Raw genomic sequence first — 72,089 nt, forward strand, 5'->3', positions numbered from 1 at the left:
ACACACAAGTTTCTAACACCCTCTGCAGCATGCCTTTTCAACATAAAACAGCCCACATACCATAATTGAGAACACAACACATACTCATATCTTTACTCTGCTGTTGGGTCCGCAGTTATCTTTCGTGGTCTTGAGTGGGGTGTGGGCAGAGACCCATATAACAGTGACCACTACCCCACCTCACTAACATACGTAGGCAAAGGCCCACGCAGTCCATCTTCCCAAAACAGGTTCAATGAAACACAAAAAGACTCGAATACATATACAGAGACATCTAAACTACACTACACCTTCATAAGACACCTACACGGGGAAGAAGGTACCCAGCTCCTCACAGCGCACATCCTCAACGCCGGCGAAAAGTCCATGCCCCAAGCCTCTGGTGCCGTGCGCAACCTCAGGAGGCCGTGGTGGAATGAGGACTGTAGGTGGGTGCGAGTGGTCCAGAGGAAGGTGTGGGGAATCCTTCGTCGGTAGCCCACGTCGGGTAACTTCTTTTTTACCGCGAGCTACGTTGGCCGAGGTTGAGCAGTTTCGCGTGGCTCCTGGAGAGCCATATTGCGCATGCGCGAACAGCACTGACGTCACACGGCGCGCAGAATGTTGCTCGCTGCCCGGTGTCTCTCACACACCCCACGCCACCAGTGTCTTCGCCGACGTCCGTTCAGTACATTGCGGCCCGGTCGACCTAATGATCATGCGAGGGGTAGCCGGGTGTGGAACCGATGACTCGTGCATGGCAACAAAACCAGCATGCGCCTGTGGAACGAGCTTAGGTCTGGGGTGATTGTTGACATGGCGCCGGAGCGGCTTGATAAATATGCATGTGTCAGATAATGCGTATACCGTGTGTGTGTCATTAAAGCAGCAGTAAGCATGATAATGAAGGTAATTCTAGACAACCAGGAAAGCTAAGAATAACCAGCTGAACCTTACATCAGACTACGTATATCCTGGCATAGCCGAGCTAAATCACTGCAAATGTTTTGTTCAAACGAGCAAAGGCTGTTTGGTAAACGTGTGCGTAGTGGGGCAAAACGAGAGGATTGGCACCGCACCTTTTGATATCCAGAAACTCATACCCCGACACACACAAGATATGGACAAGAATACGCAAACTTAAAGGACAACATACACACAGCGTTCCCCTGGTCAGCACAACCGGGGACACACTCGAAGATCAAGTTAACCCAATTACAAAGCACTTTCATAACGTTTCGAGCTCTGCACTCTACACAAACTCTTTCCTGAAACAAAAAATTGCGTGTCAAATGAAGTACCTCGTTGATAATACCGTCAAAATATGGTTACAATTCGGAATTTATGCGGTATACGTTAAAGCTTGCCGTGAGCACACGTAAAGCTGCAGCTCCAGGTGCAGATAAAATTACATACACCATAACACAACACTTACACAGGACCCTTCCTCTCCCTGCAGCTATCAACCCATAGCCGTCACAAGCTGCCTTTGGAAGCTTCTGGAGAAGATGATCAATAGGATACTCCTGTAGTTTTAGATTACAAGGGTCTCCTCGACAGCTGCCAAGCAGGCTTCAGAGTGGGACGATCTACGAATGACCAATTGATTGCCCTTGAGTCATGTATCAAGAATGCCCTTTTCCACAAACAGTTTCGGTCTATGGTGTTTTTGTCCTAGAAAGGGCCCATGACACGCTTTGGTGTTACGGCATCCTAAGTGATCTGAGGAGATTCGGTGTGCCTGGCACCATGTTTAATACCCTTTCTATCCACATGGCCGAACAAACCGTTCATGTAAGAGTTGTCACTGGCCATGCAACGTTTTTGTGCGGGAAAATGGCGTGCCTCAAGGCGGCATTTCGAGCTGCACATTGTCCATAGTGAAGATGAACTCACTTTAAAAGGCATCGCCACGAACCATTTCCCGTTCAATGTTTGAAGATGTGCAAATGCCTTTTAAGTCATCCAATCTGTCAATTTTCCAAAGCCAAGTCCAGATTTGTGTCAACAAGCTAGCTGGCTGGGCTGGTAAAAAAGTTTTAAGCTGAACCCTGTTAAGAGCACCTGTGTTGTGTTCTCCAAAAGACGTGGGATCAAGCCAGATATAGGCATCAAACTGAATTGTGTCTCGATTCCAGACGAAAAGGGGCACAAGATCCTGGTATAGTTCTCGAAAACTTTCTTTTATCCCACATATAACACAACTAAAACGAAAATGTCTTTAAACAACCAATATTCTCAGAGTCCTGTCGCATCACTCATATCACTCATATAGTGCTGACAAACTCCTGCGGTCGGTGTTTTCCAGCCTGGTAGGGTCGCGGTTTGACTATGGGAGTGTGGTATGTGGTTCAGGAAGGGAAACACATTTAAAAATGCTGAATGCAGTGCAGCATTTGGGCCTTTGGCTTGCGGCTGGGGCTTTCCCCACTAGTCCTGTCCCGTGCAAAGTCTGTACGTGGAGGGTGACAAATGGCGTTTAGGGTATAAGCGCAAGTATGACGATTTACAATATGCTTTTAAAGTTCCGTCAATGTCTCACCATCCCATTCAATGTATAACAAACGATACATACACATCTCAACTCTTTTTAAATCGCCCATCAATTTCAGCGCATTTACCACCCAGGGAGAGGAAAGAGGCTTCTCAACTTTCCTTGTCGGGTTTACACGCCCTCAAAACACCTGTCATTGATTCTGCAGCCACACGGAATCTTCGCCCTATAGATTTCTCTTTTACCCAATTTAAGGAAAACACGCTACCCACAACTGCCATTCTGCAGCATTTCATGTATTCCCCGGAGAAATACGGAGCGGCAGAATTTTTTACTGATGCGTCGAAAACTTCTACTGCGGTGCGTTGTGCTTCACGTGGTCCAAACTTCAATACTTTTAAAACCATGAATGTGAATTCTAGCATTTTGATGGCGGAAGCATATGGCATATTTGCTGTTTTAAATGATAATATCGAGCCTAATATCGCAAAGACCACCACTGTCCCAGATTGATTTAGCGTCGTTCGTCGTTTGTAAAATTTAATTCCAAAGGTCTTCCGAAAATGATGTCATCTATCTTGTTTTTAAATCTTGCAGGCCACCGTATATTCTGAATGTGACTGTCTGCCGGGTTCCACGCCAAGCTGGGATCGGGGGCAATGAGTTGGCTGATGTAAGGGGCGCTGATGCTGCACTCGGAGCACTGTACACATAACAACGGCACCCCATACAGACCTCAAGCCACACATAACACAAGACTTGCGTAAAACATGCCAAACACACTGAATCGCGCGGACACACAACCAAAGTAATAAAACCACACTTGGTACGATACAGAACTAACTTACACAACAGACACACTGAATTTACCTGAGCAATAATACGGACAGGCCACCAACATATAACACACTCCCACCTGCTCACTGGACCATCAAGACCTTTGTCCAGAGGGTGTGGAGAAGGCCTATCCGTAATTCGCATATTCACCCAGTGCAAGGAAGGCGACGCAAACCGTTCCCACAACTATGCACACAACATATCCCACTAAACTTATATTTTTTAAGAGACGAGCCCATGTTTTCCATCAAGCATGTTTTTAAGTTTATCACGGACGTCAAGTCTTTACATTTTATTTCTTATGATGCATCATAACAACCTGGCCCTTCAATCAGTCATCTTTATTTATTTTTGTATGATTTTACGTTTACGTTTACTGAAACTTGTTTATAGTAGTGTTATCACTCAAGTGCACTAAACATCTTTTGGCGCTCTTAGCCCTCAGATGGCCTAGCGCCATAAAAATGCAAACATCATAATGATATTATAGCATAGTAAAAAACGGAATTGCTTTTACTTTTTTAACTGCAGCAAATGCATTGTCGATTGAAACGGGTCTTAGATTACAATTTGTAGGTAGTATCTGTAATATATGTATGTTCACCAATGTATTTGAGCACATTTTTTATTTCAACAGAGGGCAAAACCTAAACCACTTTACATTTTATGGCACCACTTACTACACACCCTCGCTGCTTTTAAAGCTTCGGCCATGAATTTTGTGTGAACTCCTTTCCCTTACTCCCATCCTGGATTGAGCAAAGGTCGCGGTCATACACAGAAACTTGTTCGTCGCAGATATCCCCGAATTGATTGATGCAGTTCTTTGGGACGTAATCTGCTACTTCCCTTCTGACCCACATCATGCACTCTGCAATAAAAGTTCGAAGAAAAATACCACAATAGATTAAAAATGTACTCATGCCTAATTAGAAGAATTTTTTTGCATTCAGACTTTTTTATTTTAGTTGGAATCGCGTGCTGACTTTTTATACTGTGTGTCCTGTGATAGCTGCTGTCTATTCTTACGTTCCATACAATTTTCGTCAAAGTTCTTTTTTCTGTGCACCTTTCGTGGTCTCTTAAGACTGTTGGGAAATTTAATAAACAAAATTCAACGACAGTTCGTACTTTCAACGATATAAAGTAAAGCATACATCAATTAAAATAATAACTCGTTTATGAACGTACAGAGAAGGGTCAGATTGAGAAGGACCTATTCCTTAACTACCAGCAGGAACTGGCACACCTACAGAAACTTAGGCCGTACATTTCCGTCAGAGCGTAGGCGCTGACTAGAGATATATTTCTGAAATTACCTCCCAGAAAAACAACCGGTAGATAGTATCTTTTTACAAATTTGTGATTACCTCGGTTTACCGAGCAGATATCAATATGGTATTTGGTAATATTTGTAACACCCATAAACGAATAAAGAGCGCTTTTACAGTTTCACCCTAACCAATTTTACGCATCAAATCTGGATTTGGGAGTAAATTTGGTCTTTTTACGGATCCCTCAATGTAGGTTCTGCACTTCGGTACACGTGAGTGTGTTCGGCGGAAAATGTTATCAGAACAAATGCCGAAAAGCAATGCAAAGGTGTCGCCTTAAGGCGCAGGTAATAAGGCAAGTGAAGTGCTTTGAAGTTCATACCGCCGCGCACTGAAAAGTACTCTTAGGTTATGTCAACGACAAGCCAAAACTGCTTGCCTTAAAGCCTTAAAATTTCAGGGTTACCTTCATATTACCCTGTGGGAGCTCAATATAAATGGTTATTTTTTAAATCTACCCACACTTTGCTACACACAAACAAAGGGAATTCGTTGCAGCATTTGACGTGGTAAAAGTCGTCGACCAGTACAGGCAGCTCACAGTGCAATGATCATGATAGTTCTTTCCCGCCGTTGGGTCGGCGCTCATGCCCAATCGCGCTGAACATACACTTTACCACGTACCCCGTTAAGTTGATTGGACCGTGCTGAAGACGGCTTAGGTTAGAAGCATACCACACCAATTGAAATTTGGATGCTTGGTCAGCGTACCCGCCCAAAAATTTCACAAACTCTGTCACGGGGTTAACCAATGAAGATGGCGCTGTCGTAAGAAGCTCACGGTCGAGTAATCGATTCCCATTCCGCTGTGATGTTAACAGAACCAACAAATTTAAAGCATCTCCAATCGGCTGTATTATCCAGTCGACAGCGTCCATGAAAATCTCACGCGCTATTCGCCAGTTTTGACTGTCTGCAACTTCAACAAACACACTCCAGAGCATTCGGCGATATTCAGACGAGCATCAGTACCCTTGCATTCATAACATTTAGATTCTGCTTTGTACCTTCAGAGTTTGTTGTTAGAGGCGGTGCTCACGCACATGGTCACTTCCGAGCGGGATGGCTGTTCTGTTACTGTTTTAGGTACGGCGGTCTCATGCAAACGCTCAGTGTTCTTGGCATGATACAGTAATGTACAAATGAAACAGGTACACGAAAATATGAACCAGGACACAAAACTAGTGCGATTTCATTCAACGCAAGTGAAAATGACGCGTGCGTTATTGACAAAACTAATTTGGAAATGTCGCCTTCGGAATATAGCAATAGCGCGCTATTATTTGGCTTCGACGAGCAGTATTTTGTTTTCAGTTTTGCTTTTTTTGGTTCATGTTTTTGTGTTTATATTTCATTTGTTCATGAATACATTTTCTCTAAGTATTATCTTTTTAATATAAATCTCGGTAAATAGGAGTCAGGAAAGAAACGGTAGCCACTCCTACTGGAAGCAATATAATTCACTTGGAGATGGCAACTACTAGTACCAAATCGAACTAATCGGAATAACAAAAAAAGATATATTACGCTCGCCGTGGTAAGGAATATTGGCAATGAAGCAGTTCTTGTAGTCCGTGTAGTGAACGATCCCCGTTAAAATTTCATCTGGGTCTGAAAAAAACTTAAAATAAGTTAAAAGCTTCTTGGGTTTTCCAAACCAAATTGTGAGAAAAGACACAAATGCACATTGGTATTGAGAAAAAATGTATTCTAGAGTTCTTGCCCATACTCGTTGGGCTGCGAACGTCTCATAAACATAAGAATACTTTTGATAACAAACGGGTTATATTTTTTCATATTCTTCCATATCCCTCGTACAGGATTTGCAAAGTAAGGTGGGTGGCTGGGCTTCCCATGAACGAAGAGAAATTGTCCGCGTTTCCCAACACTTGAAACTCTTTCGCAGTTTTAGAAAAGTACTTAAAAATGTTTGTTGTATGATTCTAAACGTATTTCTTTCTATCGGTCTCAAACGTCGACCGTCTTAATTTCATCCTTAGGAACTGAATTATCAAAGCAAATATTCTGCTATGCTAAGCAAAGTGGGTTGTACGAGCTTGTACTGTTAAATTACAACAATTGAGCTAAAAGATTACAGGGCCCCCGTCACTCTAAAGGTCATTAGTCGCGCGTTCACAGAAAAACGAAAAAATCTAGCTTACAGGGTAATAAAACTTGTTTAACAACAAAACAAAGTGGGCTCCTGTAACTTCCTGAGCCCCAGTGCGCTTTCTTGCCCCACATTGACGCTGAGATGAGAGTGAAGCTGCTAGGGCAACCTCTGCGCCGATTGGATACGTTATGGCACTGACAACTTCACAACGCAAAGCTTAAAAGGGAATACCCGATTCGCCTTAGCGTGACCACGAACCCTTACTACGACACTTGTAGGTCCTCGAAAACGAACAACACCTGCTGTAAGAGTGCACCGCTTAAATCGAGACATCGAGTGCTAAACCCAGGCCTAATCACCTCACAAGTACTTGCCTGACGATAGATCTCCCAATCAGCTCGACGACTAGTCATAACGGCGCTCGTTTATTATGTGGAAGAGATTGGCGTCACTGAATGGATTTAGAGTGTTCCCTTGATTTCAAACTTTTTCACCAAAATATTTACACAATTCGGAACGATCTCATTTATTTCTCCCACTTTATTTGTCTTCTTTCCTTGTCTACCGTGTACAGTGCTGTTCATGGGGTCGTTTCTCTCTCCCCTTTCCCTTCTATATTAAGGCAGAACGTTGTTTTTTAGACTGTGGCAAGCATATATGCTTTCTCCACAAGTTGAGCGCTTTTTTCTCTTTCTCTTTAGTAGACCAGCAATTTGGCACTCCAACAATCCAAAATCTAGTGTGCAAAGAAAAACAATTAATGAAGTCACCTCCTTCTCCGCCTTCTCCGGTGGAGTATAGTTGCCATACTCTGCCGAGAGAGATTCTGTTTTGCCACACCTGCGGTGTGGGCGCCGTTTTGTCTTGTGCATACCTGACAGTCATTTATATGTAGCAATAGATTAGCTTTTACATCGTTAGACAGGCCCCGCATCGGTAAAAGGCAGAAGTTTTTGCGTGCTTTGCGCCCATTTTGAGTTCCGAGGGAACCAAAAAACTTACTGAGCAGGGGTCTTTCCGCCCACTCTCAGAAACCATTGAATGAAAACCTCTCGATTGCGATATACATTTATTCCTTTTCCAGTTACCTTACAGTAATGTTCACCTTACGTGAGAAAAGTCCGAAACTTCATTCTTACCACTATCTGTCTCGTGGCCAAGTTTGGCTGGCTGGTTCTTCTAAACAGCAAGAGCTGGTATTAAGCAGTTTGTTTGTTTTTACTGTGTTCTAGATGTGCCAGCATACTCATTGGTGTGCGCACTTAAGCAAGAAAGTACCAACATGGCTTCAATACTGCCTACGGCTAATGCACTTTAATGCGGAGAAAGCTGGATATCTTGCTCATCCGAACACCTGCAAAATGTGACGACTATTCAACCTAAAGCGAACGTGCGCACATAGGCCATGAAATCGGAGGCATTAAACTCAACGTATTTCATGCTTTAGTCGTCATGTACAGTAATTCAGGTAAAGGTACATTGCGGAGCTTTTTCCGCCTGCATGTTGCAATGCAAAAAATGCAAAACAAAGTGCAGTTACAGTCACTCTCAGCTAGTTCTTGTACTATAGCTAGCGTATATTTTGTTAGTAGTGGTACTTGCAATATACAGAGAGGTAACATGAGATTACTTACTGTCACTTGTTCGAAAGTCAGCGGTATTGGTTTGGGTTCCGGCCCATATATCCACAGCGACGATTCTCCTAAAACGTGAGGCAATTTGTTTCTTGAAATAAGATTTGAAGAAAAGAAGGAATGGTAAAGGGGCAGCACACAAAATTGGTGAACCCTTCGGAGTAAAAATTCACGGTAGCCTAGCCTAAGGCCCAATCATCTAATAATGTTTTAAAGCGTTGATGAAAAGTGCTCGATTGTGAACACAATATATATCTGCTTCCAAATGGAAAGCTGATATGCCAAGTGCATTTAGACTGACCATAAACCAAGTCACCCAAATGACTAAACCTCGGAGAAAAACAATCTGGCACCTGCCGTTACATTGCCACGTAATCCACTACGCCGGCAACCTTTCTATTTTGCGTAGCTTGATGTGCAGAAAGAAGCCACAATGTTCGCTAGGGTCCTGCTAATTATCCATGCACGTTGCCGCAATGGAATGGTATCTCCAAAGTTGCTGCCACACGCGAGATGCTACTGGTGCGTTGCGCAGGCCGTTCAAGAGGAACTGCCAGCATTGGCAAAACATTGGGACCACGTTACAGACCACTCACGCTACGCCCAAAGCACGTAACTCCAAACTCAACCGTAATGCTTGTGACGCCAAGATTTGGGCCATGTTTAACTTAAAAATGAGGAAGTTCCCGGATACTCCGCTCTTGTTGGCTATCGTAATGCCATGACAAAATGACGGTACGTATTTTTCCCAATGCGACAACCTTCTGACGATTTAGGGTACTACGAGAGTCGATAAACCTCTATAGCAGGCCTTGAAAAGCTTGACGGGGCGTGATCGGTTGTGGAAGCCGAATAGCAAAGGATTCATGGTAATTATAAGATTATTTCTTTAGGAGAGCAGTTTTTCCGACAGCGAGTTTGAATAGATATTGCAAAAGAAGCAAAATAGCCGGTGCATCATTGTGAGCTAAGAAAAAAGATCCACGATTGCTGGCCCTTATGTTCGGGTGTATTTAGTGCAATTCTTTTCTCGCTGAGACCTCGTTATACAACAGAGGGAATAAATACGCTGGTAGCCTAACGCAACCCCAGCACGCTAAAGGTCACAGCATAGCACTGTTACGTCATTTCAGGTGAGTCCAACCGTTTTAAAAGACATGGCGCCCTTCAGTGTTCCTCTTACTAGGCGGCGTAGTTCTTCTGGAGCTGATTTATCGCGGCAAGAATCACTCGTGTATGAGCACGTGATAGTGGCATGCATGCAATACTGGTTGGCCGCGCCTGCGCCGTACGAGGTCTCGATAGCAGGCGCCGCGCAACCATATGGTGCAGCGGTTAGTTTTGGTTGCCGCTCCCACCGTCCGTAAACATACGCTCGTGACAGCAGGTTGGCCGGGGTACTCTCAAAGTTTGTCGGCCTCTTCTCCCACCACGACCTCGTTATCGGCGGCCTAAGAAACAAACAATATCAACTCAGGACTTCTTCCAGCGTAGACAGTCATCGCCACACCAAATACTAAGCCTGAGTAGGGCCAGGATCAGCGGGGCATTATTGTCTGTGATGGCACAGTCATCGGCACCACACCAAAGCTTCACTTTTGTGATTCTGAAGATCTATTAAAGGGTGGTTCCGATATCAAAAACTGCCATGACGGGATCACGTCTCCTTGACGAAATCATCGATGGCAGTGCGCTGCTGTGATATAGTATCGATATAGGGAATGTGTAGAGTCATTGTGACGAAGACAGATCGGCGGCGCCAGGGGAACGGGGAGAGTAATTGAAGAAATGCCTCAAAGCCGACCAGTTAGAATACATTTGACCCTCTAACGGGAGGATCAATCGACCGATGATGAGGTTGAGGTGGCTTGCTGATGGAAAGCACTTTACGTGACGACGCTCTACACCCTATATTTACACCTTAGCAAAATATTCACAACTCAGTTGCCACAAACGTCGCATTACCACTGCTCAAGAAGAGCTCCAGACGAGCCGGCATCAAGGAGGCCTCTCTCTTCTCCCCTAAACAAAACACCTTGGTTTTATTGAGAGAAAAGCATCATGCCTCCAAGGAATGCGCACCCAAAGAGACAGCCGAGGACATAAAATGAACGCTTCTGGCCCATCAAAGGCCGCACGACCGCCCAAAAGGCGGAAGTCAAAATTAGGCACGTGGCACGTGCCTTCTCCCAATATTTCTCCCCGTTCACGCGTAAACCAGACGTCAATACAAAGAAAAGATTCCCAAAGGAGGCGCAAAAAGAAACAAAAAGTATACAAAGTCTTGCCGTGTTGTTACGCCAAATCCACAGTCTCTTGAAAGGGCCCGAAAAACAATGCATCCTCTAAAGTACACACGCTAATACACGTCTGTGACATGTCGCAGTTGTTTTACCAAACGCGCCCCCGCCGCGCCATCCCCATTTTTGCGGCAGATGACCCTGGAGAATCTACAGCCCTACGACACACTGTTGCTGGGGATTCCCAGAATTACTTACTTTAAAAATGGCAGCATCTCCACTCCGTGGATGATGGCAACGGGGCGGAATACCGGGACTCGAAATGAAATCCAAGTTGCGCGCCGACTGACATCCGATTAGCGCCCCGACCGTCCTTCGATTGAGCCATGAGTTTCACCTTGATTATTCCCTAACTAAAACGGCAACTCATGACTTAAATCTCGCTTGATTTTCCCTGAATGGTGGTTGATTGATTGATTTATTGACTGTGGGGTTTATCACACCGACGCAACGCAGGCGATGAGGCGCGCCGTAGTCACAGGCTTAAGATTAATTTTGACCACCTGGGGTTTTTTAACGTTTGCCGAAATCAAGTACACACGGGCGTTTTTGCTTTTCGCCTCTGTCAGACAAGTGGCCGTTGCGGCCGGGAATCGAAGCCGCGACCACGTGCTCAGCAGCGCAACGCCTTAGCCACTGAGCCACCGCGGCGGGTACAAGATGGTGGCGTGCGCAGGGATGGACACGGACGGACATTGAGAGGTCCTAAGGTACTCCACACCGTTAAGGGCGAGGGAGTAAGCCGGTTGAATCTCGGGTACTAACGCACGGTCGTAGCCCAATGGGCAAGACGACTAACACTGACTGGTCTACCAGACAAAGTCTCGAACCCTGCCGGCGCCTGTGTGATTTTTTGCGATTGTAAATGCTATGGGCACGGACGTGGACGGACATTATGCGCTCTTAACTTACTCCGCACCTGAAACAAGCCTGCAGAACATTGCTGTTTTTTACAAGAAAGTCGCCATCGCCGCCGCTTTGACATTGTGCTTCTTGGCGTCGAGTAAGCCCAGATTTATGATCCGACTGCTGCTCTGCAACTGGTACCACGCCGGAGTTCGAACACTCGAGGCTCCCGAGGCCAGACCGCGCGGCACTGCACCCTCACATGTTTCCTACGCATGCGTCCGAGAATTGGGGCCAACCGATTACTTGTTACTCCCGAAATGCTAAGCGGTATCTGCCACCCCCCAGGAAAGACAAAAAAAGCACTCGACGAAAGGGCTTCCATCTGCAGCGCGTGGCTCCCCTGTGCCCATTTAGACGACTAGTAGACACTCAGTACGAGCCTGTTCATGGAAGAAAGACAAAGAAACATTCCAGGCCAATCTTAGCACTAAGCGATGCAACCTGCAAATTTACACCGGCTATTTAAGAAAAAGAAACCAGGCCCGGTCAACCAAATGTTCTTGAGAAGGTCTTCTGGATTTCTTTAGGGGTCTACCCCTCGAAGGGCATGGGAGGGGTTGTCCTGTTCCGAGAGAACCAGACTTCCATAGAAACGAGTGAAAGAACAGCGCTAAAAAGACAGGAAAAGAAAGGAAACAGGAACGTAATCATGAACCAACCAGCCCAAAGGCGTACCGTATTGCAGTTCCATGGAAAGTTTTGATTTACCCGCATGAGAACAGTGCTCTAGTGAGCACAGCCGCTGTGCTCACTCTACAGGCGAAATTGACAGCGATATGGGGTTGCTGCGACCCTGATTGATGGACCCGCATATGGTCTGGATTACAAGCATCAGTTAGGAGTCTGCTGGGAATTCTTCATTCGAATAAAGGAGACATTGTACCGTTTCTGAGGTCCTATGCAACCTTGAAAGTGCAGTGGTTGTTCGCCTTGGCGATGAAGTCCTGGAAGCGACGGCCACTGCTGGTGGTGGGGCGGCTGCCAGCAGTAAACGTTGACGAATGAACGCTCCAAACAACACGTCCGTTCGTGATGCAAACGCCCTTTATTTCAGGTGAAGGTGCATTCACAGAAATTACTTCAAGCTTATTGGTTCATGTGGCGCAGAAAAAAATCAACAGATGGGCATGTGGAGTCGGAAATGGTAGCAATGCGTTTAATGGAAGCGAATAATCCTATGCTCGGTCTGTGAGCAGCTCCTAAAGCAGTGGACATCTCGTTCTTTGGTGGGGACTACGATACGCAGAACTTTTCTTTGACGTGCGAGATAGCTGAGCCATGCTGTACATTCTGGTAGCACAGTGGCTTCTACACAGCGGCTACTAGCCCAAGTGTAAGCGGAGTGGCATACTGGGCGGGATCCAAAGCAGAGGCTGCCACCGACCCTTTTGGTTGAAAACAGGCTCTGGAGGGACCGGAGCTGCTACAGCGTCATGAGAATTAGCTGGAGGCACTGAAGCAACTTAATCAGGCGACTTCAGACAAAACGAACAGAAGAGAAACGCAAATCAACTGTGCCTTGTTCATCTTCGTCAGCCTTTCTGCAGTAAAAGTGCTTTGAATTGATGTCATGTCTCCGGAATTGCAACTACAATGGACTTTATATTTATACATGCAAACACAACAACATATAACCCACACACCACAATTATAACTGAGCGCCTTTTTCACGAAAAGAGAGTTTTTCAAGTGGGATCAGATTTTGCGGATTAGCTGCTGCTGTCGGGTTACCAATTCGAAAAAATGCATTTTTTACACGAAGCCTCTCTAGATAATAATTATGTTTGAGTTGCACAGAAGAAACGAAAGACATCGATGATCTGCAAATACTAAATATCAGGACAAATACTTGCTTTTCGCTGTCGTGGTGACCTTTGACAAGCCATGTGTAAGTAGCATTCTTGGTTGTTTCATTGTAATAAGTTAGTCTGGCTTTTAAGCATTCAAAATCACCATCGTTAGTCGATGTAAATATCACCACAGGATTGGGAAAATGCTTGATCATCTGAAAGAGCAAAATGACTGGCATGAACGTTCAAAGCGAATGACAACGTAGGCAACGTATATTTCTGCAAATCGGAATGTTATGCAAATCGAATTGGCCCCACACTGCACCTACAGCGAAATATTAGCCTGAATCATCGCATGCTGGAAGGATTTTACAAGCGCCAAATTTTGTAAAATCAAAATTATATTGTCACGTAGTCAAAGACGACGCAGTTTTCTTCAAGGAAAACAAGTTTATTGACGCGATATTGTCCTTCCCTATCAAGTCAAACTATCCACAGGCGGCGAAACAGCAGTCAACAAAGTGACGTGCACTACACTGGTGTCGGCGAATCGAATGGCGCGGCGTGTGCTTTGCGGTCATTTATCTGTAGGCGCGAGCGCTTCTCGAACAGTCGAATTGCATACATAACACTGTCGGTCATAGAATATTATTCTAGGTTAGTTCGCGACACTCTATCAAAGAATATAACAAGTGCGACATAAAGAATAGAGCATGCGCTTCACTTGGCCAACGGATAACAGTGACAACAGAACCCGGCGCAGTCGGTCCGCAAAAACAAAACATAAGCAAACCCAAAACATGGTTGGCGGCATTACCCCCCTCAAAGAGGGCATCGACCCAATGCAAAAATTAAAGGCAGTCCGGACAAACAACAAGAAAAAGTTAGTCATCGTGCGTAGCAAGGTTCCGGGCGAACCACGTGGACGACGTCGGCCGCGGGCGTCTCCGTGGGGTTCCGGAATCACCATCGGGGATCACCTCGTAGGTAATTTGGCCAACACACTGTATAATTCTATCAGGTTCGAAATACCGTCGCAGAAGCTTCTCACTGAGTCCACATCGTCGTCCGGCATCCACCAGCTGCTGGTCCGTTGTGCGAACTCCAGCGAGCTGGTGGGCCTCAGAGACACGCTGAAGGTATCCATGGACGACGGCGTTGAGGTCGTCGTCTTATATGTGTGGAAGCAAGGCGACAAGCATCCTGGTCGGCCGTCTTCTGTACACAAGCTCGAACGGTGTCATTTGCGCAATTTCCTGGATAGCCGTGTTGTACGCAGACATGACATAGGGAAGGACTTGGCCCCAAGTCTTATGTTCAACGTCCACATATATAAACAGCATATCCACGATAGTCATGTTGACACGTTCGGTTAGTCCGTTCGTTTCGGGGTGGTACGCCGTCGCTCTTCGGTGATCCGTCTATGCTGTAGCGCAATATACCTTGCATGAGCTTCGCAGCGAAGGCCGTCCCGCGATCCGTGATTAGAAGGTCATGGATTTCATGTCGCAGCACAACATTGTTTATGAAGAAGTTGCCGACTTCTGCGGTCCCCCTCGGAAGAGCTGCGGTCTCTGCGTAGCGGGTCATGTAGTCTGTTGCTACGAAAACCCACCTGTTCTCGGATCGTGACGTACAGAACGGGCCCAGAAGGTACATTCCTATCTGTTGAAAGAGCCTCGATGGGACGGCGATGGGCTAAAGAAGTCCGACGGGTATCGTCGGTGGCGTTTTTCATCGCTGGCAGCCACGGAAATTCCGGACGTAGTGGGTGATGTCTGATGCAAGGCGGGGCCATTTTGCTTCGTCTTGATTTTTCTAGTAGTGCGAGCTGTGCCGAGATGTCCCGAAGACGGGTCGTTGTGGCATGCTTCCAAAATTTTGTCGCAAAGGTACGCGGGGATGACTTCAACATAATTTGTTCTCGTTCCGGGGCTGAAATATTCCTTCACGAGGACGGAGTTTTTCAGGCTGAATGCTGGTAAGTTCCGTTTGAAGGCCCTAGGCACGGCGATGTTGCGTCCTTCATGGTAGTCGATCATGACGCGTAACTCGGGGTCGACATGCTGCTTGGAGGTTAGGTGGCTTTCCGTCATTACTCCAAAGAATGTGCTGTCTTTGTCCTAATCTTGTGGTGGTGTGTCGAAGCGGCGCGAGACAGACAGTCGGCGTCAGAGTGTTTCCTGCGGATTTGCAGGCGCAAGCTCCACTTACTCAGACACCCAGAGAGGTCCTTCAAATTTGGGAGCCAACACAGCGCATGCTGGTCGGTCACAACCTTGAACGGTCTTCCATCAACGTATGAGCGCAATTTCGAAATGGCCTATATATAATCACGAGGCGTTCTTTCTCGGACGCTGAGTAGCTTTTTTCTTCCTTGCACAGACCACGGCATGCATAGGCTATTACGTTTTCGCAAAGGCTTTGCTTCGGGTCGAGGATGGCCCCCAAGGCGCTTTCCAAGTTAAAAGGGGTGTTATCGTTCGTTTGCAGCGGCCTTGCAATTGCAGCGGCCTTGTTTAAACTCTAGTACTTTGGTGAAAGTAGTGACCAAAACATAGGATTTACGTTTTTTAAAGCGTGCAATGCCTCTTGCGACGGGAAGCCACGCTCGACAGGCAAACTTTGGTGACCATCTACGTTAGCACCGATGTCAAACAAAGCATCTTCACAGTATACAGTTATCGTCAAGCTTTCGTGGGATGTCACAGGGACGTTATCATCGGAGATTCTTACATCAGCACAGTGTTCGAGGTTCAGTTCCGGCGTCCTGGAGCGATCGGGGGAAAACAGTATCGCTTTGCTCCGCAGATCAATTATTGCACCGTTGTCCGTCAAAAAGTTCATTCCGAGATTTACGCCGCCGGAGCAGTCAGGAAAAAAGACGGGCGCAGCAGGGAACGTGGTAGCATCTATGGTGACGCGCGATGTGCACGTTCCACTTGGTGTTACGAGATGGCCTCCTGCTATGCGTATGTGCAGAACGTCCCATCTGGTCGTAACGTTCTTCAGCTTGAAGGTGAATGATCCGCTCATAAATGAGTAGTCCACTCCAGTGTCTATGAAGGCCACTGAATCAAAGCCGTCGATGGTCACCTTGACGTAGGACAACGCCTTCTTCGAGTTCCGAGTTCGTCGGGGCGTCGCATCTTGGCTGTTGCGTGTTGACAGTTGGGCACTGTGCGTCGTCGTTGTCGTCGTCTTCTCAGCGGCAGGATGGGTTATGTCTGGTACGCGTCGCGCCTTGTGGCTGTCGTCGAGTTCGGGATTCATGTCAGGGTTAGGTCCGGTCGTTGGGATGACGGCATGTCGTGAATCACGCTCTTCGGGGGGGGGGGTCCTTGCGTCATTAGAGGGCTTCCGGTTTTTCGCGTAGATCAACTTTCCCTGCAGAAGTTGCTGGTTTTAAATTTCCCCGCGTGGGCTGGGGGACCTTCCACGTACAAAGTCAGCATTGCTACGGCTGTTCGGCGACTGGTATGGGTAGGGCGACGGTGAACGGTTGAAACGGGCTGGTTCACGGCTGGTGTTGCACAGGTATTCTTCGATCTCAGATGGGTGCTCGGCAGTTCGGGGGCGTGCTGTGGCGACGGAGAACAATCGCAAACCGGCCTCCTGTAGTGGCAGCGATGGTAGATGTGGTCGGGCTGTCGGTAGGTAATGGTAGCACAACGTTCGCCATACATCCGCCATCGTCCTCAGCGTCTGGTTTTGGACTGCAAAGTCGGGCAGGCGACAGTGGACGGTGGTATGGCGGGACTTCTTTACGACGGGTCGGAGCAGGGCGGGGTCGACGAATAGCCGAATAGCCGTGGTATCAGTCATAGCTTGTTGTTCGCGGGGTACTTCGGATGGCGTAGGAGTCCCCCAAACTAGCAGAATTTCTTCCCGAATTACGTCACTCGTCGAGGCACCCTGGCGCTGCGGCGTTGTTGGTAATAGGTTTCGCAGTTTTTCTCCGACGAATGCACGAATTGTTTCGAGTAGCGTATCGAATCTAATAGCCCCGGCTCCTCAAGCCTCAAAAACCCACCGCATTGACTGGGCGGTTGTCACGTGAACCGATGGTGGGGTGGTCTTTACCAGCTCGGAGCAATGGACACAGGACAGCCGTTGACGTGTTTAACAACATATATATTTAATGCACACTCAAAAAACTTTCAGGCAAAGCACTCAATATATAAACTACACACAAACAATAAACACTCACACCTCTAACAATCCCAACCAACAATTCAACTCTCAATCCAAAATGCTCTACAATAAAGTTCTACACAATTCGTCCGAATCAACTAATTATATCACCCTCTAGGTGATCTCACTAAACCACAACTTCCTAGTTGTGTCCTATGCTTGCGTCTCTATTGGACTGGCCTACCCCGGTCGTCGGCGCTGACGTGTCGCACCCTTGCGTGGCTGCGGCTCGGTGGTAGCCCTCGTCTCGCTTCGTCGGTGCCGGCGTTCGATGCGCGCGGTCACTCCTTGGACGGCGCGGGCTCCGCGCTTCCTGCCTTCTTTCCTCTATGGCTACCCCCTGGTAGCCGCTCTCGCTGGAGGTCCTTGATGCCGGCGTTCGACGCGCGCGGTCATCCCTTCGGCGGCGTGCTAACTCGGTGGCTACCCCCTGGTAGCCGCTGCCGCTGGAGGTCTCAGGTAGGCTTGGCACGAACGTCGCCTTATGGGGCCGTCGAGACGAACGTCGACGGAGCGTGGACGCTGGCCGCTGGTGCCCGACCGATGCCGCTGGGGCCACGAAGACACAGGGTCGTGGTGAACCTAGGATGACGGCGTCGATGCGAAGTCGGCCCGCTCCCGCCCAGGCTCGGATGGCGTGGTCGATGGCCTGGCCGCGTCCCCCTGGCTCGTTCGTTGAAGCGCACGTGCTCCGGGCGCCTCCTGGTTTCTTCGGTTTCTTGCCTTCCTCTTCTCTTTGTGCGCCCCGCTTTTATACCCTCTGGGCTCTCCCGTGGCGCACTCCCATTGACTTCTTGCTTCCTCCCTGTCCTTATATGGCCATCTCGCCACTTGTCCCATGCGTGGCCTTCCCTGATTGGCCGACCAGTGTGTTGCCATCTTCGCCCATGATTCCTCGGTGCGTCGGCACTGGCGCTTGCTGATTGGCTCGCTCCTGGCGCGCACTTCAAATGGCCGTTCCTTTGTTCTTTTCTTTCCGTTCTTTCGGAGGTTTTGATGCGTCCCCCTCTCAGGGGGTGCCCTGACCCATGACAGCGGTCATGCTGCCTCGTTCGGATTTCGAGCGCCTTCTCCATCGCTGTGGCCTTACGCGTTTGCCAACTCTTAAATTATCAGCATATAAAGTGTACTTGGATAAATACATGTTTTACTTTTGCTTCCACCTCATTTGGAGTACGTGGTACTCCGTGTAATAGTAGCGTGTGGCGTAAGGGCCCACGTTTAATATGGCTGTGGGGCGGCAGGAGCAACGAGAAGAACGAAGAGATATGCGAACACTGCATTTACAGCCTAATAAAGGGAAACGTTTTATGCCTTACTGATGGCGCCCTTCGTCGCACAACCCACACCACAGGGAAAACGGAACTTTGCACAATCAAGCGCCTCCAGAAAAAAACGCTTCCCGTGGTCATAATTGATCCTGGGTTCCTCACGCTATTAATCCACGGCTATCCTATTATGCCGTGCCGATACGACTGAAGAAGTTTAATTTTGAACTTTGACACAGGCTTCATGGGAGGAAGCTTTGCGTGTCCACGATCTTTCTATTGAGAAAGGGACTTTGCTTTTTTGCGCGGTGGTAATTACAAAGCCCGCGCACGCTGCGCCTCAAAGAGATCTTCACCGTCGGAGGCAGGCCACCACAGAGCTACGCTGCAGTGCTCTTAGCATCTTCTGGGGACATAACCCCCAGTTCAAAGCGACCGTCCTGAGGCTGCAGTTCATAGGCAGTCTTAGTGAGTTCAAAAGCTCGCATGAGACTATACAGTGGAGCCCTTGCCGCAATGGTTGAAGATGTCAAGCTTATGAACACTGTCTGTAAGCAACGCCCGTAAGGCCGCGGCGAACCGATGATGATTAATTGATTGATTGTATGGTTTAACGCGCCGTTGCAACGTAGGCGATGAGGCGCGCCGTACTGGGCGGCTCCGGATTAAGTTTGACCACCTGGGGATTTTTAACGTGCTCAGAAATCTCGTACACACGGGCATTTTTGCTTTTCGCCTCCATCAGAAAGGCGGCCGCCGTGGCCGGGAATCGAACCCGCGTCCTCCTGCTCAGTAGCACCACGCCTTAGCCACTGAGCCACCGAACCGATCCGACGAAGGTGCTTGACATTTCATCGGACTATAAGGCTGTGATAGCGGCATCTTCGAATGGTTCGACTATTTATGATGAGCTAGACGCGGATCTCGATACGGGCGCGAGCCTCTCAAGTCCGACCCCTGCACTGATTTCCATCCCAACGACTATTCGCCATTAGCCTCTCGATCTTGATTTGTGTGTATTTGTGTGTATTATTTGTTTGTGTGTATTACTTGTTTGTGTGAATTATTTGCGGACGCTCAAGTTACCCAGAGAGATATGTTAATTATATGGAGCCGCAACTGCCTGGCTCCGGACACACGAAGAGAGCATGCCCAGCGGGGGCCTCTCCAAAGAAACCTGAGGAATTCGTTTAGTCAACCTGTCGGTCGCCCAGCTTCCACAAAGTTTCATCACCTCTCGCGCCCTGACTTTAACTAAGCCACGCGCCTTACACATCTAAGACTGCTGGCTCTGTGCTATCAAATTGATCGTAATATGCCCGAGCCGGAAAAAGTTGCACATGTGCTGGTACAGATTGCAGATAACCCCTTCAATCTGCTTGTGCCCAAGAACTGCAGCACTGCGGACAAGATTACTTCAGAATGCCGACGCTTCCAAAGAGCTAAAACGCCGGTTCGGTAATTACTTCTACCGTGTGCCGAATATTGCCGCGATGTCATCGTGTGAAAATTAGGTTCTACGTAATCGCGACACGTTTCCATCTGCTACGCTACACGACTGATGAGCCAAGAGGTAGAAGGCGTGACTCCCGCCACTTCACCACATTACAATACTGGTCCTGACACCACTAATGCCTTTTTGTTTATGCAGCAGCTCGTCCAAAAATTGACAACTTAGACGTCCGGTCTATTATTTCTTGTCATCACACCAGCAACTACCCTGCCCTTCACTATCGGCCCGGCGTCAATATTTGCTCCCCTTTGCCGCAATCCTGCTGAGCGTTGCCCACCTGATGTCCGACCGATCTGCTTCTGCGGCAGTGGCATTGTTCATATCTCCCGCTGCCACCCCCAAGCACTGGTGCGATCCTTCACGGCTTCCTCTGTCGAAATCCCGCTACCCTTAGATAGGCTTCCCATCAATTTCTGTCCAACCAGGCTCCTCACAGTGTGGCAGCCCATGCTTTTACTCCTCGACCTACGGGTTCGCCCTCCCTTCAACGTCACCTGTTGGCGTTGTCTGAACCTCGCTGCTTGTCTTTGCGCTCTTATTCGTGCCGTACGTCGTCTGAAGAATAAGAAGTGCAGCAACGAGAGGTAGCGTTGCATGGTCGACCTTGCCTAGGAATCTACTGAGCCTGCCCGGCACAACTGAATCTCCCAGCAAAACTTCACTAATGTAACCTTATTATTTGCCTCTGCCGTTACCCTGTTGTCTTGGAAAGAATCCTTACTTGCCTCAAAAACAACCGGTGTGTCACGCTGAAGCAGGCCTTTCCTGTTGGTAGCAATGGTATAGTTAGTGGCCAAGCCACTTATAAAAATGACTTTCAAAAGCAGTAGACGCATCGCAGAACGCTTCTTGTTCTCGATGTGTGAAAACTACACAGCCTTAACGAAATGGCCGCTATCTGTGCTCTAAGCAAGAACGGTGACAGACGAAAACTGGCTGGAGTTTTTGAGTGACAATTGATTCGCGCTGTCTCGTTGTGACATACACGTCAGAGCACTTACAGCGCTTTGGAGTTCTATTTTTGCTTTGTACTTTCTAGTTCCATCTTCCCGCTGACAAGGAAACTATACTGCTCGAACCTGCGACTACACAAAGGAAATTAGCACTCCAAAATCAGGCAGGATAAAAAAATGTTTGATGCTTTCGGTGGGTACAGCATGTCAGATGAAGTTGCTGCAAAGCTGGGAGCACTTGCTAAGTGGCTTGAGTCAATGACAAATGAAATAAAAATGGATGGAGCCGGGAAAGCGGTTCTTAATCAAAGTTTGAATGACACTTGTGCTGTATGACAGTGAAGGTAGTATTAGGAAAGTCTGAAATTCTAGTGCGTCAGTCATTGCAGAACCGCGCCAGCGGTTAATTGACTCTGACAGCAGATAGAATAAGAAACTACCAACAAAACGACCCCCTTTGTGAATGCATGGTTGCAGAAGCCATGTCGCCCGCCGCACTGACTTTTTATAATGTCCGTTGCTGCTGTATTGAGAAAAACAATTCCTTTCTCTACGCAACGCCGTACTACCCCGTAAACTCGTTCGGAGTCATTCCAACAAATTGACCATGACGACGTAATGCACAAAAATGTATTTTTCGTGACACAGTCAATCATTGCTAGTAAAATCAGTAAACCGCAATATATGTCAGGACGCATGCGCCGTCTGTAACCATAAATACTGAACACGGATAGAAACGGCGCAAAAACTATTTGGTTCGTTTCCTCAAAAAAAAAACATTATATGTCGTTTATACTTTGACTTCGTCAGTAAAGTGTGCTTTTCCTCAAGTGATATCACAATTTTTGGATTTATTTGTGTTTACTGTGGTAGCACAGAGGCGGTCATTCTGATGCCTTCCCTAGAAAGTCTTGCCTAAGCTCAAAAATCTACCACACAAGTACATTTTCAAAAGTAACTGTTGTGTCAATTGCTGCAGTGTAAACTCTCTGTAGCGGGAATATCTCCACAAAAAAGTCCTTCTAAGGCTCATCAGGAATATTCGTATCGCACTAGCTCTTTTTCTCACTGGTTAGTCTGTCGAGTATATTTCGGTGCCACGTATACCTTCTTATTCCCTGGTATTTTGAAAAACGCAGCAGAACTGTCTAATAGTTGACCCCACATTTTTATCCGTGCCGGTTGTGGCCACTGTTGGCGCGCGGAAAGTACTTACACTGGTAAGAACGGGTAAGTACACGGGTAAAATACTTTTGTGCCTCTGGAGCTTTGGTACCTGAATTCCATACGCGACACTGTTCGAAACATTCATGGTTGGCGGTCCTCCATTGGAATTGGTAAGGTTGAACGACCGCTACCTTCTTACGAGGATACAACAGAGCAAACCGATTGATTTAATGGGTGCTTCGTATCTAGATGACGTGGGCTTCTAAAATTGAGTGCGTCAGAGTTTCTGCGGCCATTTTGCTGGTATTTTTGTATTGGAGTGTAAAGTGTGAGTTACCCACGCACATTGATTATCTTTTGGCCAAATATTCCTTGAATAGAAGTACCTCCCTTGCATAAGAGAGCGAGTATTCACTACTATGAGGAGTGCCTATCATTGTGAGACCTAATTCTCACAGGTAATTTTGAACACTTGTTCTATGGGCACCGCTAAAACCACAATAAATTTAACAGTATTGTTTTCCACCCCCCAGCTTTAACTCCAGCTAGTGTCCTTTGGGTACCTAGGCGTCTGTGCGACCTTTACCAGAATACAAGCTAGCAATAAAAACACGCATTAGTACCCCTATATACCTCGAAATCGTTTTATTTCAGGGTCAATTTGATTTTGCTGTTCTTGCCATAGTACCGCGCACAAACTCTCTTGAAGTAAAATGTAATCTTACCGAGGTTACTTAGAGTGACCTTCCGTAAACGCCTACCCACATTTTCAAGGGAGTCTTATGTCGGCGTTTTTTTGTTTATATCTAATCCGTGCACTCAGCCTCCTTCTCCGGTCATAGTCTTTTACCTTCCTGATATGATACTCCAAAGATGAGTTGCGCGAAGCTCTGAAAATGGTGAGTTCTTAATTTTTCGTTCTTTCATTGCCATTTAAACCATGTGATATAAATTTTGTCCTATATAAGACGTCTTCAATATCTGGCAATATTCGAACTTTGGCGGCTGGTTTAATGATAGGAAAAGCCACTGTTACAAGTAGGGCCGCCGCAATGTCGTCTTGAAATAAATGCAATGTTCTTTAACCCTATCAGTCATGGCAACTTCATTACCTATGATGCGGGTGCCGTGGTCAGAACGGTTGCCATATTCCCAACCGATGACACAGCTAAAGGCTTTCGAGTCTTATAAATACCATAGCAGCGTTAAAAACATGATTGGGCCGCAGTACCTATATAGAGTTGCGCAGTGCCTATAGATGAATGTAAAGTTACCGCTACTCCACCGCCCCCAGTATGTTGATCGAAATTTTTTATAAGATGGTAGAAACAGATACAGATACGTAATAAAATGCTGCACTCAAAGTTCAGTGTGTATTTCTGCATGCAACGCCTTTACTAATAAAAAATATCTTTACTTTGCTTTCTTAGCGATGACCTGCTCGATCCCCTTGAAAACCTTCCTTTATTTTTGTAAGCTTTTCACTTATGGTAATTCTTAAGACATTGCTTCCTATTTAACATTCGAATGGTACACCACAGAAGATTTAAAGGATTGTTCTTTTGATTGCAATGAAGCTGCTAATGAAAACAATTTTGGCGCGAGTAGTGGCCCATGTCACAACAAAAAGGAATTTTTTTCAATTTTTCGACAGCGCGACAATTTCTCTACCCATGTAAAATACCAACATATGTGACGTTCTTTCAAACGTATAAAATAACCGCTGTGGTGTAATATTGCGACGTTAACTCTAAGCGGAAAATTTTCTGAAGGTTTTAATAGAAATTTTGTGAGGTCACTGACCATCCACGGTTAGAAGCCACCGCCAGTTTGCGAGGGCTTCATTTGCCAGGTGCTCCCTGGCAATCACACCCAACCATAGTATAGTGACCTCACTTAAAAATGACTGCTGTGTATACGGACTCCCACAGTGAAGCTCTACAGTTTTGTTTCCCAGAGCTGCAGATTGCCGAAGTAAGGAAGGCCGGAACCCCCGGTGACATTTTTTTTTTCAAGACACGTGCTGTGAATTCAATGCGATTGGGGATTGGCAGCTCTTCTAGTGGTCTGTGATCCCATCTGTTAAAAATCCCGCGCAGCGGCACGGCCACGACGCTCTGTACTTTACTGATGGGGCTAGCGTACAAAATGCCTTCTGCCACACGCCTAGAGATTTTGAAAGCCATTTTGCTAGCAGTAATATGTGCAGTAACTGCCACGAAGAAAGAGCTGATTCAGCGTGATATTCCTGATGTATTCGAGGTAAGTTAATGATATTTTTAGAGGAATACGCCTAATTCTAATAGAGAAAATTCATCAGACTGGCACGGATGAAGTACGAGAGTAATATCTGAAGGACCAATCACTGTACATTGATGCAATATAAGGCGCTTGTTGCCTCTGGGTGTTATTAAAAGGACGACATCTACCTGGACCTATTCAACTACAACGAAGGCAGGCGCCGGCTTGTCTGTACGCTAACGCACTCTATAAGAAGTGTAGCTTCGACTAGTAATCATCCGTGTATTTTAGCTGAGGACTAATATCGCAGGTTTGTGTATCAAATCGTAGCTTTCTAATTATCCAAGCACGATAGTCGGCACTAGTCATGTAAATGCCTAGAAAAACGCGCACTGTGGATTTGTACCGCAGGGAATATGTTAATTGAAAAACCCTGCCATTGAGAATGAGCGCTGTCAGTCAACGACAAGTGGCTAGGTCAAAACGACCGTCTCTTGAAGGCCAGAACACTTGTCACGTAGAAATAACACGTTTTATTCAGCCCCATATTTCAGGAAGCGCACCCAATTTATTGCTCCTTCACGAGTCATCCTTATTACGCTGCATGCCATGACATATTTTAGCGCGCAGCACTTGCGCGGCCGGTGCAGGGGTTCTGCGGCGGCAGCAGCATCCGCATAACCAACCGAGCGAGCGAACGAGCTACCCTTGCAGAGAGAAAAAACAGCAGCGGAGCCTGGAGAAAGTGCCAGGGGGAGGGCGGCACGAGCTGCTAAGGCGTCATCTCGCAGCGCGCCACCATGGCTCAGTATGTCTCACTGCCTCCCCCTCAGGTTTTCGCCATGAGTAGCCACCTCCTTTGTTTCTTGTTCATCCGAACCACGTGAAGTTTGCGCTGGATGTGCAAACACGATTTTCAACAACACACCCGGCTGCAGCAAAGCGCTGCGATATAACGGCAGAGCAGCTCGGGCCGCCGTGGGTTCGCCGATCATGCGATCCTTTCATGAGAGGCAGGCGGTATGCGCCTTGAATGCCGCCATCCAAGCTAAGGGGTTTCCAACTGAGGTAACTCCGCTGACAATAGTTCGGGCTAGAAAGCCCTTTGGTGTCATTTGTAAACCATTTTTTTCTCGAAAGACGGATTTCAAAAGGCAATAATCTTTCTTCTATATCCTTCATATCCATCATATCGTTCCATTGAATGGTCTCTGTAAACGAATGCCTGTTTGTATTGACGTGATAAGGGGAACCGTATGTACCGATGGCTTTCTTGCGTTCTTTAGTGGCGCTCCTAAGCCAAATTCTCTGATTTGTCGCTGTAGATGTATTTACATGTCGTAGATAACATTTCAAAAACGCCACATTTCTCATGGAGAAACAAGCTGTACTAATCATCCGTTCTGTTCTCGCTTGGCAGTGATGTGGACTATTCGCGATAAACGTCCGCTGGGGACCTCCTGGCTTGAAGTTTGTTCTGGTGCTTCTTAGATCTGCGGTTTTAAAAGGTTTATCTAGGTCGTAAAAACTGGGAAATATTTACGCTGCATCTGTTCTTTTTCTCCAGCTAACTTATCTGAGGAACAGTCGTGGGTACCGCATTTCGTTCGTTTAGTTGCTCCTTTTTGTAATGTACTGAGAATCCTGCGTGTAGTCCATACAAGTAAACTTATTACATTCTATAATCACCAACTCTGGATACAGCAAAGCTTTGCCTTTGCCTTGGCCGTGTTAGCGCACTTCACGGATATTTAAAAAGATAATATTTTCTCTTTGCAAAACCACGGAAGGATGTCAAGGAATAACCTAAAGCTCTTCCTGCTGGCACTCTGATGAGTTACATTGAATCGCGTAACAACAAAATCAGTCGCTGAAACATGCATTATGAACAATGAAACGAGTGTGCCCGATAATATCAATATGGCTTTACAGATGATCAAGCATTTTACCCACCCTGTAGCGATTTTCGCCGCACCGAACGTCGAGCTCTTACAATGCGTGAGGGCCGCACTGACTCACTACAATGAAACAGCGAAGACTGCCAGTTACGTATGGCTTGTCAAAGATCCTCATGGAAGCCAAAAGTAAGTGTGGGCCTCTGTGTCGTATTTCCTGATTTTCATTTGGCGTGTTTATTGAATTTTTGTTGGACTCCAGCATGAATGTTCATCTCTATCCCCATCTTAACCATCAACATAATAATCCTCTTCAGCATCGAAATTGCCAACGCCAGCAACGTTGCTCTGACGATGATGATAATGATCACCATCATAATGATCGTGATAATCTTCCTAATCATCATCGGCAACGTGATGAACATGACGACTATGATGATGATGATACTGATGATGTAAACGTAGCAATTATTATCGGCTTCACGACATCATTATAGCCGTAGGGCACTACTTCAAGTTCAACCATCCCACATAATAGCACAGAAAATATATGATTAGAGAAGTTTCACTTATAGTAATTATTTATAGTCGGGCTTTTTTAAAAATCTCCGCTTTACAAGGCCATAACAGACACAAAGTAGAAAATATTACTGATTAGTAAAATTTTCAGTGCAATTTATTGTTATGGGCGTCATTGTTTTGTTTCATTGTTTATGGGCGTCATCGTCCAGAACTTTTGTCGCACGACTACATAAAAGTGAGTTGAGTTATTTATATACTGGCACTTTTTGCTGTGAAAATAAAATCATTGACTAATTCTAACGATATAGGTCATATAATTTCAATATACGCAAATTGAATAGGGAATAGGTAGGCACATTTGTTAGGAACACTTCGTGAAAATTCCCTGGTCCCACCCAATAAAAATGCATGTCAGTTGCCGTTCCTTAAACTTCAACAGAGCTTCTCCGTATCACGCTGTAGGCACTGCTCTGACAGCCCTCAAATTATATATTCCACTTCTACGTTGATTAAGGACAGTTTAAACATTTTACATGATATCACGCGTCGTGCACATCAGATCATGAGTTCGAGTCTGGAGACGAGAGTGTTGCACTCGCCTGATATTAAAGCAGCCCTTTATTGCCAGTCTCCTGCCTTTAAACAGGTTGATCTAACGGGGAGTTTCCCCGGAGAAGAAAATCCACCCGCTCCTTCCTCGAGCCGCGTATCCCGTGACCGCAAGTCACGCCTTTGGGCATAAACTTGACGGGCAGCCAGCCGAAGCGAGGAGTGGCAGGGCTGGGATCAGCGGTTCCGGCGGAAATCTCTTTGCCGTTGCCGAAATGCTTTGGCGTTGTGCGCAAAGGTCGCTCTTTGGGTGCACTGTTGCCAAATTCGATCACGTTTCTCACTGCTCGTGATGGGCGACGGAATGGCTCGGCACTTCGGCTGCAGCTACCACATAACAGCCAGGAATTGGGTCCGGCGGATTCACCACAACCACCACCATTAGCAGCAACTCAGTTAAGAGCCAGGAACCAAAACTAAATGAAACAGACTTGCCAGACGGGAGAGAAGCATAACCGCAAAAGCGAAGCATTCTGCAACAAGGCGGAGATCATGTTGCGCAGTCCGCCCTCACCCCAGCGGCGCAACACGTGAGGACCCGCCGCGTGCGCTTGTGCCGTCTTCCCTTCGTATTTACTCATGCCGTCGTGACGTGCGGTCACGTGATAGGGATCGCGTTGAGGGAGTGGTAGGATTTGGCCTCGAGGTCAACAAAGCAAATCCCACCCATGCGGCGCCACGCACGACGTCTAGTCGCCCGTCCTCGGGCCTGCTGCGCACAAAAGCCCACGGAAGCGTGACGTGCCGTTACCTGATACGCATCCTGAGAAGGGAGTTAATGAATTTTTTACGCCATGTGAACCCCCCGCAAGCTGTAAAAGGGTTACATAGGCCAAGATACGCCGCTTCCGTCTTTCTCAACACACAACGTTGTAGGGTTTCGTGCAAAGTTTTGTCGTGCGATGCCGCGACCATCTGCGCAAGCTAATAGGGAGCCGCTGCTGCGGAGTTAAAGCCAGGAATTGCAAGGGAAAAACAACAGAACTTGAGAGTAAGCGGTCGGCGTAGCCCTGCCAAAGGCGGACGATCGGTCAACACCTTGCGTTCCACACGCAGCAAAACAAACTACGAACGTTTCTTCAACAAACATGTCACTGACGCTTTCCTTTAAATGAAAACTGTGCTTTCCTTACACTTCCGCTTTCCATTCATTGCTGGTTGCCTTTGACAGAAAAAAACCAGTAATCCACTCAACCGCACAATGTGTACTTCCAAGCATTTCATCTTTGGAGCGAAGGGTATATTTCTAGGTGCCTGCTGGAGAGGCGTTGCAAATTGAAATACATTCCTGGTTTGCCATTCAGATGACACTTACGCGTTTTTATGTAATAATGTGTATAATTATTTATATATTATTATAGTAATTTTATATATTCCCAGAAACTTTTTTTCTGGTTTTCTATTGACGTACAGGAATTAAACTAACGCAGAATGAACTTTCCTCCGTTGTGAGGGATGGCATTTGTGACTACGGCACTGTTGCCTTTCAAAACTCTACCGGTTGAAACGTTGATAATTTTTTTATGTTACAGTTCTATCCCACCTTCACTGCAGTTATTTTAACGGTGAGTTGTTCATCCAGAAGCAAGGTATATCCATCAAGCACTGCATGGCCGCCCTTTAAAGTGGCCTATTTTTCCCCCTGTTGACAAGTCCATTGATAGGCACTTCGAAGCAGATTTTTATACTAACGTTTTTAGACACGTCCGTGACCTTCTTGTGGTTTTAAAATGTGTACATACTGCGAATACCAACTGTGCGGTCAACGATGTATTAGACATTTTCAAGTCCTGCGGATAGGGCCTACAGTTCGCTTTTTATTTGCCAGTGAGGAGAATGCTTGCAAGTTGTTGACGAAAACAAGACCTTCCAGAAAGAGCAGGTGTGTTTGGTGTACCAGCCCAGCTCCAAAGAAACCATTGCTTACCTATGACTGGCCCACTCAAAAAATGTAAAACGAGGTATAGCTAAGAACTGTTTGCGGAAGGCGATCAAGAAATCGTGCTCACACCAGACTTTCTGTTGCATACACCGACAGGAGTTACGCCTTATTGGCGCGGGTTTCCCGGAAGACACCCTTGCCTCCATTCAACGGAACTTCGTGAAGTGGTGCAGGTCACAGCATTTGCGGCAAGCATGACAGCTAAGTGTTGCAAACCGTGGCGTGGGGTGGTCCCTTATTTGCTGTAATGGTCGCCCCGCCCTCAAGCACGCGGTTGGGAAGTGTGGTTCGCACTGGTTTTCTCTGAACCGGGACGGTTTAACGAATGTGCAACATTGCGAACAAGCACTGAAAAGGAGCAGATTGTAAAAAGAAGCATACGGATCGGTTTGTCGACTGCGAGGTTGGCCAATTGTCCAAGATGCAAATACCTTGGTGCAAATGCTACATCAGTCAAACAGACCGGCGTGGGAACGAGCGACTGCGGGAGCACCGAGCAGAAGTACAATCCAATCATTTGCGGGAGCTGGCCAATTGTCCGATCACGGCAGCTACTGCAGGTGTATTAAAGTTTGAAAACACAATCGTCATGCGCAGCTTCAATTCGCAAAGAGATACAGAGTTATTCAAGGCCTATCAAATAACAATGAGGCGGAGAAATGTGCAAGCGCTCCTTCTCTGGCATTGTCAAAAAAAAAAGAACTGAGTTACCTAAAGAAGAAATGCGGATAGTAATGTGATATGCACAGAAGCATGGTTGTTGGGGATCCGGCGATTTCACTATTCATTGTTTTGTAATTTCATTTGATGTGTAGCGTCTGTCCCATCCGCATTCTTCTCTGTGTTCGCGTAGTTTATTTGCTCTAGGAAACGTGCCTCAGCTATCTCGGTACGAACTTGCCCAACGTTCCGCACTAAGAATCACCAAAGCGCTTTTGCAACCATCGTTTGCACTTGGAAAGGTTTCTGGGACGTCATACTTTATGTAATTTCCTAGCTGTATGCAGAGCCGCGCACGGCAAGTTGCAGTTGAAGAGAAGTTGTTCATCGCCGCTTTTGTATCAGCGGTGGTTGCGTTCAAGAATTTTTGGTAGCACTAAATAAACCCAAGTCTATCATGTGCGCACATGTAGGTGAAGTGGAGGGTTGGATAGGAAGTTAGAAATTTAAGCTAACCACTTTCCGCGTTTTTATTGCGTGTAAAATTTCATTCTTAAATTTAAATTGTTTAGTACAAATGGTTAAAGGATTACTTAGAGGATAGATGCTTTGGTCTAACGAAGACGTTTCTAAAAAAACTGATAATAATGTCGCGCCATTTTGTTATGCAGAAACCCGATATATACCCGTATTTATCGTCGTCCACGTCATCGCAAATAGACCAAAAAAGTACCTGCTCTAAAAAGAAAAATGTAGACCCCAGACCCCTTCCGCTGCTGTAAGGTAGATCAGCGCAGTCGTGTTCGAAGGGAACTGTAGTGAGTTATGTATGGCGATTTAATGCATTGTTCTAATGAAGACAAATACACGGATGTACCTTAGAAATTATTCTAAATTGATTTTCCTATTACTTGCTTTGGGAGTTTTCTCAAACCAGAGAGCCAGCCGTTCTTTAACCACACTCTATCCATGGACAGTGATGTATTGACACCAGACGTTAATTCAACGAAAGTTACAAGTTTAACGCTCACTACGTTAGTGCGACAGGTAACTGAAACTCGGCCAGATGACACAGTCATCTCAGTTGCAAATTTATGTATATTTTTACGATGGTAGCTGTACAGGTTCAGAGCTGCAGCACAGTTTTCGAAGGATCTGGAGCCAGCGGGAGCGATTGTTTGTCGACGGTACCCGAAGATGCTGGAAATTTTTGTTGGGACACATGGAAGACACCCTCATCAAAATAAACTGTAAGAAAGAGCCGTGGACTCGGTATGATGTGGCCCAATATAGTTATTGGGTACGCCTAGCCCGGCCGGGACCATGGATCAGCGATGACAAATTACCGGCAAGGCGCGCGGCCGTGTTCCATCTCTCTCGCGTAGCACTGCTCAGGCTAGAGGTTATGCACCGCTGATGATGATGGTGGGATTCCGTTTATGATTATGGCAGTGGCGCTGAAGGCAGATGATGTTCACGTCGCTGCAGGGACAATACATGAAAGAGCATTTGTACAACTCAATGCAGCAACGCTGGCGCCAGGCTCCCGCAGCGGCTGCCGAAAAAAATTTGTGATAGCTGTCCTCGGTAAGTTCATACTGACAAAAAGATGGCACATCGGAAAAAACTATTGACGCCTGCACACAGTCGCGCAAGGCTTGAATCATAGGGAAGCTGCAAAATTTCTTTCTAGGTGAGCACTGAAGTTCACACAATTACGCATTTGTAGAAGTTTATCATTGTTTAATTTACATGTTCCGTCGTCGCTTTGCACTGTGCCAGTAGGCGTCATCGTCATAGGCAGCGATATCGTCGTGTTCGTCATCCAAGCTTTACATAATCGGTAGAGCTTCACGATAGCAGGGCACGATGCATGCGGGGCGTTCCAGGAGTTGGTCGACGTCCCATCGAGCAGGTGTTGCGCCAGCTGTGACGTTCTTGGTTTCTAGCCAATGCAACGCGCTCCTATGGTTTTCGCCTCTTTTATTTTCTAGTGCCACTGCGCGTGCCGGGGACGATCGGCGGTCACCGCGAGGCACGGCCTCACCAGTCCTCTGCAATTTCTTGTTATTTGCAATGTTAATGTTATTTCGTCACTGTTCAGAGACGAATAGTAGAACTGTCTGCCGTTTACGCTTCTGTGTTGTAACAATTTTTCGTATGTTGCGCTGTACACGCCATCTCAAATGAACAGTGTACTGCTGACACTGATTTTTTTTACCACAGAAAACATACAGGCCAGAATTTTTCAGAAGCTAGTTTTTAGTCCGAACGAATTTGTGATTCTAGATTTAAGGATTTTTTTTACGATTGTCTTTGACTTAGCCTGATATGTAGAACATACACACCATCAATAAAATACTGGCACATTCCAAAAAAAAAAACTCCCACCTCCCCTCGCGGGAACCCCTGTGCAGATGCGACGCATAGGGGGTTCACGTTGCAGCGTTGGACAGTGGAGAAACGGCGCTGAAACGATGGAGCGGAGCGGCGCAGGCACCGCGTTTTATAGCGCGCATTACCGTGAGGGGACGCGCCGGCGCCAGTGCGTTTGCCACGGCTATGACGCAACACAATCCAACACAATCCACTTTAATCCAATCTAATCCAATCTAATCCAATCCAATCCAAGCCAAGCCAAGCCAAGCCAATCCAAGCCAATTTAATCGAATACAATCCAATGCCCCTCACGAGAGAGTGTTCAATATCGGAGAGGAGAGGGGGTGAGTGGGGGAGAGCGCAGCTGGCGCGGCGAAGAGAATGGGGGAGGGGCGGCCGCTGACGACGACAACACCGGATGCAGGGACAACGCGGGTGAATGAGATGCGTTGCATCTAAAATTGTGTTTAGTAGATACGGCTCCTGGTCGAAGGCTGGCCTGAATAAATGACGAACATTTTGCTCCCTTCTTCACGTTTTTAGTTGGTAGCTACTAAGTCATCTTATTGGTGCAAATATGTTGCTACATTTCAGGAGGTTAGTTCGTTTTGATATATGGCAAGGAAAAGAACCCAATACCGGGAAATTTCGGACAAGTTAAGGTGAGTATTCCATGTTAACTTTGTCTATTTTGGAAACAGTGTCAAAGCACGCGCTAGCGATAGTCTGATAATCAGCTAAGAAGTGTCCCCAAGAATACGTTGTATTCCACTCGTTGCACAGTAAATTCGCTGGCAAAAAATCAGGCATTCTTCTCCATTGCGAGATCAATCCAAGCATGCACGAGTGACCGCAGTGATTTCGAACGTCAGACGTATTTGTTCCTCTTAGATTTATTCGTTTAATGGGACATGTAGAACTTGGGTGAACTCTCGAGAAGTTATTATTTTCAGTGTACTCAAAGCAGTATTATCAGGTCATTTCACATTCAGGTGGGAAGTCCGCTTAGAACGACGCACGTTATGTGGAATTATTTTGAAAATTTTGAAAAGAAAACGTACTGACCAATTCCGCCTTTTAAAGTTTCGGAGGAACCAAACCTCCCTGGCCATGGGCCGCCTGGTGACAAGCATGAAATGTTGTGACTTTTATACAGCTGAAGGTCAGTGTAAAATTATGGTTTTCATATATCCTGTGCGTATCCCTTAAGGGCCAAACATACAGGCCTTGACTACGCTCGCACTCCTCCAGGGTCTCAGGAACGGACACACGAAAGCTTTTGCAGAGACACTGGACCCTTCGCTAGAGCGATATATAGAGTTATTAGTGGTAGCAAAGACAAAATTACCTGCTTCAGACTACGAGGTGTGACAAAATAAAACTTCTCCGTTCACGCATACGGCATAAACGGTCGTGAGGCGATTCTCCAAGGGGGATGAATTCGCCCCGCATAGTGCTGTGAAGGGGGACTTCCTCCACTATTTGTTTGCTTTATTTTTCCTTTTTTTTCTGAACACTCTAATATATAAAAGGGCTCTTATAATTTCAGACATTTATTTTTGCATTGCACATCCTCAATCAACGGCCTTCCCATGAACAGGTGAACGGGTATTCTTACTTGAATTATTATTTTGAAAAATTCGGAGCTGAAAGAAGCAACTGAAGCTACCAGGTAGACACTTTGCTTCGGTTGTAAGGCTCTCTAGGAACCCAAACGACACGCTCTAAACTAGAATAAGAGTAATCCCTACATTATAGATTTACACAGCTCACTTTATTTAACGACTTGTGCACAGGTGCACGGGTGATTTCCAAGTGCTCAAAAACGGAGATAACTCCCGTCCTTTGTAGGATATTTACGACACTCATATTTTCTTAGGGATCTCGAAGAAATCGTCCCATGGTCTCCCATACATAAAAAAGATTACTCTTCTGCTGATTTCGGCAGCAAACAAAGTCTGCCGGATGCTCTGAATTTAACGTATTTGCAGGGACATTCAAGTCTTTAATGATTTCTCTGTAGGCTTGTTTGATACCGACCTTCACTTCTTTTTGCAGATCCAGGTACTGTTTTGACTGGTATCGTTCACTACACGGACTACGAAAACTGCTTCATTGCCACAATTCCCCTCAACGGAGACAGTAATGCATTTTTTTATCCTTCATACTCAAAATACCGATTTCGGGTATATATTGCCTGACTTCTCAAAGCTGAGTATCGTAACTTCCGTCCTGGACATATGCGCTCTTTTATGCAGTCCTCATTTACCAAAATATATTTTATGCAGAATACATGCCTCCAAAATTAGCGGCGTATCTCAATGCTTCTTTGCAGACTTTATCAAGAGAGCATAATCTTCGGCCTCCCTTTAAATTAACATGCCCTCTTCAATCATCTTGGTACCCTTCACGCCTGCGTTCCCACTACTCCCCTATTTAATACATTTTAGGTGTGCTCAATTACTTTCTTTCAATCGCACATCTCGCAGGCCATATTTTGGGATTATTGATATATTTTGGATAAGCATAATAAAAGTCCGAGAGTGGATTCGGTTTTTTTCAATACCACTTTGAATGACCTGTTTTTAGCTTCGTAAAAACCACCCATAGGTGTGCATTTTGAAGAGAAGTTTTTATTAGCTGATTTACGGCGTCGGAGGTGAAATATGCCAAAAATATGCCAAAATATGCCGCAAGTGTTTTTCACGAAACCAATATTTGGGATTGCCCACCAATAAAATGTTGAATGACCCGCCGCGGTGGCTCAGTGGCTAAGGCGTTGCGCTGCTGAGCACGAGGTCACGGGTTCGATTCCCGGCCGCGGCGGTCGCTTTTCTGATGGAGGCGAAAAGCAAAAACGCCAATGTGTACGAGATTTCGGCGCACGATAAAGATCCCCAGGTGGTCAAAATTAATCCGGAGCCCTCTACTACGGCGCGCCTCATCGCCTGCGTTGCGTCGGCGCGTTAAACCCTACAATCAATCAATTGAATGAGCCAACTTCATCGGCTTGTTCTTCGGTTGCAGCTCTCGAATGCCGTTGGCCGCTCGCGCCTGCGCGTGCACCCAAGCTTTTAGAGCAAGCCTTACCAACCTAGTCGTGCCGAATTCCGCTGTCGCCAGCAATTTGACCTTCATTGATTTGACCGCAGGTGCGTCGCAGCATAGCCTTTGCAAGCCATCACGTGATGGCTGCCCCAAGCTCCGCCGCCGCCGTGGTCGTGGCCGCCGGCTTGGCGCAGGCGCTGTCCGCAGCTGGGTCGCCATCTTGCCAATTAACTCTCCGCGCGCCTTGCAAAGAGGGGCGCCGTGCTCGCTTAGTCAGTGCGAGATTAGCCATGAATGAGAGCGAGACCGGGCCATCTTTGAGCGTTGCACGGGAACGCGGAGCTTTGAGCCGTCGTCGCCAAGCGGCATGCGACGACCCCTCCGATATCGGCCGAAACTCTGCTTCACTGGAACAGATCCGGAATGCCGAGCGAGCTAAGAAAGCGGGAGCGACTCATGAAGCAAGCCGTTAGGAAATGGAGTGCGTCGTACTGAACGCTCGAAACCAGCACCCGGTACAAAGGCTAGACCATAAATGTATGTGCAGTGCGCTACAAATATGCTTTGCAATTAGCAGATGGGGAAAGCAACAATGTCGTACAGGCTACCAACACAATTAGTGGCCTCAGGAAGTTAGTTTATTAATTGATTATCCAGAAAGTACAAAATGGTAAGTATTCTTATTTATTGAACCCCGAAGAGCGCTGCAGGCATACAAAGAGGGTTCATGAGATTATTCGCCGAAACATTGCGTGAAAATTAATGTGTTCGCTACAATTGAATGCCTCCTGCGCAACACAAAAACCCGTTTTCTACAGCCAAGAAATTCCTCGGGGCTCTTAAGTTTATTGCTGTACTTTGAAAGCGAAATCCAGGCGATAATTATTAACGCTTGTTTTAGGCTACATCTTATTTGCATCGCCTTTATCGCTTTCAGATATTTCTCCTCTTGCGCGAATTACTTCCAACATCTCCGTTTCTGTCACACCATGTATATGCCTCTATGTTCGCTTTCGTTGCTTAGTCTTAAAGCGTAAAATACGTAAGCTTGCAGATTGACACACGCTGGCGATTTTGTTGTATCAGGGTTGGGCATAGCGGGTGTGCACTTATTTTAATCACGTGCCATCACGTTCAAGCGTCCCGCGGTACGCACCTTTTCTCAATTTTACGCATAAAATATACAGCTTTTTTATATTTTGCGAAGCGGGCACAATGCCACTGAAACTGCCTATTCCTGACCATTCCCCGAAATGCATACATGCCTGAAGAAAAAAACAATTTTGTTGTATGCTGGCAACGTGCGGAGATAGTACAGTTGGTAGAGCACTGCACCGCTACTGTGCAGACCCGGGTTCAGATCCCATAGGGTCATATAGGTTTTTATTTATTCTGTGCATCGGCGGCCATTTTCTTGATCGAACAACATAAGCGCTTTTCGCAGAGTGGGAACTTTAAGGTTTCGCCTTAAAACACCTTTCACAAACCCACACGCTAGAGGGTGTAAACTAAACCTGCTATTTTATTTCCAAGAAACCCGCCTTGTGCGCTACTCAAACACAGCCAGTTCGGATACGTCTTTCGTTTCGAAGGTAACATTCACTAGTGGGGGCTTTTTGTACTTCTTTAGCGTGGACAGGGCGAAATTTGTTAATAATAGGGTGAAATAGAATGGGGAACAGTTATTGTATGGTCTGTGCATCACTTCTAATAACCGCTTTCCTTTCAGAATGCATGATGTGGGTGAAAAGAGAAATAGAAGACTACGTCCCAACACACTGCATCAATCAGTTCGAAGAAATCTGCGAAGAGGAAGTGTCCGCGTACAACCATGACCTTTGCCGAGATGACGATAATGTTATAAACAGGACGGAACGTTTACTCGGCCAAAGCCTCTAAATACCTCCTAACCACCAGGTGTGGCGTCATAAACTTTGATGAGCTTTCAGTTTGAGCCTGTGTGATTTAAATAAAAAATATTGTGTACACAATTACGATACGGGATTAACAACACTTGTTATAGGCAAAGATTATTCTGAATGTATTATCCATGCACCGAGCGATTGAACCTGTTCTAACTAGAGACGAAGACACTACAGTATCCCTAAAACGTTCGGGTTGCTCAACTACTTCGGCCAAAGCGCCAAAGTTGGTTGGCTCATCATCAATGGACTTGGCAAATGGTCGTGACCATCGGTCGACAGCTGCCATATTCCCGACAGTTGTCCACAGTTGCCATGCGATCTTTTGTTCAAAGCACTGATGTCGGCGACGGATGTTAATTGGTTAAACGGCCTTTAGCTTCTAAATTCACTACGTGACATCAGTACTGCCTGATTCACTTCAGTGACTATTCAGCCTAAACACTTGATTACTCTCTGTTGAGCCTAACAACATGCGAATAAACGTACGACCAATTGTATGTAGAGCTGCCTGAAGCGGCGGTTGGCGTTTCCTAAGTCGAAACGGGGCTGCATTTTTTAAATTCCCCTGTCGAAAGCTAGAGCCTCGGAGCCTTAATGATATCGGGACGCGTGCTCTTCTCGATATGCGGATGCCTTCTGTTTGATTCGTTGTCCACTCGATCATTTCTAATAATATTTCTAACCATATTGGTTTACATCTGCTCTTTTGCGCCGTCGGGTATTTCGTTTTCTGCTACAGACGCTGCTAGGCAGCCTCTCGCTTTCCTTTAAGCTTTGGCAATACGCGCAAAAGCGATATGGCTTGTTTCCTTTGATATGAGGCCGCGCAGACTGTTCGGAGGGGGCACACAATAAGAACAGAGAGTCTCCGATATTTTTATTTATTTTCATCAAATTTGGCTGAAGTATCTATGTAGCGCGAAATCCACCAATAGGGTCGTCTCACGTTGGAGCCCACGGAGAAAATGCAACCCACAGCATAAGTTTTTTTGGTTAAGAAATATGTCAGTCCTTTCTGAAAGTAGCGATAACAAAAAGCGCAAGAGCAGAAAGTCATGAGCCCCTTCATTCCCGTAATGTGGATGACCAGCGAAACGTATTACCAATTGATATGGAGGTGACACCGAATGTAGGTGAAAGGAATGAGCAAATTTTATTTGTTTTGAGTGTGGACCGCGGTCATTCTCAAAGAAGGACATACACACACAGACGCACACGCTTTTGGTTTTATAATACTATTCAAAAAATCGTCCCTGTTGATAACTACTCTACTTGAAATGCATATCCAAGTTACAGGTGGTATAATCTTGAGGTCTGAACTATTTTTGGAGCTTGAAAATGATTCCTAATATTACCGACCTATTGAGAATTCATATCGAAGGAATGAGACTCGTGAGCTAACGGGCCAAGTCGCGTCGAGCGGCGTGCTGCTTTAATGGGGATTACATGCTAATGCGTGCACACTGGCATGTCGGTTTTCCAAAATCGCGCGCTATACACACCTGGCACTTTGAAGACGTGCGTAGCCTCGAGAGTTGTTGTTCCCGGATATACGGGAGAAATGGAACACTACTCATATAAATTTACCTTAAAATATCAGGTCATGTCTTATAAGCCACTGACTCAATGAAAATTCCGCAATAGTATTCCAACTGGGCCTTGCGCTCAATTTCACGTTTCAGCCAACCAGGGCAACTGATCACACATAGACACGATCGAGCCATTATTTTTCCAAGATTTATTTCAGCGCACTTTGCCACCATCACAACTTTTGTTACACGCGACTACGTCCTTGCGAAGCAGCGAAACGTGACACGGGCCGCTAATACGCGCTCGGTATGCGGATCTAGGACGTGAGTTAACGCAGCACAGCCTGGCTTCAATGACAGACAAGGAGCGCCGGTAGCACAACGCCCAAGAGCGATGAGCGCGAAACAATGCCACCACTATTTTCGCCTTGACCCACTTATGCCACGACCCTTGCGCGTGTCATGTGGGGATACGGAAACTCCATTTCCCAGTTTATAGCAATGGTATTGCTCCGAGGAAGATGTAGCGAAACCATATGCTTCCCACCTGAGAGACCATGGGGCTATGTGCCTAGCGCTGACGGTGAACAAGGAGGAAGACGAGTATCTGGGTCTCGCTTTCTGATTTTCTGTGAATACCTGCCAATACACCACTATTCCTTGCGCCTTCCTCGTAACAGTATTAATGACGATATGAACATGCTTGAAAGCTTTACGTCGATTTTCCAATATGAACTTGGAGCCCGCTAATTACTGTTATGTGATGTTTATTACTGTCGCCATAATTACAAAAACTGCACTTAATTTTGGAATTTGTGAGTCGCTTATCCATCCAATCTAAATAGGAACTTTCTGGCGATCCTATTCGGCTTATTACCGCGTGAGCAGCCCACTGGCTGCAAGAAGGGCACCAATCCACTTAAAGCTAAACTGAAGGGAACTTTTCCAACTTTTTTTTGTGTCTGAGCCTGCGGTGTTCCCGGTGATGCCCAGGTGGGCCACTATAGTAATCGCACGAATGGGTAAAACACTTGTAATCTCTTATTTGTCGTAATTAGATAGTCCACCATGGAGTTGTGCGCAATTAGCAAGTCCTGCCTGCTTTCAATACATCGGCTGCTCCCGGAGGCGTGTGGTTATAGGAAACGGCTGGAACTCGGGTTTCATTGGATCTATGACGAAGCAAGTAGCTCCAAGATGGTGTGCTCAAAGGACTGCTTACTTTCAGGAAGCATTATTTGGTTGGTGTAAATAATACCCATCAGTCACAATTTTATAATAGCATAGGCTCCTACGGGAAGCGTATGATTGCAGGAATTACAAACAAATGCCGACCTCTATGCTATGCGGAACAATTGAACTGAAGTCCTACTTGAGAGGAGTATAATTTTAAAAACATCCCGTGCCTGTTTATGCGCTCCATTGGTTAGAACCCTCAAATTTATTTCTGGAAATCTTTATGGGCAGCGTGTATAAGCAAAAACGAATTTGATATATTTACGAGTTGAATTGTTATTGATACTTTAAAAACAGGCAGAATACCCAAACTTCTGAATCTTCCTATTACGCGGCTGGTATGAAAAAACCTATCAAAACAGTATTTACATATCTGTATTGGTTGCTTTTATGAACCAGAACTTGTCCGATATCCCAACGGGCCTGGGATAAAACAAAAATTTGTGGTGCACTTTTGTAGTGCTTCTCACTCTTACTGGTTTGTAATTATTGCAAAATTCAGCGATGTTGAGCTCGTGCACAATACTCGAAATGTTCGTCTCGAATTTGGAGTTTCTACAACCCGCACTTTGGGTTGCGTTCACATAAAATAGTACGCCTTTGCGCCCCTTCATGGGTGCCAATTTTCAGAAATCCGTTTCGCCCTTTCAACGGTGTCGTAGCGTCAAATCCGTAAAACTGGTTTGGTGCGTTCGCGTGATTAACATTTATTACCAAAAACCAATTGGGAAAATCAATCAGTAAAATATTTGTGGTGGTTTTGTCAGCCCACCCATTTTGTTCCTGAATGCGGAATCGCCTGTGTAATGCTGGTTAGGGCGAGACCTTAAAACTGCTTTCGAGATATTTCAAAGGACTACACATATCGCAAAAAATCACTTCAATATGTGAACAGGTGAGCGATATCACCATGAATTTACGAAAACCTAATTTCCTCCTTTACTGGGTTAGGAGTACTATATGATGCAGTACCTATCATAGTGACCCTTTACGCTATGGCAGAAATGTACTCCCGAAATTTGAAGTCTGTACGTGTACCAGTTTTGGGCATTGATGAGTCACTAAGAGAATCAGTCAGTCCGGCGCTTCTCTTTATAGGTATAGATTGCATAGACCGACTCAAAATTCATACTTCGCATCGTTTATTGGGTCGCTAAAGCAGTAGTGAAGTTACAAAGCATGAAACAAACAAAATACCACAGGACGACTGCGGCGGCCCCAATCTCTGCAGCAGCGACTCAAAATTGCAGCGTTGCAAGTTCTTGTATTGTAATCAGAATGCAGGTTCTTGCACGTCGACATTGCAAGTAAGGTAATGTGATTGGAGGATTAGCCACATTTGAAAGTTTAGGAATAGGTAGCTGTGGTACCGTCACTGCTCTTTTTTCTTTAGAGGAACTCCGCAAAACTTCCGATAAATTCTTTAACTCTTTCCTTCGTGTTTGGAAGAACAGCGAAAGCACAGAGCGGAACCGCGTGATTTGTTCGTAGCAACAGATACGCCTTCGGCTATTGGTCTGCTTAGGTGACTCCTATGTAAAGTGGCTACCAAATGCGTTAATTGCATAACTGAACGAAATCCGCCAATAGCCGCTGCACCACAGCCATGACGTAATTCAGCGGTCGAAAAAGCCAACATCAGGAAAGACAGAAAAATAGTTTGACCGAGTTTCTAAATCATCTAATTGGCATAGAGCAGTACGTTTTGGCTGAGGTACTTTGGGAACCACTAAATTAAGTACTGCACGTGCTGGATAGTCACGTTGTTTCCTCGGGTTTGTGACAACCCGTTAGGGAACAGTGGGACTCGTTGTAGGATGGCAGGCTGTTTCAGGGGCTAAGCGGACGATACTCAAACGCTGTTTATTCTAATTCACTCTTGTTTTACATACACAGCAAGGCGGTAGTTACATACTTCGCTCTCAACACTTCCCGGCCTCGTGCCGGCTATCGGCTCCAAACGCCGAGCCGACCTCTCCGGCCGACGTCTGCCTTTCGACTACCTGCTTACACCATCTTACACCTGAATTACACCATCTTCCCGTAGGGGAACCATGAGTAGTATGCGAAGCAGTCATGGGGTCGACTGAAGTTCCCTGTAGTTTTCAGTTCGTCGTTTCCGTTGACGTTCAGCTTCGCGTGCCTTCGTTTTATCAGGAGCTTCTTGACGTAGTTTGAATGAGTGAAGGACATAAGCCGCGTTCGTAGCACATGCTCCCGCCTCGGTTTGTAGCGCAGTAAGAATAGCGCCACGTACCTCCTGTTGCGGCCAGAGAGTCGTGGGATCGAAACCTGGCGCCGCCTATTTCTTTTTACAGTGGACTGCGCTGACGTCAGCCCAAACGCTGACGGGGCTGAAGAGACGCGCATGCGCAGTGGAGTGCGGACGGCGGACATTGACAACGAGGGAGGGAGGGACACAGCCCCGAGCATGAGATGCTTCGCATGTAAAAAACAGTACTGTGTACAACAACGGCAATTAGTGGCAGGCAGGGCAAGCGAAACTATTTCCTAGGACCTTGGGTGCTTCGACCTTACCCCCGTGGGTCAAGGCCAGCACGTGAAGTAATGCCGTTGTTCGACACGACAGCAGCTCAATTATCTTGCTTCCTTTCTCCGGTGACCACTTCTACTCCCAACCCCCTTGTCGTTACGGCGTCCCGGCAGGCAAAGCCTTGACACCTTCTCCTTTCTTCTTTTTCTTGCAGAACCTATCCCTTACAGTTTCCGATAAGGTAAGACGAGTACACAGTGAGAAGAATTGAAAAGGGGAAATGCATTCCCAATTAACAGAAGTGACACTAGTAACCAGGGCATCCCAAATGTAGTGGTTATGATGATGTTATGTTTATTGACCAAGGGGTCCCGCCTTGCGTGATAAGCCGACAATTGCTCCCCCGAACAACACCTTCTTGCCGCTATGCGCGGGAAATCTCCAGGAGTCACTGTGGAATGTGTCGCTTAAAAACCCGACGATCAGCAGCAACATGTCTCTCCTGGTGATCCAATGGCCTAGAGGAAAAATTATATCACCCAAAGAGGCATGCGGAGCGGCTCTCCTTCGAAATTCTTTAAACAAAGCTAACCCCTCCGTCCCATGCTCTCGGCAGTCCATAAGAAAATATCCGATATCACCTGTTACACAACAAGTTGCCCACAGAGGGGTGGGGGGGATGCGGTTCGGCTTTTGAAGACACGCCGGTGTCCGCCCTGAGTTGGTCCGGATGAGGAACAGTAAAGACGCCTCTGTCCTCTTCATTCCTTTGGTAAAACACGGTTGGTGTTGTGGTCGCCAAAGAGATCTGAAGAGATTTACACAACGGCAGAACCGAGAATGTTAGCACTTGAGCACTTGAACAGGTGGTACGGAGATTGTGTGCACGTACGTGCGGTCGGATCTATCGACAGAGAATTAAACACCAGCGCAAAGGCCTTTGCGATCCCAGGCATAAACGTTTCCTAGGCGGCTCTCATTGACCATTTGTCACTCACCGGGGTAATTGGAGATTAATGGCAGAGGCCCTTGCCCTGCAGTGGGCGTGGATTGGCTGGTGATCATGATGATGCTGATGACGACGACGACAACGACCGAGTGTATAGCGAATTGGGCGGCCTTGAAAAAGATCGAATCGTTCCGGGTGCGGCATGCGGTAATTCTTACGGATTCCAAGTCAGCCCTACAACTTTTGCTGCTTGGATTTCCCGCATATAAACCATGCCAACGATCCCCACGTCTCCTTCAGCAGCTAAAGAAAAACGGGCTTAGCGTTCGCTTCCAGTGGGCACCTTCCGGTGTCGGAGTGCTTGTAAACGAAGCCGCGGAAAAGTTGGCCCGTGGAGCGACATCTTCTACTCGTTTTCTGAAAGTGGCAGACGAACGGCGAATTGGAAAAACCTTCCCAAATCTAACAAAAGCACTGGTGACCGAAAAACAAGGGAGACATTTATGAAGACGCAACAAATAACCAAAAAAAAGCAAAACGTGCTAAAGAAAGCAAGTGAAGTCCTCTTTCTTAACCGAGCTTAGCGCATAGAGTATGCAAATGCTCGTTGGAATGGGAGCTAGGGAATTGGAGTTTAAGGAAATCGACGAAGGGAAGCCTACACTGAGAAAAACAGCGCCACAAAAGACATCGGAAAACGAAAGATATTTGAGCTGCGTTGATTGAAAAAGCAGCGCAACAGGTTTTCCCCAAAACTGCAGTGGGCCCGGACGGAATACCAATACAGCTGAAAAACCTGGTAAGACGAAAAATCAACGCATCGTTTATGAGGGCAATAAATAAGGTGATAAAAAATAAGCAAATGCCGCAGGATTGATTACAAAGCAGCATGAATTGAGTATATAAATGCAGAGGCAACAAAGCCAGTATTAATTCATAGAGACCACTCACAGTCAGTTCAATGGTGTATAGAATCCTACTGCAGGCGATAAAATCAGACATTCAAGCATCGATGAAAGAAAATCAAATACTTAAAGAACTGCAGAAACGATTTAGACAAGACAGGCGCACGGATGATAATCTGTTTGTGATTACACATTGCATTGAAATTGCCAAAGCTCAGAATACACTATTTCAGATTACGTTCTTGGACATTATTGGGGCGTATGACAACATAAACAGACAACTGCTGTGGAGGATACTCAAACTCGAGGGCTTAGATGAAAATTTAATACAGTTTCTTATGAGATAATTGGAGTGCATCTGATAATAGAGAGATCATAAGATAATAGAGTGCATCTGACATGGGAAGGGGAGAAAGGACCCATCGAGGACTGAAACCGGGATGCCCGTTCAGCCCAATACGTTTATGCTTTACATGGTAAGGTTAGAAAAGAAACTGCACGAAAGCCAATCAGGGTTCAACTTAATGGATATGTGGCTAGGCTAAGTGGTACAACAGCGCATTCCAGGAATGTTATACGCAGACGACATTGCTGCTTAGCTGATAACCAGAGTGATGTGCAGCGGCTAATAAATATTGGTGGCAGGAGGCCACAAACCCCAAGTTAAGCTTCAGCAATGAAAAGTCGGAAATAATGATTTTCAACATCACCAGCACTGATTCAGTGTCAGTATAGCATAGGGATTTACCCCAATTCAAGGAATATAAATATTTGGGAGTGTGGATAAGCGAAGGGGTTAACTACTTAATAACTTACGAGGAGCAACATAAGGGTAAGGGAAAGCGAAACGCCGCTATAATAAAGCATAGAACACTGTGGGGGCATAACAAACATGAAGTAGTGAGAGGAATCTGGAAAGGGGTAATGGTTCTGGGTCTCAGATCTGCGAATGCTTCACTCTATTTAAAGGAGCCATGAAGAGAAAACACAAGTATGGTTCATTCGAAAGATTGCCTCGTTAAAACCATACTGACACCACTTTTAAGACAAACTTCGCTGAAATAAACTACATAATTAGGAAAAAAGGGAATGACCATGCGACCCACCAGCTCATTTCCTGCAACAGAACCTATGATGTCACACGAGAATGCTCTGCGATTGGCGGAGGCCGGCAAAAGCAAACGCAATAGGCCGAGCTTACCAGTTTGCATAGTGAGTTATATGCCCGTTAACCATACTGCACATTCCTTTTATGACACTAAGAACGGTGGAGTAAACGGTTGAAGTTCCGAATAAACACGCAAGCGTGTACGCCAATGCGTACGAAACCACCGCCAGCCGAACTCGACATCTCGCCGTCGCCGCCGTCACTCAGACGAATTTTCGGGTTCGAGGCTCTTCGGGGCCAACGAACCGTCCCAGCATGCAGAGCCGCGACCTTGCTCGGTATCGTAATCCCTTCACAGGAGGTTGGCCGTCATATCGGCAACCAGCAAAGGAAAAAATAGAAACGAGGGTAGTAAGGAACAGCAAGCAGCGACTAGATAGTGACAGTCGTCGCAGTTTCGGAATGGTGTTGGCTTGCTGCTATTGTTAGGAGCCCGTTTCCAGTTTACAACCACTGAAAACTTCAGTTTGTTCGAGTACTTTACAATAAAATTTCGTTGCTACGTTTTGAAATGCCCATGTAGTATGGGAAAATCATCGAGGGAGTGCGACATCCCCGCCGGTGAGATCTCCTTTCATATGCTGCCCAACGACGAACCTCGGCGAAGCAAGTGGCTACGTTTTCTGAACTTTGCAAACGGAGGAGAAAGAGAGCTAAAAGAAGTATGAGTGTGCTCGCTTCATTTCCGAGGAAGTGATTACGGCAGGGACTCTTACGTTAGCTCACTCCTGGGACATGCTGGCGCTCGTCGCCGACTTCGTCAAATCGCCGTGAAAGCGCTCTGACCTTGGGGGAAACAATGCCGTACACACCGCGCATCGACGCTCGTATCTTTCTGGTCGGAGCAGAGAGCTCGAGCGAACGGCTTTCCATACGCGACACCTACCAACTGGCATAAGCGATACTGCTACTTAAATTGAACTATTATTAACCGTAATAAAAATACGGCACATACGTACCAGTCTGTATTCGTCCGTCGCGACGGGGCTGACGGGGCAGCGGTGCCGACGGCTGGGCGTTCGTCTGTTGTGGCTATGGCGGAATGGTCGCTTTTCGGTCCATCCGCGTGTCCCACAACTCCTGCCGCTCGTGCACTTAGAAGCATTGAGCGTTCAAGTGGTGTGAGGTTGTTAAATGCAAGCCCGAGCTTCTCGGAGAGAGTTTTGTTCTCCGGATCAGGCGATTTCATGACTAGGGCTGCGGGTGCACTAGGTTTGACTAGTATTTTTGAAATGGCCGCCGTCTCGGTTTCGGCACGATTTCCGGTTCCTGTTTGATTCCCGCGTGTGGGTGCTATATGGCGTCGACATACCAAGTATCTGTTTCATGGACCGGCTCGTATGACGCCATTGTTCACGTCACGAAATGGGCAATTTAGCGGGAGATTTAAAATTTTGGCTTAAATTGCCTTATTTCTCAGTGAATAAAGCATCATTTGCTTCCGGGAAAGCGCTTAGGGTACTATGAAAAACCTAATCTTTCGAATAAAACAAACTTTTGTTTTCTCTTCATGGCTCCTTTAAAATGAGACGTTCTATGATGCCTTCAACTGAGTAGAAGCAGAGAACGGCAGGCTGTTGGCCTTAGGCGCGCATGGAAAAACAACTAACGAAGCAGTGCAGGGAATGTGGAAAAGAGTAATGGTTCTGGGTATCAGATTTGCGAATGCTGCACTCTACTTAAAATGAGACGTTCTATGATGCCTTCAAATGAGCAGAACCAAAGAACGGTAGGCTGTTTGGCCTTAGCCGCGCATGAAAAAACAACTAACGAAGCGGCGCAGGGAGAGATGAAGTGGGCGTCGTTTGAAGTTTGAGAAGCGCAGAGTAAAAAAATGTTTTGACAGGAGGTTGAGAGCAATGGCTCAACGTAGGTGGACAGCGAACGTTTTTAGGTACCCATACATGAAAAGCGTGGACACGCAGTGGCCAAGGGAAACTAGAAGGCTAACGATTGAATAGGGAAAGAACAGTGGACAATGAAAGACAGCCAAGGTAACCAAACAAGAAGCAAGGTAGATAAAAATTAATCAATGGTAGAAAAAAAATTGGAAGCTAGAACATCGTTAGAGATTTACAGGGCAGAGAAGGTGGACATTCGAAAGAAAACCTTCTACCGTAATTACAAGGGCAGTGCTTTGTTTTTTGATGCAGGAGAAGGTTGCTTGTGAAACAAGAGCTTTGTGGAGAAGTAAACAGAGAATGATAGGGTATCCCTGGTCTGCGGAAAAGAAACCGAAACTATGTAATCCGTAGTTTTAGAATGTGAGTACGTTCATCCAAATTTTAAGAGGGAAATATTCGGCTTCCAGAAGCCATAGGGTTTAAGGGTAGAACAGAGGGCGTTTACTTCAAGGCTGTCGAGACGGCTCAAAGAAGATTGGAATGCTTTTGGACGAAAAGGAGAGGAAATAATGCCTAGCACAGCTACCACCTGCAACAAAAATAGTTGGTGCTTGCCGTGGAGCAGTGCTAGTCTTAAGCGTAAGTATAAAACCGATCTATTGGTTTTCCTTGGTAAGATGCACGTCATCACTGCGTTTCAAAGCTGACAGAAAAAGCAATCAATCAATCACCCCAATGCACTCTCTGCCACTCTACCGCCGTATCTCAATGGCCTTGCGAGCAGACTTCACACCTTCTTCGGAAACAGTATTTGGTTTTAAGTGCGAATGCACTTCTTAAGCAAGCCTGAATCGTCCGCCGCCGTTGTCCGCATAGCAACAGCTGGAGGTGCGCGCGCTCCTCGTCTTCCTCCTCGTCTTCCCTAGCAACGGGGGAAGATGGGCGCGCGCTACTCTCCTCCTCCTCTCTCCGCTCAGTGACTGCGGGTGTTGGGCGCCTCCTCTCCACTTCGGGCGGGAGAGCTCTCGCTCGCGTAGCGGTCGCTCCGCATTCCGACGCGTGAGGGCGCTCGTGTAGCCCTCACCGTAACGGCGGGCGCTACTCTCCTCCTCCTCTCTCCGCTCAGTGACTGCGGGTGTTGGGCGCCTCCTCTCCACTCCAAGATCACGATATCAACCCTAATCGCGCAATCAACAACCGTGCATTCGCACTTACACACTCTCCCCCTCGGGGAAGTGCGAGGGAATTTTTTGCAGTGAACGAATCTGCCGTGGGCAAGGTACGGGGGCACATGGGTCCATATATGTGTTCGCATGCAACTGCACTGCAGCGTAGGCATTTTGTGCGTGGTGCGCACTTCCTTTCGGGCCACCGGCTCCATTCTTCGGTGGTGAGGAGGAGATCTCGAGGGAGAGTAGAGCATCCCCACGCAATGTCAGTACGATTGTTCGCATCTGTTGACGCCACGGCCGAGATGTGGTGGTAACAGCGCAGGCGACGGACGCCGAGGCTTTTTTTTGCTGCGAGATTCGGACGCACGCCCAGACACGATGGGCATGGTCATGGGAGTTTTCAGTGTTGCCAAGAGAAGAAATAGGCCGCTAAACTTTTCTGTGAATATCATCTATTGATTTATTCAACCTTAGAATAATACATGAAAACAAAATAAATATTTTGTCCGCAACGCCGATATTGCTCAACATACAGAACAAAGCTTTCACCGGATTCCCTGTTATCTCAATAAAAGCTCACCCATCGGGTCTGATCTAGAGTGTCAGATTAGCCTTGATGGCGCCAGTGATCTTCAGCTTCCTTTAGCGCGAACTAAAATAGACAAAACGAAGCGTTGAGTCTTATGTGCAGCCGAAGCAGTTGGAAGCGCTCCTGACTATCTTCAGGTCCTGTATCTCGGCCAGCCTAGAATATTGGAAAGCAAAAACGCCTGTGTGTTCGAGATTTTGGGGCACCTTAAGGATCCCGAGGTGGCCAAAATTATTCCGTAGCCCTCCACTACGGCACGCCTCATCGCCTGTGTAGCGTGGGCGCGTTATACCTCACGATAAATCAATCAATCAACTGGAATATTTGACATGCATTCGGTACATCGTGACTCGCAGCCCAGGTGTAAGATCGCAGAGTAAAACGGCCAAATTTATTGGTATTCCGGCTAACATTCAAATAAGCCGACCTTAATGCCTGCAAAACAGCTTTTAGGGACCGTATTGATTGATTCTGGGGTTTAACGCACCGACGCAACGCAGGCGATGAGGCGCGCCGTAGTGGAGGGCTCCGGATTAATTTTGACCACCTGGGGATCTTTATCGTGCGCCGAAATCTCGTACACACGGGCGTTTTTGCTTTTCGCCTCCATCAGAAAAGCGGCCGCCGCGTCCGGGAATCGAACCCGCGACCTCGTGCTCAGCAGCGCAACGCCTTAGCCACTGAGCCACCGCGGCGGGTCTTTAGGGACCGTATTAGGACACTTAATTCTTTACGTGAGTAGGTTGCCATTCTTCATGAAGCCTGCAAAGAAACAACCTAGTTTAGGTGAAACTTAATCGGTGTAGTTTTAAATGCCCCTCTGAAAAGGATTATTTCTATATTTCTTTTCAGGTTTATAGGGGTTGCCAAAACTCCCTTCGGTCTTTTGTGGACTTTCACGGCAGTATGTTGCCTTTAATATTATTCTAGACTTTTAAGGCTCTGGGGCACCACTCATGCACACATTTATACAACCGCCAAAGGCCGGGTATAAAAACCTTTCGCTGGTTACTATTCACCTCCATTATCTCCATCAGCCTTATAAAGTTCCCGGCCGGACATACGAGCCTCACTCAAGACTCCAACCGCAACAGTTCTGCTCGGCCCGAGTCCCGCCTTCCCCTCCAACTTCTTTATTTCTTCACGCCTTGGAGTAATCGTTATTACTTTTAGTGCCATTTTTCAGTAGCCACTCTTTTACCTGCGTGGTCAACCGGCTGCATTTCATTGCTGTACATTCCCCGTCCAAGGCCCCTGCTTTATCCTAATTTGCGCTATGTAAGACGCTGCCTTATTTTATTAAAGCCTTACTGCAATAGCGCTCTGTTTAATGGTTCGTTGGACACACATAAAGTGTTTTACTCTGTGTTTATTAGAGCGCAAAATTTCTACATATATCTAGTCACACGCAATAAGCATCCGTTGTATGCAATTCTTTTTAGGCGGCCTGGAAAGCTAACGGTTGTTCCATAACGCTGCCTAGCTCGCCACAAGTCTGCGCCAGATGTGTTCTTAGTGGTCGGGATCATCACAGGCAACCTCTGCGTACCATTTTATTCGCCCACGTTCCAATTCTTTTATTCCCGAACGTTATTGTGATTATGTTTATTTATTCATGTTTGCGTTTATCCTGTAATATTTGGTTCAGTCAACACTTATGTGCCTGTTTTGGGCCAATGAGATTTTTAGATAGCTCGGCTCTCTAGATATCGCTTCTTGTGTGTATCGAGGTTGAGTACTGTCTATTCCTGCGTGTAAAAGTTCAGAATTCTAGCACAGCTAACACCCTCTATTTAATTCCCAGGTTGAGAATGCTTACTGGTCTGGTAAAATATTTTATCAGCTGATGTCGGGATGGGTACAGCAGGTGCAACCATAATACGAAAGTATTTCTGCTGCACAAACAGCACACCTTCACAAAAAAAGGATGCTTCTATTTTGGTGCCAAATTCGGCTGACGCCTCTCAGCCATCAAAGAACTGAACTCCTGGTCCACGGTCACCAGTACCTTAGGAGCACCTGATCAAGGCTGTACACAGAACAGCGATACAGCAAGAGATTGTATGCATGTTTAGGTCCAGACATGACACCACTCTAATTAACAAAATCGCTACACTTGCATGCATACAAGCGTCATCAAGTGACGGCAGCTTAGCTGTAGTGTTACTGGAAATGTTTTAGATGGGTTGGGACATCGTAAGACAGAGTCAGGTGAGAATTCAAGGAAAGGCAGTTTTTATTTGAATAGCGGCAAAACAACCTCTCTTTTTGAGAACATGATGTAGGAAAGGACCTTTAATATGATTTTCTTAAATATAAAAAACAAGCAACGAACGCGGCGAACTTTTTCAGTGCTTACGAAGGTGTGGCAGTGGTTTGATCAAGTTGAACAAGCAATAGAGGTTCACCGTAGTGTGGATTCATGCACAAAACCCGGCAACGAGGATGAGGTCGTTGCAGGGTTCTTCTAGGATGATGAATTAGCGATCGATCCTGTAAGCGTCACAGTAAAGGCGCACTTCATACTAAAATTGGTCAAAAAAAGAAGGGTAAGCATGTACTTGGACATCGCATTTCGCTGCTTGTTTACGAGGAAGCAAAATTATTGAATTTTTTGTAAGAGATATACTTCAGGGTAATAATTATGTTTTCCTAGTGCCAAATACGAGGAAACGGAAAAAAGCCCCAATAAGAAAAAAAACATCCCAAAACTTGCATAACCAGTGCCAGAATGGTGAAACAGACAAACTTAATCCTTTCTTCCTTCATCGGAGCGCCGACAGTTGCACCACACATGTATCTCCGAACTTTCCGCGGAAAGTTCTCAATCACTGGTGGGCCCGGGTAGCTTCGTCCGTAGGATTTCACATCTCTCGCAAAGTGGGTGGCGTTAGCGCGCGCTAGCACCCGCAGCTAAGTCCAACGCCAACTCCCGAGCTACGAACCCAGAAGAAATGCTGTGCCCCGGTAATGCTATGATAGCTCAGTGTAATAGACGCGGTTTTCAAAAAGCGAGGAACGCAGGTGCCATTCCGACCACAGGAAGAGTTGTTTTTCCTCACAAATCCGCTGCACTTATTATTGTTCCCGCCTCTGCTAATCCAGTACCTGTTGAGCCTTTGAAGCAACCCAGTAGTTAGGTTCCTGGCTTCACGGCGTAAACTTTAAGTCCTGGGTTGGATTCCCGGGAGCTCTCTAAGAACGTTTTTTTTTTTATTCCTGAGGCTTCGAGGTTAATTGATGCGAAGGACAGACGAAGCTCGCCCTAAACAGGTCTGCTAATAATATGAATTTGACTAAAATCAAAGTGCAAATTTGCTTTACTTTAAGCCCTTCCCACAATGTTGAGTTGTTAAGTAAAGTTAAGGGCAGGAAACACTGAATGCTGAAAAACGGATTAAGGCCGAATACCAAGGGGAAATTGTACAATTACGCGTCAAATATAACCCTAATTTGAAGGGAAAAGAGATGGGGAAGAATTTATAGCAGTAATGTGCAATGCAAACTACGATGTACATTGTACAATGAAAAAAGCAAGGCAAAGTCTTTCTCAAAATTTTCTAGGCCATGATGAAAGTGCATAGGCCGAAAAAAATTCAGTAAACAAGCTTACGTCTCCAGCGAGAATGAAACATTTTACGCCGTAAAGCTAGAGAAAACACTTTTTTTTCTTACTGTTATGACATAATCTGGTGACAGTTTATGCTTTTATTTGTTTGTGGTCCAGAAGCCTTTGGCATTGTCTAGAAAATTTTGACAAAGGCTGTGCATCAAGTAGCCTAGCCTTCTTTATTCATAGAACGAATCGCTTTCATTTCAATGTTTTTTTTTTTATTTACCAACCAGTTGTACGAAATACATAACACAAACTGTTGGGCCAATAGCCGAAGCTAGTTTAGGCCCATTACATATATACACAATACAGCAGCCAACAAACAGGTGAGTGAAAAGATACTGATTACAAAAACACTGCAGGAAAACCAAATAAAAAAAAATTGAACATAACAAAAGGAACCTGGGTTCATGCGATGTTGGATAGGTAGTACCTTTTTAGTGTAAATACAAAGTTATTAGCTGTTTTTATTTCTATAGGTAAAGTGTTCCAAACTTTTGCTCCGTAATATTGTAGTAGCCGTTGACCGTAGGTATTTCGGGTTACAGGCAAGTTAAAATTCACGTTACTTGCATTCCTAGTGTTCCTTGTAGGTAACACAAACAAATTTATTGAAACAGGATGACAATGGAGAATAATTTTGTTGACAACTATACAGACCTTCATTTCACGGACATGCAAGAATGGAAGTATTTGAAGCTCAGAGAATAACGGACGGCTGCGAACACAAGAGTTAGAAAATGTCATAATACGTAATGCTCGTTTTTGAAGGCGCACGATGGGATCTAAATACGTTTGATATGTAAATGCCCAAGATAAGCAACAATACGTCAAGTGACAATGAAACAGTGAGTAGTAAATAACCTTCGTAATGGAGATACTGAAGTACGTTCTACTTCTTAAAAGGGCGAAACAGGACGATGCAAGTTTAGAGGAGATCATTTCTATATGCCCTTTCCAGTTCATATGGCAGTCCAGAGTCACGCCTAGATATTTGATGGAATCAACTTGCTCCAGCAAACAACTATTAAAATATACTTTCATGGAGTCTCCATCAAATTGTCTATGCGGGGAACGGCAAAGCATATACTTCGTTTTCGAACGGTTTAGAGTTAATTTATGACCGTTACGTCAATTTGACAATCGCAACAACTCATGATTTATCGCACTTACTACATGTTCAGCTGATTTACCACTCACTATAATTGCGGTATCGTCCTCATACATTATAACCTTGGATGATGTCAAATAGGTAGAAAGGTCGTTAACGTACAGGGAAAATAGCACCGGACCGAGGACCGAGCCCTGAGGGATACCTGTTGATATTTCTAATTGTGATGATGAAACATGGGCAACAGAAACATACTGTTTGCGATTGGACAAGTAGCTGGAGAAGAATTCTAGGGTGCGTCCCTGAAACCCATAGTTTTCTAAGATTTCTAAGAGAATCGAGTGCGTTACGGAGTCTAACGCCTTTTTGAGGTCAAGAAAAACCACACCCGCTATTTCGTTGTTACGTAAGGAGGAGTACACTTCTTGAGTTAACGCCATTACAGCAGAGGACGTGGACCAATTTGTAGTAAATGCATGTTGGGCTGACCTTATAATTTTATTATGTTCTATGTATTTTCGTAGACGAACAGAGATAAGCTTTTCAAACACAGTGTTTATAACACTCAAGACGGATATTGGCCGATAACTGCCTGGTTCATTACGGTCACCGCTTTTGAAAACTGGTGACACTCTTGCTACTTTTAGGTTGTCAGGGTATACCCCTTTAATTATGGCATAATTAAACAGACGAAGTAATTGGGGCCCAAGTACATCAATATTGTCCTTCAGTACACGAACGGTTATACCATCATGACCGGCGGCTTTCCTGTCTGCCAGCCTTGACATCACGTTCACAATTTCAGGATAGTCAATTTCGTCAATTGTAAAGGAGCATAACTTCGCATTGCCGCTTGCATCCCAGTGCGTCGAAGGAACCTGGCTAGCTAAGTGCGACCCTATGGTAGTAAAGTATGAATTAAAATTTTCTACGGTACTAGTATCAACTGAGTCTGGAATGACAAATGTTTTAGTGGGTTTGCCTACGACGTTGTTGATAACATCCCACATTTTTTTAGCATTGCCTTGCGCTTGCTGCAACTGTGAAATATAGTATTCTTTCTTGCTTTTTCTTATTATATCGACCACTTTATTCCTAACGAGTCGGAATTGCTGCGCACAGAAGTCGTTCTGTTTATGTAGCTTCCATTTACGATACCACGCGTTTCGTTCTTTTATGGCGTTCAGTATGGGCTTTGTCATCCACGGGCAGAGTGGTTGCTCGTACTTACAGCTATGGTGGGTTGTGCAGCTGGAAATTATGGACGATAAAGAACTAACAAAGTTGAAAAACTCTGTATGCACGTCTTCAGAGAAGATGTCATGGTAGTGCGTGTTTTGAAGCTTACTGCGCAGCTGGGCATAATTGATCCTCGCATACGTTGTAGGTTTCTTGTTATCGGGAGCGGCTTTATCAGTGCGAAGCAAAGCAAACACAGGGGCATGGTCGCTCACGCATTCATCGTAAACGCCAGCAAAGACTGAGTCCATGTTACACAAAATATGGTCAATGGTCGTGGCGGTATTTTTTGTGATTCTGGTAGGCACATTAATCAGGTTATAAAAACTATATGACTGCAGAAGTAATGTATAATCAATGTTTTGTCCAGCTGAGGTGTCAATGTTAAAGTCACCTGTAATTAGTACAGGATGCTTATTGCCGAAGCTCAAAACGTTTAGAATATTTTCCATTCTGTCAAGGAAGAGCGGTACGCTAGAATTAGGAGGTCGATAGACGACGCCTACAACTGTTCCAGATGTTAGTGTTACGAATAGGGTTTCTGAGACATCGTCGATAGCCGATACATCTTGTCTAACATTATACAGCACGGAAGACTTGATAAGAAGTGCTACACCACCACCACGCGATGATGTATCCCTACAAGATGACAGGGAATTATACCCATGGAAAGAAATATGCTCCCCGTTCTTCCACCATGTTTCGGATAAAGCAACAACATCGAAGCTAAACTGGTGCCTGCTCAGAAAACTTAACAGCAAGTTCTCGTTTTTCCGCAGACTTCGAGTATTAGAGTGAACGACGGAAAAATATGAATGCTTGGAAAACTCTTGGTTAACCTGGCTACACGTAAAGGCCATATGAAGCTAGATGTGGTACCACAAAGAAGTTGCAGACATTTAGTTTACTTTAGCCAGGTCCTCCTCAGTCGCTACGTGCAGAACCCGAGAATTCTCGGTCTTCCTCATCAGGATTTTGCCTTGGGAGACCCAAGGAAATTTCCAACTCATTTCTCTTTTTTTCTGCACCGCCTTACCAAGGAGCACCTTATTCTCTGGGCACAAATGTTCGTTCACATACACTGGCTCGTTGCCTTCGTACCCGAGCGTAGATGCCAAGAGCCTCTGCTTACGTGCCTTCTGTAGAATTTCACCTCTTTTGGTCCTCGAGATGAATTTCACAACAATTTTTTCATGGTCGTTTTTTTTGGTTGGAACGCGGTGAATCGTATCGATGTCTTCTGGACAAAGCCTAGCTTTTAACGTAGTAGCAATCGTTGCCATTACGTCAACCAATGACTCTTCGGCAGAGGAAGGAACGCCTTTTATCTCCAGGTTGTTACGCCTGCTGTATTGTTTCAGTTCCGCGATTTCTCTGCGCATGTCCTGGACTTGCTGCTGCAGCAGCTTCGCTTCGGCCTCTTTTACCTTTTGCTGTTCCTTTACCACGGAAAGTTCCGCGCATGTTTTTTTGACGTCAGTCTGTAATTGTTCGAAGGTCTTATTCATGAATTCCATGGATTTTTTTACCTCCTGAATTTCATCTAGAGAAGTTTTGTTGTTATCGGCAATACCCTTGATATCGTTTCGAATGCCAGTGGTAACCTTTTCGATCCCTAGCGCCAATTCAACGAGAGCCTTGGAGAGTTCCTAAATGTTCGAAGGGGGTTTGTCAGCGAGCGCTTGGCCAAGGGTTGTCAAAGGGTTTGTCGGCGGATCCATAGACACTACTAGTGAAAATAAGTGAGCAAAACAAGCGAAACAAAACAAACGAAACAAACGAAGCGATCCAGGAGCCCTTGCTTAGTTACAGAAAAAAATTCCCCCGCATTTCCCCGAGGGGGAGAATGTGAAAGTGCGAATGCACGGTTGTCGGCCCGCTTGCGGCGCTTGCGCTCGGCCCCCGCAGCCCACCGCCTCGCCGCCTTCTCTTCCATCTCTTCCATCGGGTTTGTAGTATCACGTGTACACCACGCAGTTATCAAGCCGCTATAACGCCGCTGAGTCGCCAACGGACGCCGCTGACGACGTAGTTTGAATGCGTTAAAGATATAAGGCGCCTCACTAACGCTGATATCACGTCGCGTCCGTGGCTTGGTCGGTAGAGCGTCGCGCTGCGGCCGCAAAGTCCGCGGATCGAAACCTGGCGCCGGATGCTGTTTCTTTATAGAGGAGCACTGCGGACGCCGACGCCGCCGCCGCCGCCGACGCCGGCGGTGGATGGTTTGGGGTCGCTTATAAAGTGCCATACCTGCAGTAGGGAAAGCACACGCTTAGTGCCACCGAGGTGTTTGCGGCTGCCTGGATCGCTCCGTTATGTGCTGTGTGGAGCTGCATCGGTCCTTATATGCTGCGACGCGATGCGCCGATCAGCACAGGGCCGTGACGACGTGCGCAGGCGATGCCTCCTCAACTCGCCCACTGCTGCAGGAATCGTTGCGCTGTCGAAGTGAACCACCGGTGATCCGCGCAGCCAGTAGATGCCGACAAGCAGACCAGCCACGCACAGATGGAAATCTTCTGCCGCAGCGTAGGACGAGGATGGGCCTGCAGTAGGGAAAGCACACGCTTAGTGCCACCGAGGTGTTTGCGGCTGCCTGGATCGCTCCGTTATGTGCTGTGTGGAGCTGCTTCGGTCCTTATATACTGCGACGCGATGCGCCGATCAGCACAGGGCCGTGACGATGTGCGCAGGCGATGCCTCCTCAACTCGCCCACTGCTGCAGGAATCGTTGCGCTGTCGAAGTGAACCACCGGTGATCCGCGCAGCCAGTAGATGCCGACAAGCAGACCAGCCACGCACAGAAGGAAATCTTCCGCCGCAGTGTAGGACGAGGATGGGCCTGCAGTAGGGAAAGCACACGCTTAGTGCCACCGAGGTGTTTGCGGCTGCCTGGATCGATCCGTTATGTCTGGATCGCTCCGTTACTGAAAGGGAGCATACAAGCCGCAATGGTATCAGAACAATTGGAAAAACAGCCCTCACAAAACACTTCCACGCTGCAACGTCAGCCGCAACACCCAGGACGTGTCCGATATGATTAAGCGGTCGTCGCTCTCTGCTGCGCCCCGCTGCCGCTGTTGCACCTTCTGCTGCAGCAGCAGAAGATTCCTGCTTTGTCGCCCGTGTCAAAAACGAAAGTAACTCTGTCACAGCCTTGTAACGTACCCAGGTATTTCGCGTAAAGCACCAGTCGAGTCATGCTAGTCGGATCTATTGCGCCGTTTTCAATCCTCTGAGTAATTGATGTCGTGGCAATAACGCCTCACTTATTTCTCGATGGATACGTGTTCATGAGTCGGTACGCGTGGTTACAAACTTGCAGTGGACGCACCATTAGGATCTTGTTATCAAACAACATAAGCAACCACACATGAGGTTATCATCACGTCACTAAGAAAACACGGAGTTCACATCGCGTGCAACGATAGTTCACATCTCTGACAATAGTTTCTAGGTGCGGAGCACCTTAGGACCACACAATGTCCGTCCGCGTCCGTGCGCACAGCATTTGCAATCGCAAAAAAAAAGCACACAAGCACCGGCAGGATTCGAGCATATATGTCTGGTAGACCAGACAGAGTTAGTGTCAGTCGTCTTACCCATTGGGCTACGACCGTGAGTTAGTACCCGAGAGTAAAACGGCTTACTCCATCGCGTGTAACGGCGCGAAGTACTTAGGACCTCCCAATGTCCGTCCGCGTCCATCTGTGCGTACACCACCATCAAGCGAAAATCAATCGAAATTCGATTTGAGCCGTGAGTTGTAGTTTCATTTAGGGAATAATCATGGTGCAACTCACGGCTCAAATCTAATGACGCTCGGGGCGCAAATCTGATGTCCCTCGGGGCACAACTTGGATATCATTTCGAGTGTTCGTACTTCGCACCCCCGCCATCATCCACGGAGTGGAGATGCTGCAATTTTATAGTAGCACCTACGCAGAATATATAGTGCGAAGTACCAACCCACGGGTATCAATTGGTACAAACATCTGGCGGGTTTATTCGCGTTCATGTGTTGAGATCTCACACGAAAAGCGTAATTGTTTCAATTTTTTTACATACGTCGAACGTAAACACTGATGTTCGCACAACACGCTCATACACGTCTCTTATGAGCAGAAACATGTGTATATTTCTCCCATCCTGGTCAACAACAAACCTAAGACATAACACCCATTGTCGTACAATCATTCGGTCACTTGACCGTCCGTCGCCACGGCTGGTACATCGAAAAGATAAAATCTGTTCCCGGCTAATACGGAAACAGATGAAACAAACGCTGCCACGCTATAAAAAACTTCGTGTTTTTGGAAAGTTGCTTGCGACCAGCCGTGAGGCAAATCGCAACACGACACAACGAAAAAGGCTCGAATGTTTGGCTGTTACAACCCTCCAGCATGATAACGAAATGGTGTAATCTATATACTGGGGGTTTGCCAACGCAAATTGTCTGAATTCGGTATCCTATTTTTGGTTCCCCTTAATTCTAGAGCCCTTGAATAGTTCTACTATTATATAACCTGCGGTACATCTTGAACAGTGTGCATTCACTGCGTCTAAGCAGCTGCCACAAAATCCCCGCGAAAAAAAGGAATGGCGTCATAATTTCTCTCATTGATTTCTTTGCGCCGTCTGTGGGTCTGTCATATATTCGGTTGTTCGTAGTGATGCTGCAGCAAAGCGCACTGCGAGTGCTACACGAACAGGAGAGGTTAACGTCCTCTATAAAACTGGCTGCTAGTCATGCTATTGAGCTGTCGTGGCGTGAGTCACACCCATGCTCGGGTATCAGACAATGCTCCAATAAATTTCGTTCGCTACCCCATGCATCTCCTAAATTTATCTGGTAAGTAATTCCAAGTCAATTTTATAAATTTTCGGCTGCCCCGAACCGCCGAAACTGAAAATGTGCTGAGAAAGCGTTTCAATTCTGCCACATACCGTTAACATTACCTCCGGTGAAATTATAATTTTCTGGCGCTTTTTGTTACACAGCAAACTTTGACAATAAAATATAATACTGCGCCCTTGAAGGGACAGACAACCGGTGTTTGGGGAGCATACGTTTTCAAATCCAAAATGAAAGAGCATCACTTGAAACACCTCGAACCGAAACGGTTTCCCTGAGAGGGCCCTAGAACGTTTGAATGCGGAATATTTAGATCTACAATCCATACGTAGGCTGACAAAATAATGCTGGCAACCATAAATATGAACCTTGCAGCAACACACTTTAAACAGTAAAGGAGAAGAAAAGAGATATTTAAAAACTTGTTCCAAGCTAAACCATTATTAAAACACAGCCTTTCCTGGTCCGTTATGCCGTATTGGAATCAGGCATTCAAACAGCAGAAGTTGTTTTTATAGGTACGGTGTGTCACATTTAGACACCACATGGAGCCACCTTTCCGATTTCAGAAAATTTAGTTCCAAATTAAAATTGTTTGCGCCAATTTATCTAGAAAACCTTTGCGGTTACTTCACTATACAAAATCCTGGCTTTCATATAAACTGGACAATATGGACTGCAGAAAAAATTGGCAGTTTTTCTCTTTAAGGTATTTCTTCCGAATAACAAAAAAAAAACTGTCAGTTAAGGTTGTAACAGAAAGTTGTTGTTGTGTAGTAACTGGGTGTGATTACCATGAATCGTTGGACGCGCTGAGAATGTTTGAACTACAAAAAGTGTGCGGGTGCTTCAAGAGCTTAGCGGAGAACGCCATCGCGGGCTCAACTGTAAAAGCTGGGAAACGGCGTCAGCTAGGGGTACCAGTGATAGCGCCAATGCGTCAGCAGTTTCTTTCCTCCATGGTTGGCAGATCCGGCTGGCCTATACTGGTGTTCTGATCGTCGTCTTATCGCTACCTCGATAGAAGCCTCCGTACTGCCACCACTGCTGGCCAGGTGCACTTGCAATACTTTGTCACGGCCGGACTGGAGCAGCGGCGAGCGCGCACTTTCATACGGCCTGCGCACCCAAGAAGGAACCAATACAGCAGATTCTTTACAGTGGGGGCGCTTCGAACCAACCCTCGGCCCTTCCAACCCGCCTTTCTGTTAGTCGACGCATCGCCTCTGGCCGAGCAGCTGTGTGTTTTTGACAGTGCGCTTCGCTGCCGGCAGGCCGCTCAGCCCGACCGTAGCGTGAATAGCAGAATCACGTTTAGCTAAGCGATAACCCTATCTCCCTCGACGGGAAATCATTCGCGTCACTGGTCGTGCCCTGTGCGTGTGCAAACCAAGACATCATCCGAAAGGAAAAATAAAAAATAAGAAATGATATTTCAGTCACGGAAAGTGCCGTGTTTATTTGCCTGTCTCACCATTTTCATATAATACAGTCGCTGATAAGATATGAAGGCCTCGCATATTTTTCTTCATGTGCCCCGAGTTAAAATGTTTCTTTCAATTTTTTGATTAGGCGCTTCCGAGTGATAATGTTAGGCTGTTTGACCCAATTAGACCGAAAATTCAGAAGGGGGGAGGAGTCGCCTATTTTAATGACGCACATGTAAATTTACACGGACAGGTATCGCGTGTAGCCACGGCAGGGCTAGAGCAGTGGCAAGTGCGCGCGCGCCGCCGCTCCACCTACCCCGCGCGTGCTGTAGGTCAACCGGCGAGGGTTGGTCCGCAGCGACACGAACTAGCGGCGGTCAAAGGTGGGAACTATACCCGAAGCGCAGGCCGTATGAAAGTGCGCGCCCGCCGCTCCTCCAGCCCGGCCGTGACTTTGTGCAAGGATTTGTTAGCCCGCCTCGTGAATGAAACTAAGCTACGAGTGCGTTGTGCTTCGTCCGGAATACACCAGTGCGTGGGTGCGGGGGTTTGCAATTCGCTCAGCGGCGAGTTTATTAAAGCAAAGCTATCGGCCTCTCACTTCTGTCGTCTGTAGTAAAAAAAACGTACTGCAGGAAAGCTAAACATTTTAGACGATGATGATGATCGTGGATTAAGAGAACGAAAATTATAAAGCTAGGAATCGAAAGTGGGTCCCTTGCGCAATGACGCCGACGTCTATCCGATTGCGCCATTCCGCCACGGTCCAAGCAGTTTTGATTTGGAGACGGGAGCGTGCACGCACAAAATCAGAAAATGCCCCCCTCCTTCTTGAAGGCTAGTTGATCCTAATCACCTTAAATAAATACGGTCCGCCCCGTTCTCGCATTGTTCGTTCGGTATTGGGCTTCATTTTGTGGCATGGGAAATGAATATTAGTAGATCGTTTTGGCAACTGGGGTTAAACATATGCTTGGCTGAAGGAACTGCCTGAAACACAAAGAATTGCATGCTGGGGCCGTATTCTGCTATCCGACGCCCTTCCGACGCGCGTCGGAAGTTCGTGACGTCAAAATGACGTGCAAATAGCCAACCGCCCCGCCCTCGAAGATCGCGGGAAGTACGTCATCGCCTTCGGGGACAATCTCATAACTTTCAAATGCTGCTAAAGCGAAATTAATAAAAATGTTTAGATATAACAAAGCCTTTCCTGTTTGTGTGTTTTCACGGGCACTGCCGTTGCTGCTAATGCTAGTTTAACAGGTTTACACGCATTTATGTTTTTACTTTGTTCCGTTATGAGGCGCCAGGGAGCGCTGCGCGCGGCACAGCTGTTTTTAAAGGAGGCATATTTGAACGCTCAGTACAGTTGCTGCGCAAATATTTCGTCCCACAAGGGCGTTCTCTTGGGACGAAAAGCGACGTAAACGGTACGCTGTTGCCCGGCAGTTATATATAAGACGGCTGTGACGTGAGTGCGATATTTTGATCGATTTTCTAACGCCATGTCATTGTTCGGCCACTCTCGCTTGTGCAGTGAATTAAACCCGTTTTTCAAAACGCATGTGTGCGCGTTTTGCGCACGATCAGATTACGTGCTTATATTGTCACGAAGCCAAGGATGACGCAGTTGTCTTGAAGGAAAAACAAGTTTATTATGGCGAACTTGTGCTCCCCTAACAACTCAAAAGAATACAGAGGCGGCGAAGCAGCGGTCAACAGAGTGACTTGTGCAGACGAGTGTCGTCGAATCGAATGCCGCGGCGTCTGCTCTGCACGCTTTTATCTTTCGGCGCAAATGTTTCTCGAACCGTCCATTGAAATACAGAACATTGTAGATCAGAGAAGATTATTCTGGGCTAGTGCCGTTAGGGCGAAACAGTCTGCTTATCTGAATGAGATAGCCCGTGCGGCATAAAAATAAAGAATGGAAGACGCGCTTCGCGGACACAGATAACAGAGCCAGGCGTGGCCGGGCGATAAAAACAAACAATAAATAAACAAACCCATACATGGTTCGCGGTAATATCACGGCAAGCTCGTTTTAATTTTTTTTAATGAAAGCAGGGGTGCAAGTGCAACGTTAATGAAAGAGAGTACTGACCTCCAGACTTTAGCGACCCGAGGATACGTTTCCTGCCTAGCTTTGTTTCATGAGCTATATTAATATGCTATTCTGCGTGACGAACTGCTCTAACAGCCTAAGCCTGTATCACGTCAAATCGACCACGCCCACAAATTTGGTGCTTAAGCATGCAACTTGAAGTAGTTTGCTCAGTTTTTTTCTTAAAACATCCCGAGAATCAAACCGCCTTCCCGCAGGTATTGTTTCCATCCACAATAATCACTTGTTTCTACAAGCATAGGTACAACTCAGTGACTGTGCAATGAGGTGCAATTTTTGTAATTGAGCACCTGCAATGTATTCTTACGTTAGCATATTTTGTAATTCCATTTTCCTATTTAATGCCTCTACCCTTCAGGGTTAAATAGGTAAAGTATACCGCAATACGCTTCGTTAACTAAGATAGAGACCAAATTTTCAACCCCTTATTGTTTTTTGGCCGTTAAGCTCATAATGAACACATTTTCAGGCACACTGGAGCTGGAGAGCTGCTGGTTGTGGAAGGCCCTGAACAAACAACCAGTACTGTGGGCCTCAACAAGAATAGATGCCAACTATGAGCACTTTAACAAGCTGGAGTAGAGAAAGCAGTTTTGGCATTGCATCACAAACATCAATGTGCCCTTCTTTATTTTTGCAATGAAGTTACGTTGGTTTCTGTGCACTTTAAATAAGGCTGTGTACTACAGAAATGCTATAGTTGATTTTGTCACGATTATTTTTTCCCAGTGTTGGTTACTCTTGGACGGTGCTGCTGCATGCAGGGGAAAAGGAAACAGTTCAACATAACTTGTAACACCCTGATTTATTGAGGAAAAATTCAATACGCCTTTGTAGATGCTGCTGTTGGCTTATCATAATTATTTTTTACAAGCAGGTGTCCTTCATGAAAGAAAAAATCGCAATATCACTTTAAAAATCTAAGCAAGCAGTCATCAAAGCACTGAGTGCTAGAATACATGCAATGGTGGGGTAAATGAAACTTTTGTGACCATTTTTCCACTTATCATGAGAATGTCAGAGTAAACCATGACAGTGAACTCTTTGTTAAGAGACAGCCTCCAATATTTTAAGCATGTTTACTTTTTGTATCAACAGTGGAGATGCATACTGGCATATCGTGTTCTCTTAAGTAAAATGATCTGTCAGAGATTTCCAAACAAAGTTACCGTGCAATGGTTGTGCTATGTCATAATATAACTCTTGACTGGATTGAACTAATTGTGTCCAGAAGATTCCGCAGTATACTGATTATTTTTTTTTTGTTTGTGGTACATGCATCATCATTCTTTGCTTCACAGCAGAATGACGGTTACAGTGTAATAAACAGAATTTTCTCAAGAGAATCTTGACCGGTCTCTATACCCACAACAAGGCCTCACGACCCATCAAAACAGTAGTCACGGCCTATCCCAGATCAAGCAACACCGTGTCAAGACATAGTATATAGTGGTCGAAAGCAAAGCAACTTTCTCTGTTGTCCTCACACAACCATGTCAAACACAAAACGACAAGAAGCTTCTCTACAGGAAACAATGTCGCGTCAGGGCAAAGTATATGCTACATGAAACAACAACAAAACAATTTTCTCCCGACAAAACAAACACCGCACACCACACACAATCAGAAACGAAAGTTAAAAATGACATGTTTAGTGCCACAAAGCTGTCTGAAGATGCGTTGGTTGCCCTGTCCTTCAGGAGCTTCTTGCTCCTGTCGGGGGCAGGCACCTCATCAGCCGCATCGTCTGTATCACTGCCCTCGTCCCTTGGTGCTGCTGCAGCTATTGTCGTCAGTCTTTCCAACAGGCAGCCACACAACACACACTGACAATGTTGGCTGCCAGAAGAGGCCTATGAAGAAAAGCTGGTGCTACTGCAGGCAAGGAAAACAGCTCTTGAGAACTGCAATGCTGCACTTCACGACAGAGCACATCGAAGCATGTGCGGCATTGTACTTTTCTTCAGGTGTCTGGGGCGTGGACGACGAGCAGGGGGTGTCATGAGCCACGACTCGAGCAGGTGGCCACCGTCAACCCCAGAACTCGCCAGGCTTTACACGTCACGGGCAAAAGTGAACAGCCAGTCACACAAAGGCACTGTAGTCGGCAGTCACGGTCAGGGCCTTCATACTGGCGTCGCACACCTGAAAGAAATACATAACACAAATATGTACTAAAGCATTAAACAAGTACACAGTTTGAAAAAAGGAAAAGGTAATAAACAAGAGCAAGAATATAAAGAATTGGGTTACTTGGAACTGATTCACTCCGCAACTGCATGCAACGACAAACGACATCGCCGTGTTGTATGTGCCTTTTTTTTAATCGTCGCTGTTTCGCGTAGCAGGGGAATTAGAGCATGCAGGCGACCTGAGAGGAAAATTGGTTACTTACAACTATAGATAAGGGCCCTCCCACCCAGGGCCGTAGCCAGAAAATTTTTCCGGAGGGGGTTATGGGTTTTGGGAAGGGGGTAGTTCTGCCGAAACCAACAGTAAGCATTCCTTACGCGCTGCCTGGAAAATATTTCGGGAGGGGTTCTAACCCCCAAACCCCCCCTCTGGCTACGGCCCTGCTCCCACCTATCTATGCGGTACAACTGCGAAATACAACCCCTCCCCTCCCCACCCCGCATTTCGAAATCGATAAACCCTTAAAACGAGCCGACAAGCTGAACTTGTCACCTATTCACTATGTGTCAAGCAGGGGGAAACATCTCAGCCGAAGTGAAGGCGCCGAAGCAGTTGACACACGATGGGGGCGGGGCGAGGGCGATATACGTTACGCATATATTACACGGTTCTTTATGAAGTCAGTTAGACGACCAACACAATACACCTGTTTATCTTTCTTTATAAGCTTTTTTTCTTTCAAGACGCCACTCTATTCGATACCTCTGAACGTGTTCATTTTAGCTACATTTATTGACATACCTTTTCGATATCATTTCACTTAAGCGAACATAGGCCGGAGAGTTAAAAGATTATTTACATATGCATGCATCTGCTAAGTTTTTTTTTTTTTTTGACACACTATTTGATCATGCACAATTGCGAAATTTATGGGAGATCACTGCCACCACACCACACCGCTCAAAACAAACGCATTTCAGTGACTGCTTTTCAGACATCGCGCTCCTTTTCCCTTCGATGCAAAACAATTTTTTGCTTCCGTAACAAATTAGCCAGAAACAAGTAGTACTTACACCGTGCTTACGTCGCCGGGGTATCCAAAACCCTCGTGTGTCGGAGCTCCGTCAGTGCCGACACCACAGTGTGAACGCTGCGACTGGCGTCGGGGTGCGACAGTGTTTCATGGTGGCAGAAAACGCTTTGCAAACTGTCAGTTGCGAAGAGGGACACAGCACGCACAGCACCTTCGTATCTGTTGACACTTCGCTGCACCTCGATGGCCGATAAGGGCTTCCAATTTCAGCGCCTTGGCAACGGCGTGAATGCTGCGGCTGACCGACGGCTGCGTCATGCCAAGAGTATCACCGCTACCGACAATCTGTTGAAAGCTGCCGGTAGCGAAGAGCCTCAGAGCGCACATCACGTTCGCTTCCGTAGATAGCCCCGTCGCACCTCGAGGCCTAACGTGCTCGTTAAGTGCGTCGCACAGCATCCGCGCCGGGCCCTTGTTGACACGGAAACGGCGCTGAAAGTCGCCGTCACTCAGTCGACGCTCAGGCACGGGATCCTCCTCCAGCAGCTCCAACAAAAGTGCGAACACAGGCGGCATATACGCAGCCATCGTACAATCCGATGCGCTCTTAACCGCGCCGGATTTCACCCGCCGGTCGCGGGAGAACGAGCGGGAGCCTTTGGCTACGTGACGTCACCAAAAAATAGCCAAAATATAGCCGCGTGACGTAGGCCGGCTGACGTTTTCCGCTCCGAGCCAATCGTGAGAGCCCACTTTCTCCTCTCTCTAAACAACCGCGTCGGAAGGGCGCCGGAAATCGTTCCGGCGCGCGTCGGATGACCAGCAGAATACGGCCCCTGGTGTTGCAACTGCGTTTACTGCACAAATAGGCGCTAACGTAAGCATCTTTGGCGACTATAGGTCCGTTACTTAGACAGCAGTGTGACTTTATTACACATAGAAGAAACGCCCGAACAAATTACTTTAGGAAACAAGGCATTCCTTCTTAGACATAGGCTGTCGGTTTTACTCTGCTTGTGCAAGCATGCAGGGCAGACGGGGCACAGGCGGCGAGGAATGAAACGAAACGTTTTGGTTTATTGATTTCATGAATTTGTTCTTGTCAATGGCACGGCAAAAGCTATTAACAGGGGAGGATCCCACTGCCGTTATTAAATCAATCATGTGCTGAAGCAGGGACTTGCACAAATTGTCAACTTATCAAGGATGACTCGCGGAGGTCGTGGCGTTATCTTGTTACTGCCTCAAACGGTGAATTCCACTGGAGGTATGATTACAATGACCTAGACTGTCTTTCAGACTGCTCTGAAACTCTGCCATTTATGTTCATGTCAGAGGACCGCGATGTCAACTCAAACCAACTAAACTCATTCTTTCAATCCCGCGCGGTGTTGAAGGGGGCGTAGCGCGTTGCGGATTGAAAACATTGCCTTCTAAAATGATCTCTCTGTTTCCCCCGTGTTTTAGAGCCAATTTGCCTTGCGTCACTCGTCCTCAACAGGCACGTTTGCTGCATTTGGTTGAGCATCTATTTGCATGGTAAAAGTAATGCATCGTTCGATGCAACCGATGTGCAATTAGTTTACGGGCTTCCTTCAGGCCAGCATGCTTTCTGCTGCACTTAATAAAATTGATTAAGAAGCATCTTTACCACATGGCACAACCTCCTCGCCGCCGAGAGAATTGCGAACCACATCTGTGGCGCAGATTTAAACAAGTTGAATTCCTAGAAAACAAGGAAGTGCACACAACTCATGACGATATTTTCTTCCCGACGAAATAAACAAGTGGTTCCATACGAAATAAGTATCTTGCCAAGCTTAGATTGCTGCGAACAATGTGCACGAGAGCAAGAGTAAGACAGTGCAGCGGCCACTCCCACGCTCTATCGCTTGCAGTGAAGCGCATTTAAATCTCCGCGACCAAAGCGATAAATTAACCAAGACGAAGTAGTCAGCCTATGTCCGCCGTTGTCCTGTACGCACAACAGGCGGTAAGGCAAAGTTGATTGCGTCGCTCAGCCGTTCACGGCGAAATGTTAGTGGGTGTCAATTTTTGACGGCAAAAGCTCTTGTATCACGTAGTACTCTGAACTGGGCTGCTTGGTACTAGTTCATCCTACTAATACGCTGTTTTCTGTGCTGCATATCATTACCTGAGTTTTCGTTGTTTCGCACAGTAGTAGAAGCATTCCATCACTAGTTAAACCATTGGCGAAGGCACCTCTCAGTCACCATTCTGACTAAGCATAGAACCTGAAGCATTGACGATGCAGCCTTGACGGCGTACGACGTCTATGGGAGCACTACACCAAGCAATCTGCTACAACTTGTTCAATTTGGTGTACTTCACAATGGCGGTATAATTTGCTATCTACGACAACGCAGCAGCAAAATAACCCCTTCTTCGGGAACGGCAGATAACTAGAAGAAAAAAAGAGCCGGAATAACCCTAAGCAGCTGCTTTTGATAACGAACATCAACGCCGATTGAGTTCCCCTCATAGGTGGCAGCTAATTTCGTGGCTGCTCATCCAAGACGTTAAAAGGCAACCTGACGACGAGCACGGTCAGTGCTTCAGTTGTTCAGCAAGGAGATGACTTCTGCCGTGCGCCTTTTGCTGCTGAAAGCCACTCTTTTTCTGGAATATCTTCCATGTCTGCCAAAAAGAAGACGCTGTTTCAAGAAGATATGCCGGACACTTTCGAGGCAAGTTACCGATATTTTTGGGGCAGGGCGCCACCCAGTCGTGCAGAAGATTTATCAGCCGTGACTTTTGCGGCATCGAAGCGTTACCCTCAAGGCCAATTACTGGGCCATAGAGGGAAAGAAGAATCCTCGAGAATCTTCAAGCCTGCGCGTCATAACCACTGAATAACTCTCACCTAAACTCGTTACGTAGCAAGAATGCAGACGCTGCTTTCTGTATACGACACGTCACCACGTAATGTGTGTATGTTTACGAAGTATTCATAGACTTAGTTTAACTAAGAAATGTTTGACGATAGGTCTTCGTTCGCTTGGCCATTATTTTCCGTAGATGGAATTACGCTCTTTTTTTGTGCATTATCGAGAATGCTCATGTAAGCTTGCGCTCCCGTTATATTCCTTAATGAGAGAGAGAGAGAGAAGCCTTCTATTATGGTCAGCCACTTGCTGGAGGCCAAGAGACAGAGGCATTGAAGTCCCAGCGTCGCTTTCAAAACAGCAAGAGATCCAAAGGAACCTACGTGCCTGGGGAGATCCCGTGAACACCTAAATTTTGTAAACCGCAAGAGAGCAGTTGTAAAGATCTGCCGTGAATAAATTAACCTAGGTGTTTGTCCATTTTTTGTTTTTGTTTTTATAACAGTACAGTGTAGCCCTACTGTGGGAAGTGTATTCGGTCGTATTTCAGAAGAACAGTCGATTTCGAGTTATGGCCAGGAGCACAACCCAATCTTGCGAGGTTTCTAACAAGTGACAGTAAGTATATGCGCAACTACTCTCTAGAATTTGTGAGCACAACTATCAACTTACACGCTTCCTGTGCGAAGAGAACGAGCGGTGATTTGATTGGCACAACGGCTAACGTCAGAAGCTGCATGCAGCATCGCCGATGCTATCAACACCGTGGATGTTGCCGCCGTTGATGTTGTCAAAAATCCCGACGGAGCAGGCGCAACTCACCACAAAGAAAGCTTCAAGAAGCGTTATGGATTTGGAACATTTTCCTTCCCGTAACGCCGTGCGCTGCCGAGCACGAGGTCGCGGGTTCGATTCCCGGCCGCGGCGGCCGCTTTTCTGATGGAGGCGAAAAGCAAAAACGCCCGTGTGTACGAGATTTCGGCGCACGATAAAAATCCCCAGGTGGTCAAAATTAATCCGGAGCCCTCCACTACGGCGCGCCTCATCGCCTGCGTTGCGTCGGCGCGTTAAACCCCACAATCAAATCTTCCCGTAACGCCGGTGAAACGGTGGAGCCCCAAGGGCTACAAATCTTTTTCTTAAGGCTGAGTTAGACATGCCGATTGAAGTGGAACGTTTCTTCAATTTTCTATATACTTTCTTTGGAATTCATTGCAGGGCAAATTCGCAAACAAGAAACAATTACTGGGCTTCCTGGAACGCTCACATCGAAAATTACACTTCATGCAGATATCACGCCCCGCATTCTGAACTAAGTTTATACGAATTGTTGAGCATTGACGAAGGAAGCAAAACGTTATTTGTATTTGAGTAAGACTTGTTGCTGGGTGAGTTGGTACATATTACAGAATTAAGGTTTAGTGCAGCGAAAGACACGGACGGAGAAAATGGCGGGACGGGCGCTACCGTGGATGTTGCTGTCCTTTTCACCGTACGTGTCTTTCGCTGCGCTAAACCTTAATTCTGTAGTTTGTATTTGAGTATCACTCCTATTTCACTATTGCCATTTTTGTAGTGTTTTATCGCCACGATCTCCGTTTTTTAGCATTCTGGGTATCAAATGTATTAAGGAGCATCAGCGCCACAAGCAACGGGCATTTTATCGCTGTATTTCGGGGGTCGCTTTGCAGCGCTCTCGGCTCTGAAGACCGCTTGAAGTTACGGGGGCTCGAAATCGAGCTTTCCAATTAGGTTCAAAATATTATTTCTCGCAACCTCGCTGCCGCTGCACCGGGGCCTAGCCGCCATTTTCTGTCGGAGTGTTTGATCGAGGTAGTATTGTCGCGTCCACGTGCTTTCGGAGAAGTTCTGGAACAGATTTTAGCATCCGTTAGTGCTTTCTAAGAAATATTCAGAACTACTTTGCCACGGACCCCTCGTTGACAGTATGACAATTGGTGCGCTTTATATCCGGCCTGAATGAAATTTTAAAGTGAATGGAAGAGTCTTTTTAGTAAATGAATTTTTTTCTTTTATTAGTTCGAGTTGCATTCGTCCTAACAACGACCATCGTAGGAGGAGGTGTACTGGAATTTTTGAGCTACATTATTG

General features: G+C 46.4%; 3 long non-coding RNA genes across 3 annotated transcripts; 1 reads left to right on the plus strand and 2 right to left on the minus strand.

Moving 5' to 3' along the window:
* Positions 1-3,919: 3,919 nt before the first annotated feature.
* LOC144151671 (uncharacterized) lies at positions 3,920-8,520 on the minus strand. Its single transcript, XR_013318936.1, has 3 exons — positions 8,392-8,520; positions 6,172-6,255; positions 3,920-4,181 (listed from the first exon to the last, which is right to left on the minus strand). It is a non-coding gene; the product is annotated as an uncharacterized LOC144151671 (long non-coding RNA).
* Positions 8,521-24,589: 16,069 nt separating this feature from the next.
* On the plus strand, positions 24,590-37,686 carry LOC144153712 (uncharacterized). The gene is made up of 5 exons (XR_013319357.1): positions 24,590-24,747; positions 26,659-26,810; positions 33,328-33,395; positions 34,792-34,875; positions 37,511-37,686. It is a non-coding gene; the product is annotated as an uncharacterized LOC144153712 (long non-coding RNA).
* Positions 37,687-64,751: 27,065 nt separating this feature from the next.
* On the minus strand, positions 64,752-67,970 carry LOC144151340 (uncharacterized). Its single transcript, XR_013318853.1, has 2 exons — positions 67,172-67,970; positions 64,752-66,110 (listed from the first exon to the last, which is right to left on the minus strand). It is a non-coding gene; the product is annotated as an uncharacterized LOC144151340 (long non-coding RNA).
* Positions 67,971-72,089: the final 4,119 nt, after the last annotated feature.

This window comes from Haemaphysalis longicornis, unplaced genomic scaffold (genome assembly GCF_048455015.1).
Source record: "Haemaphysalis longicornis isolate Haplotype H1 unplaced genomic scaffold, Haemaphysalis longicornis Haplotype H1 scaffold_9, whole genome shotgun sequence".
Classification (NCBI taxonomy): Eukaryota; Metazoa; Arthropoda; class Arachnida; order Ixodida; family Ixodidae; genus Haemaphysalis; species Haemaphysalis longicornis.